Source organism: Elaeis guineensis, chromosome 5 (assembly GCF_000442705.2).
Source record: "Elaeis guineensis isolate ETL-2024a chromosome 5, EG11, whole genome shotgun sequence".
NCBI lineage: Eukaryota > Viridiplantae > Streptophyta > Magnoliopsida > Arecales > Arecaceae > Elaeis > Elaeis guineensis.
In genome coordinates this window covers 25,195,382-25,256,329 of record NC_025997.2, presented here as the reverse complement: position 1 = coordinate 25,256,329, position 60,948 = coordinate 25,195,382, and the positions used below count along the sequence as shown (strand labels likewise).

Genomic DNA, 60,948 nt, shown 5'->3' with positions numbered 1-60,948 from the left:
TTCCTATTTAAACCATGCACCTTATGAGGCATTAGATGGGCTGATGGTGCTCAATTTTTGGATGCCAAAACTAGAGGAAGCGTGCGTGAGAATTTTGGAGAAAAAGAGAGGCACGGCACCAAGAGGAGGCATGAGGTTTGGTTGCATACATCCCTTCTTTCTTACCAACAACCAAAGGTTGGTTGTTGGGACCTCTTCTCTCTCTCTTTTGTCTTAGTTTAGACATGAGTTTTTCTCTCTTCTTTGTCCAAAAATTGGATAAAATTCTTACATCTCTAGCATAGAGATTTGGTGCATGGGTTTTAGGAAGAAAAGATTCTTCTCATGATCTCTAGCATAGAGATCACATCCTCCTATTATCTTCTTCTCTCTAAAAGTGTCTTGAGAGAAGATTTTTCAACCATCAAGATGTAATCTTTGCAAGGAAGCTAGCACCCTGGTGAGATCAAAAAACTTTTGATCAGATCGAAGTCTCGTATGGATATCTATAGAGGTCGGATGCTTGTGCGGCTTTGAGAGATCTTTGGAAGACATCTATGATCATCAGTTCGCGGTGTGGATCGACTAGTGCTAAGATATGAAGATTAGACCTTTTCTATTTATTTTTTTTATTTGATTTTTGTATCTGAATCATATCTCACATATGTCAATCTTGTTTATTGTTTTAAGATTTGATCTTATGCATGCTTAGATTAAATTAAATTTAATCTGAAATTTTAAAATTTTTGTTGCATACTTATTTCAAAATTTTTGCATGCATGAAATCATAAAATTTCAACAATGGTATCAGAGCCACATCATATGCATGAGATTAGGATTTAGATCTGAAATTTATAAAAAAAAAATTTCAGATCTAAAAGTTTTTAATATCTTTTTGACATAAGATTGTCCTGGTATAACTTGTTATGCTATACGGTTATCTTAGAACGATATTAAAATTTTTGAGAAAATAAAATTTTAGATCTAATTTTTTAGCATATATGTGATATATGTTTTATTGTTTAGATCCAAAAAGAGTTTCGAGATCTATTTTGATTCATATATATGATATATGAAAGTATGTTTAGGGTTAAAATTAGTTTCTATGATCTGAACTTTATTCATATATATGATATATGTTTGTATATATGATCTGAAATTATTTTGAGATCAAAACATACTTTTTATGTAAAAAATTTAGATCTAAAAATTTAGATTTAAGATCTAAAATTAGTGTTTGTGCATGAAGGATTGATCATGGGTAGATCAAATTAGGTCATGTAATTAGATTACATCTAGGATTTCTGATATGATTATATTGGGTCTAAATCGATTTAGCATTTGATCAAACCAAGTCAAGTACTGATTAGGATGAGGTCAATAGAGCTTAAAATCATACAATTATTATTGATCGAATTGATTGACACCCATATGTAGAATTGATTAATCTAGGAACCTAATTCGGCTCTATGGCTCGAATCTGATTTACGTAAGCTAACCTATTTGGACCAATTAATCAATTAGTGTTTAAGGCAAGTAATTAAAAAGTAGTTATTTAATTGGTTTTGTTCGCTACCTGATCAATTTATTGATGTCTAAAGAAAGTAATGGGGGGACCCCACTAATCTCTACTTACTTGGCCAATTTGGAAGATTGAATCTTAAATATGGTTGCTTGGCGGTTTGATTTAGCTTATGCCAAATAGATCAATCATATGATGACTGATTAGATGAGATCTAAATCTAAATTTTTTTCATAAATATTAAGTCCAATAGTCTTCCACTATTGTAGATGTGCGAGCGTACTATCGGTGTTGATTGTTCTCAGCTGGTCACAGTGGTTCGGTTGCATCGAAAACATGCAACCACTCTATTAGCAAAAAATTGTTCCAGGATAAAGATGGGGTTGGGTCTAATAACTGTTAGCTGAGGGACTCAATGACGGCTTTATACCTATTTGTGAATAGTGGATCTGACTTAACTAAGGAGTGTGGGCAATAACTGTTAGGTGAGCCCATATGACTTAGAGATCAAGTCACTACAACATATTTAAAAAAATATCTGAATAAAGAGTTGTCTATGCATCGGTGTACGTGTTATCAATAATTATTAGGTGAGGTGCACGGTATCGGTGGGATCGCAGCACCCAGTATAAATTCAATTATCGTGTTAGGGTTTTTATTTCTCCATTCGAAGAGTGTGGGAGATCTGATAAAATAGTGGGAGTCTTTTTGTATCTAATAATTTTTAAAGTAAATTATCAAATAAGTACAATCATCTAATTAGAATCTTTGCTCTCTGATGTTTATTATATCAGCTTCCAATCCTCTAGCTTGAATCCTAGACATCAACCATTTAATCGAAATCAATTACATAGACTGGCTCACAAACCTAAGAATTATTTTTGATTTTAAAAAATTAAGCAATATTCGCTATCAAGTTATTCTGATGTTAACAACCTATCCAATCCAAAGTCAACGAGCTATACTTGATAAGAAGATGGATAATGACAATAAAGATAGGTGCTATATGTTGAAGTCATATTAGATGAACTCTAACGTATGCATGAGTACATGTTCACTGCCAATAACACATTGATTCATCTACAAGTATTGTAAAGTGATCAGAGTCACACAGTGCATGAGATGCGTGATGGGCAATCAGTCTATGATCGTTATTTGATAATGATCAAGGATATTAAGGAGCTTAAAAGGCTCGACATGACCATACACAAAAAATTGCTTATAGATTTGATTCTGCGATCTCTGTTTAGTTAATATAGGTAGTTTCTGGTAAACTACCATATTAATGACCTTATTGGCATCTTATCTGAATTGGTCAAATTATTGCTAACAAAAAAATCTTGAAAGAGTTCAGAGGTACATACCTGGAGAGCCTAAAGAAACAAAGACATGCCTTGAGTAGGCATATCGAAATTGCTTAATACTATCTTTACGATTTTCTCTTCTTCCAGTTGAGTTATAGACTCTAGTGATTTTTATAGAGTCTATAGGAAGGTAGAGGGTTGAGGAAGTAACCCTTAAAATTGACAATAGGACAAGAGTTGCTGCTGTGGCCATAGGTGTCTGTCCTTTGTGATTATCGTTTGAATTTAATTCTTAGAGATAGTATCATTTGCATGATGATGTATCTGTGAACTTAAGTGAGCAAGCAGTGAATGCCACTGGATTTAAGAGATCCAGAGTTGAGATAAACCTTAAGTATATGTGGAATCTTAGACTAAGTCATATAGGAGAAGAAATGATTAACAAACTGAAAAAATATAGATTTTTGGGCTCATTGATTGCTGAGCCATATCTAGTTTGTGTATCATCTCTTTGAGAAAATATGACCAAACTACTTTTGTGGGACAAGAGAAAAAGGATCACTGAGATACTTATCCTAATACACATTTGATGTGTGTAGCCCATTTGATGTGCTAACAAAGGGAGTTGTCTCTACTTTGTTACCTTTACCGAGATCAGTCATGGCATGGGTAAGTATATGAAATACAAATCTAAAATTTTTAAAAGGTTCAAGAAATTCAGATGTAAAGTAGAGAAGTAAATTGATAAATTTTTAAAGATACTTCGATCGGATCGAGGATGCAATACCAATAAAAAAAAATTTCGATTATCTCATAAAATGGCATAGTTTCATATTGGACCCCTCTTAGTATATCTCAGCTCAATGAGATAATTAAGAAGAGTCATGAGACTATATAAGATATAGTCCGATCCATGATGAAATTCACTGATTTATTTTATTTCTTTAGGGACATGCTTTATTTCTATGAAATTGAGTTCTTTCTAAATCTGTTCCTACCACACCATATGAGATATGGCATGGTGAGAAATAAATCTTGATTATTTCAAGATTCAAAGATATCCATCCTATGTCAAGGACAGCAGGTGGATATGTTAAAGGATAGGTCTATGAAGATCATCCTAAAAGAGTTTGGGATACTACTTTTTTTCTGAAAGAATCATAATGTAATTGTGACCAGACATGCTATCTTCTTAAAAAATTATGTAAATAAGATAAAACAGTAGGAGAAAAGTTAAGCTCGAAAGAGAGTCTCTAAAAAGCAACGAGCCGTGGGACCTAAAAAATCTAGTCATGATAAGCCAGTATACATGTATTCCTCCTCCACCTCGTAATATAGTAGGATCTCCCATTCTCTCGAAAGGTACTTAGATATGCTTAATAGAGGATGTAGAGAAAAATTATTTCTCATGAGAGATAGAAAATATAGAGATGATCCCAAAATCTACAACGAGGTGATGTTAGACATCGACTCTAAGAATAGGATGTGAATTTGCTTTTCTGACTAGATATCTTTTGAAGATTTCTATATGGAGTAGCTTATGGATTTCACTTCTCATGATAGGAGTCACAAAATCTATAATAATCTTGGAGTTGGAACATTCATTTCAATGATATGATCAAATTGTTTGATCAGAAATGAAGAATTATATTTCTAAAAGGATCAGTGAGAGTATCCAATACTGATATCGATTAAAATATGGTTGTATATAGAATTCTCCATGAAAGATATAAAGCAAGTGTCATATGTTCTGCCAATATAAAGATGTATAGAGATAGATGCAATTGGATTCTTGTGTTTTCACAGATAAAGTATAGAGACTAGATGCTAAAAGAATTTCGCATAGAAATCTCGGAGAGGGGTCTGCTACCCTCTTGGGCATAGTTAATATAGTTAATATAGTGAATATCATGAGTAGATATCAATTGTATCCAGACTGAGAGTGCTGGATTGCTGTGAAAACATCTTAAAGTTCTTGAGAAGAACTAAAAATTTATTCTTATTTTGGAGAAAGATCAAAGCTAGGAGTGGGAGAATACACCAATTCAGATTTTATGTCTGTCGTTGATGGTAGAATATCTACATCATAAGTGTAATCATGTCGATATCTTGAAAGGATTCCAGCAATTGATTGATGAAAGCTGAGTACTCTGTAGATGTGTAGGATACATTCTGGTTCTAATATTAATTACAGAATTGGATGTCATGCCATCAGATGTCATAATACTATACTGTAAAGATAATGGCACCATAGCCTTGCTAAGGAGCCTAGGTCTCACCAGATATCCAAGCACATAGAGCAACAGAACACGCGACTACCTCAAGTAGAAATATATAGATGTGCAAAGAGCAAACTCCACATAAGATGTGGTTAACCCACTGGTAAGTCATTTAGCTAGCCAAAGACTAAAGTCTATCTTAAGAAGATGGAGCTTGGTATATGGTAGATTAACTTTAGTGTAAATAGGAGATTGTTGGATATATACCCTAGAAGCCAATCTTGGCTGACATCATATTTTTAGAACATATTTTTTATTTTATGGGTATTTATATTACCATTCATGTTTTATGTATCCATTAATCATCCAAGAGATTAACAAGATGATGACACATATTCTCAAAGAGTTGAGAATTTGAGACATGTGTCATTGATGGTTAATTCCTAAATTACTCCTAGTCATAGGATCATCATGGGGATGGTGATTGATCCAGATAGATCAGTGCACGGATCGCTTCCTTCGGGCAGATGAGTTTTGAATCTATGATATAGTTACACTAAAGTGAGAGTGTAAGTGGTTGTTAGAAAATAACTGGCACTAACCGTGACCAACACGAGAAGTCACATAGATATCTGCTCACTCGTTAGTGACTTTCTCGATGCTGCAGTTGTGTGACTGGTTCTTTGATTTACGGTACTACAGCTACTCGCAATGAGGCTGCTGGAGTTTGATTACATATAAATATTGACTCAATGAGTCCTTGTAGTAGATATTGACGACAGTTGGTCTACTGTAGGAGTAGGGTATGCACCTAGATGGAATCTATCGATCCTAGCAGAAGGAAATAGTCCTATGAGATTTAAGAAGCTGAGTCTTTAAGTCTATGGCCATAGCAGTATGATTGATGGAAAAGAGTTTTCATGAGAATCATACATGGACTCGAGCAAATTGAATCTATCATATGATCGATGATGAGGTTTGACGATTCATCCATGACCTGCCATCTGGTCGGGACTCACGATAGAGGGACTGTATCATACGTTAACTGCACTTAGAAGTCATCACCTTTTAATCTGCTGGATTGTCACTATATACTGCTAGGTATCACTGGTGGATTATGAGATCCATGAGCATCATCTCGATGATCGATGATCCTTGATAGGCAGAGTTGGAATGGTTCCAACCCATTAAAAAAAGTTTTAATAATATTGTGATAAAGATCACAATATATCTCACTACCAAATAGAATAGAACCTATGGGATCACACACAAAGAGATTTTTGACTGATCAGATGGTTGAATTACGATTATGAATCATGATAGGATTTAATTATCAATTTGATTGATGATTAATCCAATGCAAAAGTTACAATTAAGTAACTCGCTAAAGAGTTAATGAGTTATAGGAGGATTAATTAGCAATTGGATTGCTAATTGGCTCAATTTGATTGAGCAATAGGGCTTGCATCAAGTCTAATTGAATTAGATTTAATTTGACTTGATATGGGTTTGATTTGATCAAGCCTTATTGGGTTATGAGATAACCAAATTGTATGAAAAAATAATTTCTTGTTGAATTAGGATTTGAGTTTGACCTAATTCTTAATTAGACTAGAATCTAAACAAGAATGTTTGAGTTTTTATTTGGACTAGAATTCTTATCTTCATGGGTATACTAAATTCTAATTGGATTAGGATTAAATTGAGTTTGATTCAAGCACCAAGAGAGAGTCCCAAAGGACTAGGACTTCTCCTCTGATTAGGTGACATCTAATCTAAATAGTTTGAACTCCTAATCAGATTTAGATTTTAATCTATTTTGATCTAATCAATTTCTAATATGATTAGAATTGGTTAGAGTTTAAATTGATTTAAATCAACCACCTAAAGAAGAGTCCCATGATGATTAAACTCTTCCTTTCCATATGCCATAAAAGGTCCCACGCCCAATCAGATTTGGGCACCAAACACCCCACGCCCTTCTCTCCTTTTTAGCATGTAATAAGTTCACGCCATCCCCTATTCTCCGTGAGTTTTGGGGGTGTAAAAATCAGAAGGTGGTGGACGGCACAAAATTTAGAGTCCAAGATTGTTTGGTCTCTTATCTATTACCTAAACTCTATCTCCTCTTCCTATTTAAACCATGCACCTTATGAGGTGTTAGATGGGCTGATGGTGATTAGTTTTTGGATGCCAAAACTAGAGGAAGCGTGCGTGAGAATTTTGGAGAAAAAGAGAGGCACGGCACCAAGAGGAGGCGTGAGGTTTGGTTGGATACATCCCTTCTTTCTTACTAACAACCAAAAGTTGGTTGTTGGGGCCTCTTATCTCTCTCTTTTGTCTTGGTTTGGACATGAGTTTTTTTCTCTTCTTTGTCCAAGAGTTGGATAAAAATTCTTACATCTCTAGCATAGGCATTTGGTGCATGGATTTTAGGAAGAAAAGAGAAGAAAAAGTTCTTCTCATAATCTCTAGCATAGAGATCATCATCCTCCTATTATCTTCTTCTTCTCTAAGAGTATCTTGAGAGAAAAGAAGATTTTTCAATCATCAAGATGCGATCTCTGCAAGATAGCTAGCACTCCGATGAGATCAAGAAGCTTCTGATCAGATCGAAATTTTGTGTAGATACCTATAGAGATCGGACGCTTGTGCGGCTTTAAAGGACCTTCGGAAGACATCCATGATCATCAGTTCATAGTGTAGATCGACTCGTGCCAAGATATGAAGATTAGATCTTCTTTATTTATTTTTTTCTATTTAATTTCTGTATCTGAATCCTATCTCACACATATCGATCTTGTTTATGGTTTTAAGATTTAATCTTATGCATGCTTAGATTAAATTAAATTTAATCTGAAATTTTAAAATTTTCATTGTGTACTTGTTTCAAAATTTTTGTATGCATGAAACCATCAAATCCCAACAGATGGTGGCCAAGAAGCCGCTAGGTAGGGTGTATAGTCGTCTCTGAGAGATAGGTTGGGAAAGGAGATAGGGATAAGATAAAGATTTGGATATTCTAATCTTTTAACTCTTTTGAATCCACGTTACAGTCTATCCTATTTTAAAATGATCCAATTTTCATCAAAAAAAAAAAAAACCCAATATGTAATTCTAAATAATTTGTCATATAGGCACTAACTACAATCTCTACCCCAAATTGAGGGATTAGCAAGGGATGTTACAAACAAATTGAAAATTGTAGGATTGATACTATAACAATTGGAGATGCAGGAGATATTTATAAATTAAGATAAAATATTGAATATTATTTAATTTTTATCCTATAAATTACAGTGATTATAAAGTTCTCTATTGCTCTACTTCTATAATATAAATAAATATTATACATTGATGATAATAATTTTTTATCAAAAAATAAATTAATAAAAATATCATACAAATATTATCCATCATTTCTTTCATTCTTCTTATTTATACCAAGCAAAAAAATAAATAATTTTTATTCATCCTTTTATGTTTCACCGAAGATCCATCCATCCATTTTTTTATATATTTTTATTTTTTTAAATTTATCCTTTCTACCAAATAAAGGATTGTAATTGAAATTCCATCTGAAACAAACCACCTTGCCGCATGTTCTATTCTAAGGCCACTTCCACGGGAGCCCACACGAGAGCAAACAACTACAAAGTTCCTCGAGGGCGGGCGGGTAGTTTCTCAAGTCAGTGCTCGCGCAGTACCCACGAAATCTCACCGCCCGCTGTGCCTAGGCCCATTCTTTCAGCCATATAATTAACTAAAGTGAAATTCTTTGTGCGCCGCCCGAGGCGTAGAAAATCCAATACAGAATATACTATCTTATTCGATTAATTTATATAATTATTATTTTTTAATATATATTTAATATTTATAAATAATTTTTTTATTTAAAAATTTTATATGATAAAAATATTTATATTTTTTAAAAAAATTATGATATCTATGTCCATATTATGACATTCTGCATCCATAATATGCATAGAATGTCATAATTTTTTCTAAAGAACAGAAATATTTTCGTCATTCAAAATTTTTAAACAAAACAATCGATCTACAGACATTAAATACATATTAAAAAATAATTGGATAGAAATATATTTTAAACCATATTATGACATTCTGGACTATATTACACCAAAGGATGTCATAATTTTTTTCAAAAGATGGATATTTTTGACATACAAAATTTTTAATAAAAAAATCGATCTATAGATATTAAATATATATTAAAAAATAATAATTATATAAATTAATCGAATGAGACGATACACTCCACATCAAAATTTTTACATCGTTCATGATGCACAAAAAATCTCTCTTAATTTAAATAAACAGGCCCTGCAAGCCCCAAGTACTTCAATAGATGATGTAATAAGCTTGAAAAAGAGGATGATAAGAAAAAGAAAGCTGGCATACCGATTCTCATTATTATTTTTATTTTTTGAGTAATTTTTTATGCATCGTATGCAGAGCAAAAAAAATATACTATCTCATTTTATTAAACTACGTAACCATCACTTTCCAATGCATATTTAATGTCTATAATTTCACTTTAAAAATTTTAAACGATGAAATTCTTCCTTTAAAAAAATTATGACATTCTATAACTATATTATGACATCTTATAATCAAATTATGACTTCCTACATGATAAAAAATTATAATTTTATTTTAAAAATCATAAAAAAATATTTTTATAATTAAAAATTTATAAAATTTTTAAATAACAAAAATATTCTATTTTTTTTCATGACATCCTATGACCAAATTATGACTTACTATTATATAAAAAATAGATATCTTAATATTATCACAAAATATCATAATTTTTTTTAAAAAAATAATATTTTTATCATTCAAAATTTTTAATCAAAAAATAATACTATAAATATTAAATAAATATTAAAAAATAATAATTATATGAACCAATAAAATGAGATGGTACATTTTTATTACACCACATGATGCACAAAAACTCTCTTTAAAAAAAAAACTAGAAGCCTTCTAATATTTCAAACTTTGAACTTAAAAGATGGCAATCGAATCGAATCATAAACAGATCGGATCAATACAGATCAGATCAAAAAATCATCAACCCAAATCCAACTTATTTATTAAATGAATTAAACATTCAAATCTAAACACGACATAAACAGATAATCCAACCTACTCAATTCATTTATTAAATAAATCAAATTAAATAAATAAATTAAATTAAATGAATCAAAAATCGATTAAATAAATCTTAAATGAATTAAATAAATTAAATAGGTCAGATTAAATAGATCAAAAATAAATTAAATAAATTATCTGATCCATCTAATTTTAATATTAAACAAATTAAACAGATTAAATATTTAAAACTTAAACCTAATTTAATTATTAAATAAATTAAATAAATTAATCAATTTATAATCTAAATCTGTTTAATCTAAATTTAAATTTATTTATGATAGATCGAACATGAATTGAATTGACAGATCGAATCATATTTTGTCAGTCCTATTTACGCCCACGTCCCTGCGCGCTTGTAAAGCAATATTTGAATAAAAGATTTCATCAAAAAAAAATATTTGATTGAAAAATAAACTATAGCATGTTCGTACTAAGGAAACAAAAACACAATCCAGCCATACTTTCACCAATCAATGCCACAGAAATGACAAAAACAGCTCCACTTCGGCGTCAGATGCAGACGTCTAAATATCTGTATTAATTAAGCAACCACTAGAACACTACCAACTATTGTCATCTGGTAAAGGATCAAATAAACAGCAATTCGGGCATTCGGTTTTGTTTTCCTAACGCAAGTTCAGCATAGTTCCATATCTTAACAGCACAACCAACAGTCTTGGTGCCCTAGATGGTGCCCAAGCAAAGAGTTTTCTCCGGTAATCCGTAACGTTCCAAATCCACAAAATGTGGCTTCCTATTTGACCATCTTTGGAAGCAGTTCAGCTTTAATCAGACTTGGCCTGTCCAGGGGAATAAAGAAAGCAAAAAAAAAAAAAAAAGCATCAAACAAGGGAAGTAAATATTTACCCAAAAAAACCTGAGATTAAGTCAAGGAATAGTTGTTTATACAGCAGGGGATCGAGAACGCGATGAACTCCTGCTCCTACTGGGACTTCGCTTCCTAGGACTTCTAGTCGCAGGTTTGCCACGACGTGGCTGCACAAGCACAGTTTCAGTCAAACAAATATGGCAAAATAATAAGATTTCATTTCAGGTTGTCACTTACAGAAGTCAAAGGTGATCTGGATCTCGATCGTGATCTGCAAAAAGTTCCAGAAACAACTCAATTCAATATCCACATCGCTGCTTTAACAGCTTGATCCAAAAGCCTCAACGCCTCTTCCACGTCAGAATTACCATATTGAAAGAAAAAAAAAAAGGCTACTTAAAAAACTTTGGAAGCATGCAATTCTCAAAGGAAATTTAACACGTGTATAGTAATCCAATAATGTGACGTAAAAGAAATATAATAAATAGGTCAGTGATAATTAAGCCATAGTCAAAAGCCAACTAACTATGATTAGAACTACCGATGACCAGATTAATTTAAAAACCTAGGCAGCAACAAATAATCTGTAATGAATAATAAAGGTGAGATGTATCATTTTCATTATACCACCAAACTCCAAATCCAGAATCCAACCGCAAATAATGTTGAAGACCGAAGGTGAAACTTGTTTCTACCACTGTTTGGTGAGTCCCAATTCCACAGTGCATGGAAATCCAGCTCTATGGTCGCAACCCATCCTTTCTGCCCCACTGAACTCCAATGGGTATCAGCTAAAGGCCAAAAGGCATAGAAGTTAATATGCTTTCTGGATTTCCGAAGCTGCTCGCTTATGAAACAGCATACCTCACACAACCAAAAGAATTGCAGGCACTTGCACCAAATCCCATCAAGATCCTAATATGCAATCCCCACCGCATGGGTCCAAATCTAGAAAACAGACAAGGCAACTTTCAAAAACACAGGATGATAACTGGACAGTATGGAACGTTCTTACACCGTCAACCATGCTTAAAGAAAATTTTCAATTGGAGGAAAGCTCACAAAACGAGGGGGGAAAAACAAGCACAATGGCAGGGACACTAGAATCAACTAATTTTTCATGAACAAACACAAATCATAAAGCACTCTATCAAAAAACCTAGAAAAAAATTGTGAATACAAAAGCCACTGCTAAACAAGCAAATCTTCATTTCATAAATAATAATGTCCAAAATAAAGTACATGATTTGTAGCATGACAATATACAATAAGTTACAGACATGCTAACAATCTTCCAAACTGCAAGAAAATAACAGCTGTGAATTGAACCAGCCAACCCCATTATAATGGAAACGATTTTAAAGGTTAAAATACCACCACAGGGTACAGAAGATCAGTTGCCACTGGGTGGTTAGGCATGCATGAGTTTGAATTACAGCATCATCCAGAAAGAATTTTGCAGACAGAGGCAACATAAGGTTTATTCATGCAGCTGTGAGAATTAAGTCAAGACTGGTTGACAAGCTTTCTGTTACAGTTGTCTACTTCATTAAGGACTTCACACCAATAGAATGCAACTGGTAAAAAAAACCAATATCTAGATCTAATAAGACCAAAATACATTCACAATTTATACCCTATTTTAACTTGCCTGCTGCATCACTGCCCCTCTGTAGCCTCCTCCCTCTTGGCCCCTGATATTACTCTGCTTAAATTGCTGCAACTACTCTCTGTTGCTATCCTCTTCAACATTCCAACCTCCAACTGGCTGGTCTTTTCTACAGCACTGCATGTTACATGAATACACATTCTGGAGCAATAATACTTGTACATTTGGACATAACATAGCCCAGTGACACCCCTTGGCAAACCTAAAATGTAGTGCCTCCATGCTAAGCTAGAAATGTCTGCACTTTGCAGAAGCTCTTGGGAATGTCATGTCATTACACACTTTATGAAACACCCTGAAAAGGAGACTGCCTCCCTATATTCGCTCTGCTTCTCCCCATCTTCCTTTATTACTTTTTTTCTATCCTTTTCAATGCTGGATCAATTAAGGAAGGAGGCTGGGATCTCACATGCCTCCATTCTTTGTTTGGGCCAGTAGTGGGGAGGCTAGACCTTGCCTCCCTGTTTTTGGCAGCATCCAGTTAACGAAGGAGGTAGGCAGTCGCCTCCTCCCTTAGCCTCAGCCAATAAGGAAGGATTGCCTTACTCGTCGGAGCCAGCAAGAGAAGGATCAGCTACCCATCTTCGCCAGAGACATGCAAGAAGCACTGCACCTCTTTCCTTTTTCCACTACCAAGAGGTGGGGACATGTTAGACCCCCACCCCCCGCCCCACACTTTTCTTATTCTTCTCCTTTCTCCCCTGGTTTGTCATCACGACCTCCTCCATCCTCTCTCTCTCGTGTTCTCTTTTTCTCCAACACCCATGTTCCAAGGAGGCCTTTTGGAAATCATCAGCACAAATGCCACTACTTCGCCGGTCAGCACATCCCTCTCCACTAGGTTCTCTCAATCAATAAATCAAGTGCCTTCCCCTTCCCCAATCCATCTCTCGCTCTTTGTTTGTTTCCTCTCTCAAAGAGTGTCGATTTAGGGGCCAAGCCATACATCAGAGGCAAACACTGATAACCTTTACTCATATTTATATTAAATTAAATCTCTTAGTTTAGACTTTGGATCAAGGGATAAATGGATTCTAGCCTAGGTGTGCCGAGATATCGGCTCTACCATCCAAGGAAGAAGCCACAGATGTGCAGACCTGGGACTACACCCTTGATCCAGGAGGATCGTAGAATGTGGAACCCTAAGAGACTATTGCAACCCAGTGGGATCTTCAATTGTAGAGGTTGTATTTAGGGTTGTAAACCTAACATTTTCAATGTGTTTATTTTAGGTCGTACATAACATTATCAAGAAGGATTTCCAGATCTTATCAACTTAGATGTACAAGTACCTCTACCCATAGCATTTTTACTATGCATGTCATATGATCTGATTTAAAACTTATATTGCTTAGTTTTTAAACATGCATTTGAAAAATTCCATCATATTAGAATTGAGATAATGAAAATTATTTATGTATATTATGTTTAAATTAGGCATTATGTATGCCCTACATGAAAAATGATTTAAAATATGGATCAAGCATGAACATGGTTGCTGACCTTTTGTGCATCCAAAGAGTTGGTTTGATTTTGTATGGAGTTACATAAATCAAGTTGTTGAAAATTGCAGAAAGTTTATGGACCTTGAAAATTTTTTATTGATCACTATGTAATTGATATAAAGGTTTACAATAAATGGACTCTTTAGCCAAACTATTAGTCGGGCCTAGCTAGCGAGGCTAATCATTGGCAATCTATACTCAGAAACTAGTTGCTTTCAAGCCTAGCCAGTGGGAATAATTGCTAGCAAACATGTGCTCATAATTAGTTCCTTTCAAGTCTAGCCAGTGAAGCTGATCACTAATAATCATGTATTCAGGGACTACTCTCTATCAAGCATTGTCATGGGGCTAATCATGGCCCAAGTCATAAAACCTAAGATAGGAAAAGAGTTGCAATTGAAATTTTTTTGCGAGTTTATGAAAAAATTTCTCAATAAGATGCATCAAACCTAGTTTCTATTCAAGCATTCTAAAGAGTGAATCATTATGTTTGACATATACATACACCTATATGCCATTTGTGAAGTTCCTTTTGAATTTGCAAAATTCACTACCTTTACAAGCAATAATGGTACATGTACTTATCTGAACTTTTGCATATCATATGCTTGATCCAACTAGAGGTGTCAAGGTAACTTATTGGGTTATTAGGTCACCTTTCTTTTTCTGTCCTTTCTCCATATATGAAGTAGCACGGACTGGGCTGTGTAGTGTGCTGGAGAGCTTAGGTTCTAGTCGTAGTCCCTACTTTAATAACTTTCTGATCAAGTTTATGTAGTGCCTTCAAGACTATGTTGATGGAAAATTCTTGTTTTAATCAATTTTCAAATTATCAAAGTTTGAAAGGTAGCATATAGAAATGCTCCTAGTATCATTGCCTATCCACTATTGTATGCAGATATCTATTGTATGCAGATATCTATTTTTGAAATTATGAAATCATTTGGCAAACCTTACATGTCTTGTGAGGCCAAACCCTATGGGACATGCAGCCATTTGCCACGTGCCAGGCTTGTGTCAACAAGTCCAGGCATGAGAAATAAGGTGATATCATAGCATAGGTTTTAGATTCTTAAGGCTTGGACTAGCTAGTTGTGAGGAATTTACAGTGTCAAGGGATAATTGGAAAGTTTCCCTTATTTTAAGAGTTTAAAAGTTACCTTATACAAAGGACCATTTAGTATAATCAAGCATAGTAAAATCTATTTTGGCGGATACAAGTTGTGATGGCCCCGATCTTGGACCAGGAAATTGGCTGATCTTGCATAAGGTTCCTGTGGCTAACACCCATCATACTGTTGGCACTTCCCAAGCTTGTGGCACTCACTTCTCGTACCACGAATGCCTCTCAGATGGTTGACAGCCAATCCACAAGGAGGATTGCTAACCTGGAGATTAGTTCTGCTAACCGGCAAAATGACAACCTCAAGACCATCAGCGATAATCAAGGAGCCCATGGCATTCCCAAGAATCAGGGGCCATGTGGCTGATTTGGTGTAGGCTTTGATCGGATTCTTGCAGCAGATGCAGCAGACAGGACAAGCAAGGACCGAGGGTGACCAACCTTCAAAGCCAGAGGCCTACGAGTTATAAAGAAGCTGTCCAAAGACAGCTTGAGAATGATCCAAAGTCCTTTTCTGAAAGGAGTTTATGAAAAGAGTGACTATTCCGACAACCTCAACTACCAAAAGGGGAATTTATCAAGCTAACCCAAGAGAGTATGATGGTGGCCCAGTATGAGGACAAGTTCACCAAGCTATCCTGATTAGCTCCAAATATGGTAGGTACCCAAATCAGCAAGGCTTGGGGGCTCAAGAGGGGGTTGTGGCAGAAAATTCGAGCTGGTATCTGACCATTGGAGCTGACCACTTCCAAAGACGTAAGCAACAAGAGAATTTGTTAAAGGTCTGACTCTGACCTTTTCTGAGTTTCAGAAAGAGCAGACCAGAATTGTGCCGTAATGCAGCGCCTCTGACCCACTTGGCTCACAAAGGAGCCAAATTTGAGTGGATCCAGGTGCTGAAAAAGCAACTAGCATCGATCTCAATTCTCACTCTGCCTTCTGGAAGAGGAAGCTTTACTATTTACGGTGATGCTTAGAAAAAGGCCTGGGATGTGTGCTAACGAGAATGAGAAGGCTGAAACATATGCCACCAAACAGTTAAAGTCACATAAGCAAAACAACCTAATCAATGACTTGGAGTTGGCAGTGGTGACTTTTGCACTAAAAATTTGGGGAAATTACCTATATATGGAGAACCATGTGAGATCTTAATGAATCACAAACACCTAAAGCATATTTTCACTAAGGAGTTCAATTGAGGCAAATGAGATGGTTGGAGCTGCTGAAGGACTCCGACTGACCATCAGTTATCCCCCAAGGATAGCAACTCTGGTCACTTTGTAAAAGTATATTCTAGAAGATCTAGAGAGATCAAGGATCAAGGTGAGGCTACATAATTCTAGATGTCAGCTTATTAATATCAGGGTGCAGCCTACTTTGATCAAGAGAATCAAGGCATCTATGGGAGAAGGTCCAAAATTTCAAAGGACCAGAGAAGCGATAGAACCTAGTGGCCAGTCTAAACTCAAGAGTTCATGAGCATAGATCCCTAAGATTTGGCAACGGGTTATGTGTTCCTAAGAACCCAGAATTGTGAAAAGAGATTCTAGAGACAGCCCACAACTTTGCTTACTTCACGCACCTTCGAAGCACCACAATGTACAAGGATTTAAGAGAGAATTTTTGGTGGAGTGGCATGAAGAGGGAAACTGCATGATATGTGGCACAATGTTTAACCAAGCCTCGAGCTTCATGGCCATTATTTTCCCTTTTTTTTTTAATATTAAAAAATATAAATGCTTTAAAATATTTTAAAAATGTTAAATATGAATAATTAATTATTGCCAACAACCAACAATATGTCTATTATCCATTAAGTTCACATATCAACAATAACTGTTAACTAAAATTACAAATATATCAAACAGACAACAAAAAGGGGAAAAATGAAACAAATCGAGCGAGCCAATTCGGACCGAACTTTAATCTCAAGCCCAAGTGCAGCCTGCTTATTAAACAGGCCTATTTTCCAGTCCGCTTACGAAACTAATGGAAGCAGCTAAATCCAATCACAGATGCTAAAAGGAAAGTGGACATCAAGAAAATCTAATGACAGTCAAAGGAAAAAAAAGGCTGACCAACAACAAAAGAAGCCTCGAAGACATGCACCATCTTAGTCAGAGTCACTAAATATGCCCCAAGTCAATTTAGCACCCAATCAGCAACCTGCATTTAGCATGGAGCTAGAAGGGAACCAGAATGCATATTATGGCTCCCACTCTTATCCAGGCACTTGTCACAAATGCAAGATAATAAAGTCCTGGCTGTCCAACACCTCTGCCGCCAATAAAACCCAATGTAGAAAGACTTTCATACAATGCATAAATTCATCTATACAAACATTGTATTAAACAAAAACAAGTAATGGAACTTCAGAAAATGCCCAGACACTTAAGGTTAATTATTTGGCACTTCAAATGTTAAAAACACAAGCACCATTACCTGCACAAGTATGCCCTTCAACAGGAAACTCCAAAAAGCATCAGAACTTTAAGACAACTTAAGCAGGATATTCCAATTCCAGAGAGCCAAGTAGTATATATTGTTGTGCCTCATTATACCCAGGTGTCTATAAGTGCAACCACCTCAGAATTCCCAAAAAAATGGAATTGTTAAGAAACTAATACTATAAAAAATCATCAGAGGACATAAATTATAAACCATCCCCATTGAGAACTACATCAATTAGAAAATCACCAACTAATGAACCAAGAATGCAAGAGAAAACCATGAGGTTAATGCACTAATAGCACCAATCAATCCACTGACGATAACATCAAAGTTAATTCCCATAAGCCAAAACCATCCAAATACCGTCTGAACCCTAATAAAAGTGGATTATAAATAGATTTCATAAGATCTAAAAATGTCCAATAGTTCTATTATATGTGGTCCATGGGAGAAGGCAGGACAGCATAACAAACACAGCCCGCAGCTGCTTAAATAACAGTAGCAGCAGTGGCAACTCTGCCTAAGTAATCAATTCGTCAATAAAACATCAACAAGCTAAAATAAAGGAAAATTTAGGCTGACTAGTAAATGCTATTTCAATATAGCAGGAAATAGCATTTTTGAATGCTTACAGGTAAAGCTCTAGCAAGTGCATATCATCCCTTGTACAAATCAAGTAAGCACTGCACCTCATCCCCAACTTATCTTCAATATAGAAAGACACCATTGCAGTTTCTATAATTTCTCAGACATGTAACATGCAGCTTGTAAGTAAGATTGCTGCACCTTACAGGACCATGTAAAGTATGACATCCCCAGTCCCTTTCAAAGGGCCCATTTGGTGCCTTTACAAGAAGCATTATGGCACAATTATGAACCATAAAACAAGTGCATGCAAATTTATTCTAGGTAAACAAACTCAGAATTATCTGAAAAGACAAAGGCATACCTTGACAAAGAGTGCCCCCTTGATCCTGAATGAGATCGAGAAGATACAGATCTGGATCTAGATCTTGACAAAGAACGGCGTGATGATTTAGCCTTCGGAGACTTGCTGCAAATAATCAATCTGCGTTAAAAGAAATCACATTTTATCACAATAATGGCAAATAATCTACATCAAACCTTTGGCTCCGGCTGTGACTTCTACTGCGACTAGGACTCCGACTTTTTGAGTAGGAATGGCTACGGCTTCGGCTCCTAGATAAGCTTCTCCTAGAATCATACTCCTTCACCTATAAAAAAATAATAAGAAGAAATTGGATGAGAAAGTTCCGCATACTCGACATGTTGCAGAAACAAAGAAAAAAAAAGGCTGCCAATGATGTGCAAAAGATCATACTCTTATATATGCCCGAGAAAATGCATTGCGAAACTCAGAGTCATCGAGCTTTCTGATCTGCCAATGGAGAAAAATACCATCAGAAGAATTTCTTTAAAAAAGTCAAGACAAAATTAAATATTAAGACATCTAAAAAAAGGAAAGAATGAAAGAAAGATTTCTTAACAGAAGGAACTATGGTAAAACATCATCATTCTTTACCCATAAGCCTTTTCCTATTATGAAATTGGCTAAATGGAGTAACGAAGCATAGCTCTAACTAGAGGAGGCTCCATGAAAAGTTAAATTTCTTTTAAAGGCTTTTTCCCACATTGAAGGGAGCATTACATTACATTACTTAAATGGCCAGCATTTCCATCCCATTACATGTCACTTTGCAAGTGCAAGCAGATCACAGGCAGAAGACATAATCAACCTACCGCATATTTCATATCCTCATAGTTTGTATAATCCACAACTCCTGTAGTACCTGCACAAACAAAAAAGAATGAATAATAAATCAATTATTTAACTCAGAATCCTTGGTTTAAGTCCACAACCCCTTCATCTTACAAAACAGGCCAAATTATGAAATCATGTATCAATGTGTGAGTTATGCATGCGAGAAGATAGAGAGGGAGGAAGAGAGAGAGCAGTTGCACAGAAATGGTGAAGAAAAAGACATAATTGGTGGAAAAAATAAAAACCGTTCCTAATAGAGGCCTCATCCGAGCAGAAGAAACAAGAGAAAACAATGTTACAATGCCACTGCCACCATAGATATCATTGCCACTGCCACAACCAAGCTTTGTTTCATGGAGATGCAGATGACCAAGGTCCATCTGGTTGAGATTGTGCAAGAGTTTCAATAGTCACAGCAGTACGATGTCAACAACTTCACAGGAAAATACAACTCTACTACCAGCATTTTATTCAAGAAAGTTGCCATGTTGAATTACAGTTCAAGCATTCAAAGTACAAATTGCTAGTTTTGACGCAAGTCATGTAGCTAATAAGCTCATTTCCAATTGTCAAACTCGCCTTATGGAAAACGATTGGGAGGCAAGCAACACCCAGGCCATAATCATTGCACAGAGGATGCAAGAATTTTAATGCTCGGCAATTAGACCAATCAAGTTAAACAAAAAAAGGATACTTAAGATTAGGTTAGAATGAGACTTGTGGATAGGGCTGGAAACGGGCCGAGCTGGGCCGGGCCATACCCCTACCTGAGCCCAGCCTGAAATAGTTTTTTTTAGGCTTAGGCCCAAAATATCTTAAAATTTAAGGCCCAAGCCCAGCCCGAGCCCGAGTCCAAACCCCCTCCCTCTCCCTCTGTTTCTCTCTCTCTCTCTCCCCTATCTCCATGGAGGAACCATATCCTACACCCAGAGTACCAACCCAACGGTAATACTGGATCAGTAAAATTGCTGCCATGTAGACATTCTAGCCACTTCAGTGATACTAGCTCCACCCTCCCTCTCGAGCCAAATGGAACCCTCTTCCTCTTCCCTTCCCTCCCATCCTCGCCGCCCTCCCCCTCCTATGACCCTTCTCTTTGCAGCATGAGCCAGAATGGCGGCTCCCGCCCCATCTATCGAGTGGACGAACACCATCAGCTCTCTCAAAATGCTCGATCGATCTCAGAAGTGTCACGTCTTATCATAGGCACTAGTGAAACCATGTGGGAGCCTGAGGTCCTCCATTGCGCGGACGATGACGAGAAAGTAGGCATCGATTCGACTGTGGGCGGCAATGACAGAGGGCAACGTCAATGATGGGGTGGAGGGCGGTGGGCTTCGTGGCGGCATACTCAATGGTGAGGTAGATCTAGGCCACAACAACCTTGGAAACAGTAGTGACGAAAGGGGGACGAGGGCTATACTCCTCAAGCTTCGCGGGCAGTTCCATTCATGGACAGTGAGGACCATGCATACTCTCATCATGCTTCATCATGCTCCTCCTCCCGATTGTAAGATGGCATTCAAGTCCGTCTACTCGAACTCATCCCCGATCAAAACCTCGAATGACTCTATTAGAAAGTTTGGATTCTCTGTTGCCACCCAATATAGATCTAACCACCACTTTCTCCCACCATCGGCTTCTGCCAGAATCTCGCAAAAACAAGAGGGGGAACGCTCAACTGAATCCGCTTGGAGGGATGAGGTGGTTCGCATCAGGGTGAAGGGCAGCATCATGGGGAGCGAAGACACCGATGGTTGGCTTCTTTTCTCTTCTAAGCTTGGCCATCTTGGGCTCGAGCCTAAATCATGGGCTAGGATCAGGCTTGCAGTCGGGCTCGAGCTTGAACCCAGACCGAGCTCAGGTCGGGCCAATGGTGAGCCCAAGCCCGGCCCGAGAATAAAATGGGCTTTATATATAAGCCCAAACCTTGCTTGTTTTTGTTCGGGCCTAGCCTAAAGCCCCGACCCACATTCGGGCTAGCCCGAGCCCATTTCCAGCCTTACTTGTGGAAGGACTAGAATAGTTCAACACATGAACACACACATGTAGATGTTAGTATCTGTATATGAGTCCGTATGTAAGTATATACACATCCATGCATGTATCGGTGCATATGAAAATTCAAGATCTACCGCACCAAATGAATATATCAAGACTCATTATCAGCTGATCAAGAAAAAAAGAAAGACTAATCAAAAAATCTTCTTCTTAGATGTTTAACAATGAAAAGAAAATTTAATGAAAACATTTTAGAACAAGTTTGAGTTACCTCTATAAAGCCTCAAATAACCCCTCCAAATCTAGATGACAATTTTGAGAAAAAACTACCAAAAGGAAAAAGCAAAAAGAGCAAGGAGACCATGCTATACCACTATGCCTTAAGCACATTCTCCCACAACTTCCTACAAATAATCATTGGTTAAAACAAAAAAGAGAAAACTCTTAATCTGCTTTTCTTCCATTTAATTAGTTCCTTCTTTTTCATTTAATCAAATGTTCTATGTAAACTAGAATTTCTAAAACTTGCTCCATATCACCAATATCACTAAGGAGAACTTTTTACATACATATAAACATACATGAACCCATATGCCAACTCACTCACACACACACTTGCAACTAGGTCATTCAAAGAATGGACACAGTTTTTCAAACCCACCACCTGAACATTTTAAGCAAAACACAAACTTTTTCTATCAAATAGAGATATAGAGCAGCTTACCTCCACCATCACGGAACACTTCAGAGAAACAAACATCACCAGCTCGGCGCATATGATCCTGAACTTGGAGAATTTCAAAACCACAGTATTCAGACAAAGTGAAAATTTTTAGAATGAAAATACTACCATTTTTCCAAACCTTAAGATCTTGCCAAGACGCAGACGAAGGTAAACCAGTGACAAGAACTGCATGAAATAACACATAACAAACCTCAAGCAAAATTCACATATCTGGAAATTCGGATTTAGGATTACAATCAAACAACTTTAGCCAAGAACGCACCACGATACTCCGAACGCCTGGAGACACCACCACCACGTCGTCCCCCACTATTATAACTGCTATGTCGGTCAAATGATGAAGACTGGCCTCGTCCACCATGTGCAAGTTCCACCTATATGCAAGAACAAAGAACTTAGTTGTAAAATAACAAAAAATCAGTAAAAATACCAACAACTTTGTCAATAAAAATGCCTACTCTTAATCTGTGACCATCAAAATTATATCCATCACGACCGCGAATAGCATCTTCGGCATCACGAGCATCTTCGAACTGCAAGAAACAGCAATTCTGTGAATGCTTACAACCACAGCATGCACTAACATTATTTTTTATTTTATTTTGTTTGGCAACAAATTAGTATAAATATTCTGGTTTGTTTACAGAGGGTAGAATTTCATATAACATTTGGTCATAAGGATAACACTACCTCAACAAAAGCATAACCTGGAGGCCTTGGAGGAATCTTCAGATCAATATCAACAATGGGCCCATACTGCAAAACACATTTAATCAGACCATTAAATGTCATCAGAAATATAAAGCAGAAAACTATCAATATTTGCAATCCCTTTTTGGCAGCATAATTTCCACAATACCTTAAACTGTTCACAATAATAGATGGTACAGTTTTAAAATGTGGTGCACAAGGCCACATATGCGGGTGCAACCCCTTGACCGCACTGCATTGCCTATATGCAGTTAGCATATGCGGTTACACTGCTTGTGGGCAGAAAAGTTAGTCCATTTAGCATTATGAAGCTGTATATGTAGTTCGACTAGCATTGCACAGATACATATGTGGCCACTTAACATTATGAAACCAAATATATGGTCCCTTCTCATGTGGACCTGTGCAGAGGGAGCATGTTCAAACAAATGGCTCAGTATGATGTGGTTTTCAATTATGCTATAACAACTGCTATTAGTACTACGTATTAAGTAATAAGCACTAACCTTAATTGACATTGTTACTAATAATTAGGATTATTTATCCAAAAAAAATTACTATTATTATTGTTGTTTTTATTGTGTAATAAACTTTAATTATCTTAATATAGTTTTTTGGAAAAAAAAAACTAACTGCATATAGGCCCACATATGCTGCCTGAATACAGCATGTGCTATACAGTCCCATGACACCTGCAAACCCAAGCCACTTTTTAAAACACTGATGGATGGTGTAGTTGTTAACGCTAATGCTCCACAGGTTATTGGTCTTCACTAGAGCCTCTATTAAAACCTACAAAATTTGATTAGAAAACCCAACCATACTGTTTCATGATACAATACAAACTAAATATGTTCAATGGAACATTAACACTGTCTTTTTATTAGAGAAGTTGTCAAACACCTTCAACTCAAAAATAAGCAACAACATTTTCCCCTGCTGAATTCAAATAGAGAAGATAAATATGCGCAAAGTATCTATACATCCATTTGTGAGATATCTATGGCCAGGCTTGCATCTTTAAAGTTGCCTACTTTCATATCTCCAATGTCGTCAAGATAACCGTGGGAATTGATTTTTCTCTTTGTGCAAATAATTCTCCTGATTTTAATTCAAAATAGCATATTTCGTGGCCCTGTCGGTTTCGTCAAACATGTTCCAAAATTGACACTTCTTTTGCCACCAACAACAAAAAAAAAAAAAAAACTTGTTTAATGAGTTTAACATCTCTAATATCACAATGAAAACATCAAATGATTATTTTAATAGCTTAATCAGTTGTAGTCTCCTGCATTCTTGATTCAGCAACTCCACCTTTTACGCCACAACTCTAAACTTGCAAATGGAGTACACTAGCTTTCTTGCTGCCAATGATTTAAAGGGCACATATTTCATATTACATGAGAAAGTACTTGGTTGAAAATGTATATTGCCTTCTTAAGTGGGTCGGTTATTTGAATTCACTATGAGCTAGAAGTCTTCAACTGCAATCTTTTCTCCATTGTGTTCTAGATTCCAAGAAAAGGTTAATAACTTCTAGAGCCTACTTGTATGTTGCTCAATTCGTAATGGTTAAATACTTATTCCTAATTCATTTTCCAATTTTCAGACTCAAAATTTGCCTGCTTTAAATGATTTGAAGTAATTTGAACTTTTTGCATAGGCATAAATATCCTAAACAGAACAAATCTCTATCAAAACATTTTTTGTACATAGGCACAATAACATTATGTGTGCACATATCTAGGTTAATCAAAGGAGTAAATTCTCATGTCCTAAAACTATTGGAAATGGTAACTGCATTTTTACCTTTCCTATGGTTAAAACATCCTCATAAGGGCTATTTGGATTCATGGGCCCAAAATCCCACAGGATTCATGGTTTAGGCCTATACAATAGGGAAAAATGAGGTTGGGTTAGGCCTGTATTCAGAAATACCCAGGAGCCTGTGGAGTGGACCGGCCCAATCCCATAGGATAAAAAATTTATCTTAGCAGGTGATCTTTTTATCCTATGGGATTCGGACCGGCCAACTCCACAGGCTACTGGGTATTTCTGAATACAGGCCTAACCCAAGCTCATTTTTCCCAATTGTATAAGCCTAAACCATTAATCCTGTGGGATTTTGGGCCCATGAATCCAAATAGGCCCTAAGTCATCAAATTCAATTTTTTAGTAATCCCAATCATGACATTCTTTCATATAAATCATCGATTTCAACAATCCCATGACAAAGGGTTCTTTTCGAATCATTGATTTCCACAATACATTAGCAATAAAGTAGTTATCTATTATCTATGCACAACCATCAAGAAGACATCATATTTTTATCCATAGTCTGCTATACTATCCCGTACCAGACCAATATGCTATCTCATATTGTACCAACACTTGGTAGTTACAGGGTCCAGTATCGAGATGGCAAACCTTACTTGTATCATCTTTATCCAACAATAGTGACTAAAATCATATAAAGAATAAAAGCTTTTTGACATAATAGTACAACATCCCGTCCCAATATTTAAAAAAAATCTCCACACACATTACAGAACAATAAATATCCATGTTCAATTGACTATCTTGACTACTTGAACTTTCAGCATCATTCTGGAATTGTAGAGTTAAGACCCACATGTCGCATGCAAGATTGGATGAATAGAAACATGTAGGTATGTAACTTATAACATAAAGAAGCTCCCAAGAATTCGATCCATCCTTTAAAAGGTTTAGTTTATTGAAATCTACCTTTAGAGATCTGATCTTACAACACAAACAACACCTTTTCTTAATTCATAAAGGAGTCTTCCTTTTCTTAATTCATAAAGGAGTCTACCTTTTCTTACATCAGTTATCACAAAATTTGTCTATCATAAGGCTTCTGAGAATCGTGATTCTTTTTTCAGCTTCAACCCCAACAAAATAAGTCAGCTGAACTTGATTGATTCTTGCTTCCACCTTCTAAAAGCCATTTACTCAATAACTATTCCAATTTCCGAGGTTTATTGAATTAGTGTATGGTATGCTTGACCAAAAAGTTCATAAAAAGTGCTGGGTTAGTACACACCATGCATGATGAATATACCCACAACACATTTAACCCATATTCTTAGGTTCATTTTCCACTAAAAAGCCATTAAGGCTGCAGTGCCTCATTAACCCCTTGTTACAACTTAGTACCATAGAACTTCGAAGGAAAAAACTTCAAAATTATACATGTCAATAAGCCTCTTATGGACGCCTTGAAAAAACACCTTGGTAGAAATTCTGTTTCAAAAACTAGAGTAAATAGTCCCCATTGATAGTCCTAATCACAAGCTCTGTCACCTTATAGGCTCCATGCAATTTGTCAAAAAGAAGCAATTTCACATGGTTTGGAACCTATTGGGCTAATAATGCTTCATGACCATATCAAAATTATATGACACCAACCATGTATTGAGTTTGCTCCTCCATGATGAGCAATTAAATCTGTTCAAAATCTCAACTTTATGTAGTTATCTACCTGAATCCCTTCTGCATTTAGCATCTTCAATATTTTGACCATGATACGTCATCTCGGTATTGAGCCCCATATCAGTGCCACCCTGTCACTATGTCAGTACATCTAGTACAAGGACTGGTTTAGCGTATTATCAGTATGCCCTACTGTACTGTGTGTCGGTACACCCCACTATACCATGCACAAGTACCAAACTAGTACAGTACATTATGGCCCATACCATTCGGTTCAGTACAATATGGCATACCTTGACTATAACATCCTTGAAATCCCCAAATTCAGGGCGTTCTTGCTTTTCATTTGCTAAAATAAGCATGTCACAACACATGCACTTTCCATCATGTCCTTTTCATAAACCAATTGAACTTCTGGAAATCATATATTACTTTCATCTCTTAAATTTAACCTGAACCTATGAGATGAGATTTTCTTGTAAACAAAGATACAAAAACTGAAAACATATTATTTAAAGTAAACATTGAATACACACACACACACAATCAATCAATCAAAAGACACCTTACACCCCAAAAATAATAGCAATAGCCCCATTACAAAGCACGTAAAGTAAATTTGTCTGGGAACTAAATAGGATATACAAAAATAAATCTTATATAATCATGGCTAGTATATTATATCACCTAAATCATCACATATCAACAACACAACTCATAATACATGCTGCTAATACACCAAAAATTCTTGAAACTTTGATGTGGGCATGAATCATCCCCCCCCACCCCCATCCCAACAAAAAAGAAAAGAAAAAAAAGAGGAGTTATTAACTTTGCGATTTGTAATGATAAAACTTCAAAGTAAGTCCAATTTCGACAGCCTTCAACGATGTTTCACAAAACAAGTATTGCACCAAATTACTCTGAGAAACAAGCTAAAAGTTCAGAGATATTTAAGTCTGGCAGTCACAAACAACCCAACCACATAAGAATCAAAATAATTCTCCATAAAAAGAAACAGAGGAGTTCAATTATAAAATAAAATTTTAAAAAAAAAAAACTAATCCTAAAATTGGATGAGGCACACAACGTGGACTCATTATTTTTCCAAATAACATAAACCATGCATAACCTGTCACGTTGGCATGTCACCTTATCTGAAAAATATATATATATATGAGGATGACTTTCTGCCTCTTATGCAGATTCCCTGACAATTTTTTATGTAAACATCAGAAAATTTTATATTCCTACATAAAAGATCCAAAGAGTAACTACTTCTTGCTCTCATGCGAATCAGGCGACAACAATAAGCTTCCATCAAAGCTCACAAACCTTGTAAAACAGATCTTCAACCTCCCGCTCGCGGATGTCTCCAGGGAGATTGCCAACATAGAGGGTTCGACTGGAACGCTTGCTCATATTTCCTGCAGTCCCACACACACACACACAAAATCTCTCAAGACGAGCAAATGAGAATAAAATCCGATAAGAAAAGCAAAAAAAAACAAACCTTGGTTCAAGAAATCAACCATTATGAAAAACGAATCCACAAAAAAGGGATAAGTCCATTATCATCTCAATTTTCAAAAAAAAGAATCACGGCTTAAACATAGAAATGTCTTCACAATAAACGATTCGATCAAGAAAACATAAAGCTTCAAGAAATCAAAATCTTAACAGTAAAACCCTAGATCGAAACAGAAAAATTCCACCGGTGAAACGGCTAGCTGAAAAGACCAAAAAGAGAGAAAACATTAGGGGCCTTGCCCTATGATTTGTTGGATTCGTACCGCGGCGGTGTCGGAGATGAGCCCTCCCCTGGGCGTCGTAGAAGAGACGGAGGACGGCTTCCTTGTTCGAGACTATCCAAGAACTGGGGCTAATGCTGTAGGAAACGCCCGAGACCGCGGCGACGGAATAAATAGAGCGGACGATGCTTCAAGATTCGGATGTTACTTTCTGACCGTTGATGCGGGTAAATTTATACCGCAGCTAGCGTTGAGCGCGTGCGTTGCGCGTGCGAACGGTGGTAATTGCGCGTTAGGTTAAGATTTTTGGACTGTGCAATTTTACTCACCATGTTGGCTGAACATTTTATGCCACATCCCGGTTTTGAGGACGGGTTATATCTTCGGCACGCAAGACAAACATTCACTTTCTTTGCACAAATCCACAATGATTGCTTTGAGATCTATCCAAATATATTGATAAACAAGATCAGAGTACTTTGAGAGCTATGCAAATCATGATCTAATGGTCAAAAATCAATCATTCTTTCTTGCAAAACCCAAAACCCAAACCATGTTTTTGATGGTGTCATCATGTAAAGATTAAACATAAAAACATAATTAAATAAAAAATTGGATATTAAGTTCTCATTCTCCAATGAGATCATTTTCACAATAAATTCATACATATATCTTATTATTTCATTATCATGCTTGTTTGCCCAAATAAGAAAGAGGAGAAGTGAGTTATCTCTATACCTATTAATATAAAGGATAGAAAAAATTCCCATCTCTCTAAAATTCAGAAAATTTAGAAAAAAAATTGTAGAAAATTCATTTAAAGTATCTAGAAAAATATAAAAAATCATAAGTTATCTAAATATGTATCCAAGTATGTTAGAGTTATTCAAATTTGGTATATCCATGAACCAAATACTTACCTATATGATAAAATATCAAATAAATCTAATTGTTACCGCAATGAGAAATATTGATATTTCAAAATTCAAATACCATGTAATTCTTATTATTTTTTTTTAGAGATTTAAAAAAGAACTTACTAAATCTTATTACTACCATAATGAGAAATGCTGATATTTTAAAATTCGAATAGCACATAATTCTTATTATTTTCTTTTTAGAGAAGTATGAATTTAAAATCCATAGAAAATTCTTAAAAATCATAGAAAATCTCATAATAAATATCAAATTAACCAAATTCTTTTTAGCATATTATTTTCTTATTAAAAATTATTTTCCAAAGTTTCAAGTTAATTGAACTCTTGTTTAAAAAAATTATAGAAATCAGATATACCATATCATAAATTTAAAAAAATAAAAAATTATATGAAATAATTTATTTTTCTTTTTAGAGCTTTTAGAGAAGTATTGAGATAATGAGTAAAGCATATGCTTTTAAAAAAGTACCAAGATACCTATTAAATCTCATTATTACTATAATGAGGAATATCGGTATTTTAGAAGTCAAATACTGCATAATCTTATAATTTCCTTTTTAGAAAAGTACAAATTTAAAATCCAAGAAAAAACCTGGTAAAGTCATAGAAAATTGCATAATAAAAATTCAAATTAATCGATTTTCTCTTAAAATTTTTTTATTTAAATTATTTTTCAAAATTTCAAATTAACTAGATTCCTTTTTAAAAATTTATAGAAAATCGAACATATGATATCATAGATTTCAAGTTAACTAGACTCTTCTTAACCTATGATTTTCCTAATAAAATTATTTTCCTTTTAGAAAAGCATTCTTAGTATATTATATTCCAACTAGCAAATTTCTCATCTTTATTTTTTCCAAAACATCCTTGTCTTTATTTCTTCCTACATTTGACATGCCAATTAGTGTCACGATGATTAAAGTGATTGGGAGGATTAGTATTGCCTCATTTTTCATGATTAATAAGGGTTTTATTAGTTCAATGGTCTAAGCTACATATTTTCCCTATTTTTCCATCAATTTGTTATTCGTTCTCATAATGGAAATGGTTGAAGCATTGTAGATATAAATCACGGTAATTGAAGCTAGTGGGAGGCTAGAAAAAAATTCCTGAGCTATATTTCTTCCTAGATTTAATATACCAATCGATGTCATACTGATCGAAGTAATTGAAATAATTAGTATTGCTTTATTTCTCCATGAGCAACAAGAATTTTATTAAATCAATATTTGAAGTTTTTTTGTTTATCCTTCAATTATTCATTTGTTTTCATAATGAAAATGATTAAAGTATTATAGGAATAAATTAGAAGCATCAGAATTTTGAAACTAAATTGCTACTACTAAAAGCAGGGGCTTAGTGTTTTTGTGAACCTAAGGCAAGTTATTATATTGCTACAAATACTATGTGATATAAAAAATGAAAACATATTATTTAGACTATTTATAATCATCTGTTTTGCATTTATATGGACATCCTTTTTAAAAAGAAAAACATAAATGATGAATTCTTCTATTTGATGCATTTTCTCCACAGCATTAACTACTTGATTTTATTACATTGGATCTGATTTGAACTCTTAAAATATCAAAATAAAAACATGTTATCTAGTCTACTTACAATTGACTATTTTGCAAGCTGCAAACACCCTAGTTTGCCACCAAAAAAAAAAAGAAAAAAGAAAAAGAAGAATTGTGTTATTTAATCCATACTTTCCATGTCCTTAATTATTTGATTTTATTTACATGGACTCCAACTTAAAGTCTTAAAAAATAAAAATAGAGGTTCCTGTTATTTGCATGTGAAAAATGTTACTTAAATAACATATAGTTGACTATTATGCATGATACAGACATCCTTTTTTAAAAGAAGAAAAAAAATAAATGAAGAATTCTTCTATTTAACTATGTTCTCTAATCATTTGTGTTTATATCATATCTCAATAATCTAACTAGCAGTCAAGAGCAAGCATTACATAGATTAAATTTGAAAAAATCAGAGTAGATGAAAATCACATAATTCTTACTAAGATGGAATAGAGTTCGGCTATGAGATTATATTAAGGATGGAAAGCAGATCGAAAGATCAAATCTTAAGCATGAAAGACAACCATTAAAAGACCGAGACAATCATATCGATCTCAGAAATTTCTAAGAAAAGAAGATCATATTGTAGGCTGGGTGAAGAATAATGGCCAAGATAAGCCAAAAGCTGATTGAATATAATTATCGGTCTGATAATTACAGAGCAATCATGCTTATTATATGCATAGTAGAAGGATAGTTGATTATTACTAGAATCGGGAGTGGAGTCTTGATGTGGGTAGCAACTATCGGAGTAAATGACTATCATATTTAAAGGCAATTATAATATAATAGTATAGACAGCAACTCTATACTACATAACTCAACAATCAATTCAACCATATTATTCTGTCTTCATCTTAATCTTTTATCTTAGAAGTAAATATAACTTAAATTTTTTATAGTAGTCCGACGCTATATCCTTACTGTAGCCCAGCACTACATTCCTACTGTAGTCTAGTGCTGCACCATCCTATTGTAGCGTAATACTACACCCTTATTTATTTGCATTCTTTTGAATGGTAGTGTGACGGTAGCAAAAATCTTGCAAAGTATGTTTCTTTAAAAGAATATTTTTATAATGTAATATAGTGAGAGCAGCTTTGAGGCCTTCCTACGCACCTCAAAGCTCAACCTAAGGCACAGAGTTAGCTTTAAAATATTTAGCACCGACAAGAAGTATCTTCCCATTTCAATTTTTGATGACAAATCCAGTGCCTCCCTATTAGACAATGAGCCACCAAAACTTACCTTCACCAGTTTGACTGGTATTGGATGAAGAACATACCTCATGGAACTCAATAGCCATCTTAATTAACCAATGAGCTACATTGTTCGGATTTGAGGCCTATGACTGAAAGGCCCAGTTATTCCTCTTACATCGAATCAACCATCTAGTATATGCAATTATAGAAAGAATGACAAGCTATGAGAAAAGGATGAAATCAAAGATTCTACTGTATCAAAGGTAACATCATGTCTAGTTTTGGAATAAATTCTCGTCTCTCAACCGACTAAGCAGACAACCGATTAAGAGGACCATGCTGACTTTTATACCGACCAACGATCCAATTCGAAATTCAACCAATGATGATCGACTAAGACTAAGTCGGATTTTAGCCGACTAAGTCCGACATGCAACAATCGATATCCGACTAACAACTTTCTCAATTTCTTGCCGACTATCTCAATCCCGAGAGAATACGGACCGCACGTTACTCAGCATAGATATTGCTTACCCACATTCATGAGATCATGAGGCATAACAACCATCCACTGATCATCTTTTACTCAATTTTAATGACGGTTAATAAGGTAACCGCCCACTAAAGGCAATAACTCCTATGTTCCAAATTTTAAGGGGTAGAACTTATATAGTAAGGGCATTCTCTACCTTATCTAAGTAGTAAACAGGGAGACTAGGATAAGATTTTTGACATAACTTGACTCTTTGCTCTCGTGCTTTTGTCCTTTCTACTATTTCCTAACTCTGACTGATTTCGATATCGGAGGATCCCCTGTTGGACAATTTTAGTAAGCAAACTTGATTTTGCAGATTTTCTACCATCCAACAACTGGGTGTAATACCTCGACTCACGATTGACTATCTTATCAGAGACTTACGGTAACAGTTTGGCATGCTAGAAAGGAGAAGAAATTCAATTTGCAGTAACCATGGCCAAAACGAGAGCATAAAATGCTTCAACTAGCTCTGCCCGACATTCATCCTGATGTGAGGTACTTTTGACGACTAATGTAGAGCCTAGTGCTTTACACCCGATGATTACAGTGGACCAGCAACAATTTCACGATCTTGATGCAGCAGGTGAAAATCCTTATAGAAGCTATGCACAGTCTGCAGCAGACTGCAGAGCAGTGGTAGTAACAGCAACGGTCGGAGGAACCGACACCGCAGGCAGTGCCGTCTAGGCACAATCGACGAGCCGTTTCTCCACCCCATCAGCAAACTCGACACTCTCATCATACTGATCCTCAACTTATTCGGCACTCACATCGAGCTAGTTTTCAGCATGATCGGCATGCCGATTGGAAGGATCATCGATCTCCTTCTCCTCGACAAACTTTGAAAAAGAGAAAGAGACCTTGATCACCTTTTAGCTCCTCTGGAGAGGGTTCTACCTCAGGATATTTTCAACATCCCAATGAATCTCAACGACGATTGGATGGCTATGACCATAAACTACAGTAGTTGAACCGTCGACTCTATCAACTTCAACTTAACAATCAGGATTCTTACTAGCATCTTTGGCTTCAACACTCATCCTCCATTCTTTTGATGAATTCTAGATGAGTCAATTCATACCCGATTCAAAATGCCACAAATAGAATCATGTGACGGCTCCACCGACCCACTTGACCATCTTAAGAGCTACAAGGCTCTCATGCTACTCCAAGGGGCTTCTGATATCCTCCATTGCGTTGCCTTTTTGATTACTCTCTAAAAACCTACTCGAATCTGATATTTGGGCTTCAATCGGAAAGCATCCGATCTTTCGAGCAGGTTGAATAACTTTTTATAGCTCACTTTAGCACCAACAGATGGATACCACGAACATCCAACAGTCTTTTCTCCGTCAAACAGTAGAATGGAGAATCTCACGTTGGAGGTCTGCGACCTTAATGAGTCCATGGCCATCTCGACCATGAATAGGGGGCTACGTAGTTTCAGGTTCACTTATTTTCTAGACAAGATGCTTCTCCAAATATATGCTGAATCTCTCGAGCATGTACAGAAGTACATTTATACCAAGGAAGGTGCTACAGACTAACGTTAATTCGAAAGCAAAGGTCAAAAAAAGATGAAAAAAAAAAGATGGAACCTCAAAAGGGCCTAGCAAAGCCCAAGTTGATGGAGAGGCTCCACCTCACTGGCAAAATCCGAAGTTGAAGAACTTCTACTACAAGTATGACTCCTATACCCCCCCTTACTACTCTCCATGCATAGATTCTCATAGAGATAGAAGGGGAAAGCTACCTCTAATGGTCCCAACAGATGAAGACACAATCAACATCTCATAATAGAAAAAGATATTGTCGGTTCTATCGAGACCACGATCACTACACCGAATAGTGCATCTAGCTGAATGATGAGATAAAAATTTTGATTCAATGGGGATACCTCGGAAAGTACCTATGAGACCATCCTATACAACTGCTTACTGATCTCCAGCCTCAACCATATCCCAAGGAAGAAACTTATGCTCAACCGATGGTGGTTATGATCAACATAATTTTTAAAGGACCAACACCTGGGGGGGCAGGAGACTCGAAAAAGTTCATTAAAACATCAGTAGGGAGATAACGCCATCATTTTCTCTACGAAAGACTTGTGAAAAGTTCAAACTTCTCATAATGATGCTGTTGTCATTTTCATGACAATAGCCAACTATGATGTAAAACGATGTTTAGTTGATAATGAAAGCTCCACTGACGTATTATTCTACAATATTTTTTTTCGAATGCAACTTTCTACTAACCATCTAAAACCAATCAACATGCCCTTAATCGAATTTACGGGTGATTCGGTTAAAGTGGAGAGAGAAATAGAACTCCTTGTTATGACTGATAGCAACCTTGACAATCTATTGTGTGACTTAACTTCCTTGTAGTCCGAATTCCTTCAGATTCGATTAAAGTGGAGGGAGAATTAGAACTCCTTGTTACAACTGATAGTAACCTTGACAATCTATTGTATGACTTAACTTCCTTGTAGTCCGAATTCCTTCAGCCTACAACATTATATTAAAATGACCTGGACTGAATGCACTTTGGGCTGTGGTTTCAATGTACCATCTCTTCATATGCTTTCTGATAAGAAATGGAACTGACAAAATGAGAGGAAATCAACAATCAGTTTGATAATGTTACTTAATCATGATCAAAGAAAAAAAGTCCACAGAAACCCTTCCCATTGATGGATTAGACCAAAGAGAAGAAGAAAACTAAGAAAAACCTGTCGAACAACTTATCTCAATCCCTCTGAAGGAAAAGGACCCATCCAAGACCATCCAAGTCAAATCCTTATTAAGTAACGATATTTGGGAAAAACTTGTGATTTTCCTACGAGACAATGCTGACGTTTTTTCCTGGTCGGCTTCCGACATGTCAGGTATTCCTTTTAATGTAATTGTTCACAGATTGAATGTTAATACGAAGTACAAACCGGTACGATAGAAGGAAAGAAGTTTCATCCTTGAACAATAAAAGACTATCGACGAAGAAGTCGATAAGTTGCTAGCTGCTGACTTCATCCGAGAAGCAACCTATCCGAATTGGCTTGCAAATATCGTGATGGTCAAAAAAGCTAAAGAAAAATGAAGAATATGTATCGACTATACTGATTTAAATAAAGCTTGTCAAAGAATAGCTTTTCACTACTGAGAATTAATCAGTTAATCGATGCTACTTTGGGCCATCAATTGTTGAGCTTTATGGATATCTTTTCTAGATACAATCAAATCCAGACGATATCCGAAGATGAGGAGAAAATGGCGTTTATTATCGAGAAGGATTTATATTGCTACAAAGTCATGCCCTTTGACCTTAAAAACATCAAAGTGACACATTAACGATTGGTCAACAAAGTCTTCAAAAACCAAATCGGCCACAATATAAAAGTATACATCGATGACATGATCATAAAAAGTAATGAAGCATATCTTCATATCGACGACTTAGCAAAAGCTTTTGACGTCTTGAGGAAGCATCAAATAAAGTTAAATTTGACTAAGTGTACATTTGGGATAACTTCTAAAAAATTTCTTGGATCATGGTGACAAGGCGATGCATTAAAGCTAATTTCGAAAAGATTAAGGCAATTCTTAACATGAAGCCTCCTACTTCTATGTGAGATATTCAAAAATTGATCGGACACATCACGTCTCTCAGTCAATTCATTTTCAAGTCAGCAGAGCGATGTTTTTTATTTTTCAAAATCTCAGACAGATGAAAGACTTTACTTAGATGGAAGAATGTCAAAAAAATTTTGAAGACTTAAAGCTGTATATAAGCTTTCATCCTCTCTTGACGAAGTCAAGTATTGGCGATGAGCTACTTATGTACTTGGCTACATCTTTTGAAGTCGTAGTTTGGTTTTGATCTGAGAAGATGGCAAGGTACAAAAATTTATTTATTACATAAGTCGGATTTTACACGGAGTAGAAATAAGATATTCTCAAATCGAAAAGATCATCTTATGATTATCATTACCGTACGATGGCTACATTCTTACTTTCAAGTCCATTCGGTGAAAATCTTAATCGATCTCCTTTGAGGATTTTACTATAACGATCAGATACTTCAAAAAGAATGGCAAAATAGGTGATCGAGCTCGATGAGTTCAATCTTTCTTATGTTCTTCAATCCTCGATAAAGGCTTAGATACTAGCCAATTTTATTGTTGAGTGCACGATGACTATCGATGATGAAATTGGAGAACAATTTGAAGATAAAATTTCAGAACCAGTATGGATTCTACATGAAGACGAGAACTCAAATGCACAAGACAACAGAGCGGATCTCATTTTAACCAACATCAATAGGATGGTCACTGAGTATGCTCTTCGATTCGCTTTTAAAGCTTCGAATAATAAGATCGAATATGAAGTCTAATAGCTGGATTGAAAATAGCTAAAGACCTCAATGTGAAATGACTAAAAGTTTTCACCGACTCACAATGGGTGGTCGGACAATTTTGAGGAGAATATGAAGCTCAAAATTTAGTCTGTTGTGCAGGATCCGGTACCACACGGTGCAGCAAGAAGAAAGAAAAAATAAAATAAAAATATAATATAAATACGTAGATCAGCCTCAAGCCTACCTCCATGAGGCGTACAAGCTTTACTATGAGAGAATAAAATAAAATCAATATAAGAGAAACTCACCACTCAATTTTTGTACAAGAGTCTCTCAACAAGAAGCCCCAAAACCCTCATAAAAGCTCTTTGAAATCTCTTTTGAAGCCTTTTTACACCTCCAAAATGTCACTAGCTCTTCAACGCAATAAATAGCTCATCAATCAAAACTATATAGGCTCTAGAATCTCAAAAAAACTGTTTCAATAAGAATATAGAGTCTCAATCAATCCTAGAACCATCCATGGCCATCCGATCGTGACTTGCTGCACTAGAGCCGTCCGATCGCACAAAATAGCCTCTGATCATGCTTGGATTGAATTTCAACTGTTCGATCATGAACGACTGTGATCTGGACCATTGAATCATGTAAAAACTCTCTTGGACTGCGTGTGGACCATGTGTTCGGTTCATGCGGCCCCATGGACTGCCCAACACCCCACGATCCATGATGGACCGTGCAGGGGTGTTGGGCCTGGGCGCTCGCACATGCTGGGTCGACCCACGCGCACGCCCATGCTGGGCCCACCCGTGAGCTAGGCCGTGCATGCCTGCATGTGCACGCATCTCCATCGGGCCCGATCGCTCCACGCCAGCCGCCATCGGCCCACCGCCACCTCATGCACCATGCCACCTTCTCCGATCTTCTTTCGCATGTATATTCATCGTCTAGACTCCGTTTGGACTATTCTTAGGCTTGTTGGACTCCGTTCATCATCTTGGATCTCGCTGTAGGCTTAATATGGATCAAATCTCGAGGCATCAAATCTCAACAATCTCCATCTCGACTCGATATTCGACCTCCATCTATCTCTGAGAGCCTATGATCTGTCTCACCTCCACATCCTGGGACATGCTTGTAGTCTCTTAGATGGACAAATGTGGGAGTCGAGCCAGGCCGCTCGATCCCACCTCCATCATGGGCTGTGTCCACTCTGACCAAATATCTGTTCGGAGAAGTCTCCTACGATAATAGGAACTTCACTCTGTGACGTCACCTTTCATCCTCCCAAATCTCCCATCTAGTGCCCGATCCACCTCTACTTGGAGCTCCACCTCACTTTGAGCTCTTTCTGGTTCCTGAAACTCTACCTCGTATTGGGTTCTCTGCTAGAAAGTAATATCCTCTTATCCTCTTTTTTTTCTCTAGAATAATTCTATCACCGTGCAACACCTTCAGGATTCCTCCATCAGCTACCGTCTTGTAGCCTCTCGAATCCAGTCTGCTCAGTGAGATAAGATTTCATCTGAAATCGGATATGTATCGGACCTTCCCCAATCTCTTCACTGCACCATCATGTGTCCTCTAGCTGACCATCCCGATGCCTCTGATTGCATAGCTCGATCTATTCGGCAGATAAATCATACCCTCACTGCTCTTCAGGGAGTCAAACTGCTCATCTCTGCAACATACATGATAGGTGCATACAGAATCTAAAATTCACTGCTAGAAAGAAGTAGATACCTCATCAGATATCTTTAGGGCATCACCCTCTGAGTCGCTAATGGCCATCGCTGTCCTCGTCCAACCCCTGAGTTGAGGACAATCTCTAGCTAGATGCCCCAACTCGTCACACCGGTAACATATGATTTTGCTCAAGCCTCTCATCCTAAACTTGGACCACCCTCGTCGTGATCTCTTGTCGCTCCATCTGCCACCTCCTACTCCTCCAGAAACCACCAAAGTTGAGCTACCACCATCTGAGCTCGAAGCTGGATTCTCCCTCCTGAGAATCTTGTTCTAGAGAATCACTGCAGTGACCTCGTCCATCTTGATGGTGCTCTTTTTCACTAGAAGAGCAATCACCAAAGACTCATACAAAGGAAGAAATGATGCTAGCAAGATCAGCACCCTAGTCTTCTCCTCAACTTTCTAGCCAATGCTGAGGAGGTCAGTGAGGATCTTTTGAAAGTGACTAAGATGCTCCTGCACACTCTGTCCTTCAGTCATCTGTAGCTGATAAAATTGCTTTCAGAGGAAGAGGGTGTTGGTAAGAGACTTTACCATGGATAACTCCTCGAGCTTCGACCACAGCATCATCGGAGAAATCTCGCCAAACACATGGATCACCACCTCATTCGTTAGGTACAAACAGATCATATGCACCACCTGCATCTGGAGCCATCTCCAAACCTGCACCTTCATGGTAGTCGACTTCTGCTCGTATAAGAGAGCATCAATCAATCCTTGCTAGATGAGCACGTATTTCATCCTTACCTGCCATAAGAAAAAATTACTCTTTCCATCAAATCTGTTGATCTCCACCTTGATTGTGCTTGTTTTCTCCATCTTCTATCTCGATCACCATCGTCGTAACCTATGCTCTAGTATCACCTTGCCCTGATAACAATTGTTGTACAGGATCTGGTACCACATGGTGCAGCAGGAAGAAAGAAAAAATAAAATAAAAAATATAATAAAATATATGGATCCACCTCAAGCCTACCTCCATGGGGTGTGCAAGCTGATGCATGTCATAGCACACCAAAAATAATCCTACTCACTACTATGTAGATAGAATGAGTCGGGATCGTATCTGCAGGGATCTTAGTCGATTGTTTCAAAAATACAAAAGAAAAGAATAATAGATTCAAGAAACTAAAAAAGAAACATAAAAATTATAATAAAATTATTTTTCATTAATCAAATAAAGAAGCATACATAAAGAAAAAGAAATAAAATTATGATACAAGATAACTATTCCAGGTTGATCTTCTTGCTGCGCCCGATGGTGGATGTGTCTTCTTGAATCCTTCATCTTTCTCCATGCAGACAGCTCGACTGGAAGGTTTGGTCTAGGAACTCCAAAGAAGAAAGGTAGATGAAAGCAGATATATAGAAGAGAAAGAATAGCGGCACTAGAATTAAGACCTCTCCTAGATTTGATGGAAGGCATGCTAGGGTCAGGACCTCTCCTAGACTTATGGAGAAGAAAAAAGAAGAGATGGAGATAGCAACTTGGAGAAAAACTTAGACGTTGGCTTCCTTGGAGAAGATGGAGGCTTTGGGGTTCTATTTATAAAGTGGGGAGGCTAGGGTTTCATGAAAAGAGAGGTGGGAGCATGAATAAGGACCCTTGGATCTTCATGAAGAGTGATCTTTTAATCTGAACCTTTGAGATTTAAGTCATGTTCACACTTGATTCCATTTACCTTCTAATTTGGGCTCTTGATTGGAGAGGCTGCTTCTTGACCCTTGATCTTTAAGTCACGTTCATACTGGAATGGGAGCTACTTATCTGGTTCACTCAAATCTGATCCGATTTAAATCCAATTTGAATCATATAAACCTAAACTCTCCATCACCTACAAAATAGACTAGAGAGCATCAAATTTTAATAAAATAATATCAATTATTATAATATTTAGTACCTCTAGTGGATTAAATTAAATATTCATCACACCTTTCAATTTAAACTTTTACTCGTCCTCGAGTAAAATAGATACATTAGCATTATGCACTAAATTATCTTTGAATTGAAAGTTATTCTAGACATTCCTAACTGTAGTAGATATCTGGCTAGACCATTAAAGATGTACTTCATTGGATTATCAATTCGATCCAATTAGTGGTTGAGTATTAGTCATAAAAATTTTTAAAGATCTTCTTTCATTGACTCCCCACTCTTCTCTTTAAATCCTCTAACTTAAAGTGAGTTTGGTGTAGTGTCTTTTTGCAGTTTATTCTTCTTATTCTTTTTTTTTCTATCTTTTTTTAAAAAAAAATATTTTTATATACAGTCGGTGCAATGTCCTAATCCTTTAAGCTTTCTAATTGACTCTTGTAGCGAACTTTAGACCAATGACTCTCAAACCAGTTAGCTTTAAGGTATTAGGTGTAAAATACCCCTCAAGCTTATTGACTCGAGTCAAAAAGGCTACGAGTTAAAACTGACTATACAAGAGATTTCTTCATATTCTCACCTTTTGACGCAAACAATAATATTTACTTAGACGAAGGGTCTCGGTTACTTAGTAAGAAATAATAAACCCCTCCTCTCTTTTTTTCATCAATGATTAAGGTGAATTTTTTGCATACTTTGATATTTTCACCCATACCCGCATGAAGCAGATTCTTCATTGAGGTAGGTGGAAAGAGGATTCTAGAATCACTCTAAAATTTAGTCTGATCTAAATTTATCATTAATTAGATGTCCTTAATAATTTCTTTCTTGATATCTCTAAAATTATCTAGACCGTTAATCACTCATTGATTAGGATATCTAGTTAACTTCAAATTGAGATAAAATCCAGATACACAAAACTAATTATTTTTGACCATACTCAAGGACTTAATTAAATTAATTATTCTCTCTTCCAACTTAATTTCTATTGTCCCTAATGGAGGAAAAGAAAAAAATATAAAATGAGGGATACCACATGATTTGCTGTTGTTTGCAGGTTCTTTCATATTTTTTAAAAGCCCTCGTCAGATGTTGATGATCTTCTCCCCTCAACTTAGCTAGTCATCCTTATTAGATTCCTATAAAATAAAAAAATCAAGATAACTGAAAAAAATAAAATATTGGATTGCCTCCCAACAAGCACTAAGTTTAAGGTTTTCAACTAGATGAAGCCAAAGTTCAATTATAGACTGGATCCTGTAATTCAATTGAGTCAACTTGTTCCCCATCTCTGATTTCATCCGCATAATGTTTCAATCGTTGCCATTTATTTTGAAGATGTTTTCTTGTTTAGGATCTTTGATTTTAATTGCTCCATGAAGGAACACCTGAGCTACGACATATGATCCATCCCAACATGAACGAAATTTTTCAGAGAATAGTCGCAACCTCAAATTATAAAGCCACACTTTTTGATTAGGTTCGAATATTTTTTGTGAAATATATTTATCATGATGAGCCTTAGTTCAAATCTTATAAATTCATGAATTCTCATATGCTTCATTGTGTAGCTCTTCTAATTCGTTCAATTGTAATCTTCTTTACTACCTACATTTTTCATGTCAAAATTGAATTGCTTTATGGTCCAAAATGCGTGGTGTTCTAGTTCTACCAGTAGATGACAGGCTTTTCCAAAAATGAGTCGGTAGAGAGATATTCCTATCGGGGTCTTGTATGCAGTACGGTAGGTTCATAATGCATCGTCTAATCATCCAAACCAATCTTTTCGATCAGGCCTAACCGTCTTCTCAAGAATTCATTTGATCTCCCTATTGGAGACTTTCACTTGGCCACGAGTTTGGAGGTAGTATGGTGTGGCAATTTTGTGAGTAATTATGTATTTCTTTATTAAACTTTCAAAGTGCCTATTCATGAAGTGTGCACCTCCATCACAAATAATGGCTCTTGGGCAACCAAATCGACTTAAGATGTTCTATTGGATGAATTTGATTACCACTTTATGATCATTCGTTCTAGTTGTCATAGTCTCAACCCATTTAGATACGTAATTTATCGTAACCAAAATATATTCATATCCATAGGATGGAGGAAAGATGTCCATAAAATCGATTCTTCAAACATCAAAAATATCCACGACCAAGATGGGGGATAGTGGCATCATATTTTTTTTAGAAATGTTCTCTGTCTGCTGACAGTACAAGCACTCAAGACAAAATTTATGTGCATCCTTAAACAATATCGGCCCGTAAAACCCACTTTGTAACACTTTTGCGGCTGTTCTCTTTCCACTGAAATGTCCCTCGCATGCATGAGAGTGACAAAAGGTAAGTATACTTTGATACTCACTCTCAGGGACATAGCGTCCAATCACTTGGTCAGGACAATATTTGAACAATTCAGGTTCCTCCCAATAATAATGTTTAACCTGTGAGAAGAATTGATCATTCTCCTATTTTGCCCAATGGAGAGGTACTTGCCCTATTGCCAAATAGTTAATGATGTGGGCAAACCATGAGATTTGGTCAGAGGAGGTTGCAAAAAGTTATTCGTCAAAAATTTCTCTTTGACCTCATCTGTACCCATCGTATGATCAATTAAGATTCTAGAAATGTTATCAGCAATCATATTTTTGAAATCCTTCTTGTTTCAAATTTTTAGGTCAAATTCTTGAAGCAGAAAGATCCATCTGATCAATCATGATTTAGTATCTTTCTTTAAGAGCAGATGTTTCAGAGCCGCGTGATCAGAATATACTAGAACCTTAGACACTAATAGATATGAACGAAATTTATCAAGGACGAATACCACCGCTAGTAGCTCTTTTTCTATTATGGTATAGTTTAATTGGGCATCAGATAGAGTTTTGCTAGCATAATAGATTACATGTGGCTCCTTGTTGATTTTTTGACCTAAGACGGCCCCTATTGTGAAATCAAAAGTGTCACACATGATTTCAAATAGGAAGGACCAATCAGGGGGTTTTATTATGAGTGCTGTTGTCAGAGCTGTTCATAATGTGTGGAAGGCTTGTAGACATTCTTCATTAAAAATAAATAGCATGTCTTGACTAGTAGATTACACAAGGGTCTCGATATCTTGCTAAAATCTTTGATGAAGTGTTTGTAAAATCCAACGTGACCTAGGAAGGATCGTATTTGTCCAACCGAAGTGGAGGGGTGGTAGTTTTGAAATGACCTCGATTTTAGCTTTGTCTACCTCAATCTTCCTTTCAGAAATAATATGTCCCAATATGATTCCTTTCCGAACCATGAAATGGCTCTTTTTCCAACTTAAAACCAAATTTATCTCCGTACAGCACTTAAGGACTTTGGAGAGGTTATGAAGACAATCCTCAAAAGTAGCTCCAAATATGAAAAAATCATCCATGAATACTTTAAGATATTTATCCACCATATCGAGAAAATGGCCAAGATACATCGTTGAAACGTAGTGGGTGCATTGCAGAGTCCGAATGACATACGTCGAAAAGTGAAAGTACCATAGGGGCAAATGAAGGTGATTTTCTCTTGGTCATCTGAGAATACAAGTATCTGATTGTACCTTGAATAACTATCTAAGAAATAAAAAAAAATGTTGATCCGCTAGCCGTTCTAGGATTTGATCACGAAGGGTAATGAAAAATGATCCTTCCAAGTAACAGTGTTTAGTTTCCTATAGTCAATGCATACTCGCCAGCTAGATGGTGTGTGAGTGGAAAATAATTCACCTTCTTCATTCTCCACCACAGTAATACTTGATTTCTTAGGTACTACTTAGATAGGGCTAATCCATTTACTGTCGGATATGGGGTAGATGATTTTAGCATCTAACCATTTTACCACCTCTTTCTTCACTACTTTCTGCATGTTCAGGTTCTGTCTCCTCTACATGTCTCGATGGGGTTTGGCATCTACCTCACAATGAATGTGGTGCATATAGATGGAGAGATCAATTCCTTTTAGATCGGCAATAGACCAGTCGATAGCCTCTTTTTTTTTTTCAGAACACCAACAAATTGTGCTTCCTGATCCGAGGTCAAGTCTGATGCAATGATCACCAGAAGGGTGTCATTAGGTCCTAAGAATGCATACTTGAGTGCGGCCGAAAGTGGCTTTAATTCTAGTGCAGATGGTGATTCTAATGACTGGACTATGGGTGTAGTGGCTAATATAGACAATAGCTCGTACTTGATTTCCAAGGGAGAGTAGTTTCTGTTGGGTGGATGTCTGGCCAGGACACCATCTCCCAAGATCTTTTCAGTACCACGCGATGCAGTAGGAAGAAAGAAGAAACAAAATAAAAGAAAAAATAATCAAAATACGTGGATCAGCCACAAAAGGGCTCGCCTTCACGGGGCATACAAACTTCACTATGAAAAAAAAATTTTACAAGAGGAGACCTCACCCTCAACCCTTGTACACCCAATTCTCTCTCACTAGAAGTTTTCCTCACAAAAGCTCTCTCTCTCTTGGAAGACCCCCTGAACCCCTAAAGTACCTGGCGACCGCTGTCCAGGAGCCTCCTGCTCCTTCTCTCTCAGCACTTCCGCCTCTCTCTTCTCTTCTTCTGGGTTCGCACGGTCTCAGGCAAAAAACCGAACCACTCTGCCTCTCTGTTTCACACACAGGCCCTTTTAAAGGGTTAAAACTTGATTAGAGATGGATTAGGAGTCCTAAACAAAGCCAGATAACCCCTAGACCGTCGGATCAAGATCGGGAGCCATCCATGCCCTCAGATCGCACTCTGATCCACGAAATAGTACCATGGACTGCGAGAAACGCGTGGAAAATGCCCACGCAATCCACAGGCCCAGCCGTGGACCGCCCGGTCCACGGTGGATCGGTGCAAATGGCCAGCAGGCCGCCTGGCCTGGGCCGGCTCGCTCTCGCATGCGGGCCCGCACGGCCTGGGCCGCCCGCCCGTGTGGGTCGCGCATCCTGCACGGGCCTGGGTCACGCATCCCCGCGCCGCCGCCTGCGGCCGCGCCGCCGGCTGCCGCCGCCTCGAATCTCATGCCGACTTCAAAAGCTCGTATCTCCTCCATCCGAGCTTCATTTTAGGTGATCTTGGTCTTGTTGGACTCCATTTTTCATCGCAAATCTTGTTGTGGGCTCAATATGGATTGAATCTCGAGACATCAAATCCTAACAATCTCTACCTCGACTCGATATTCGGCCTCTTCCAAACTTCGAGAGCTTCTGGATCTCCTCGCCCCCATGCCCTGGGGCAATCGCCTGCTGATCATGGATGGGCAAATATGAGAGTCGAGTCAGGCCGCTCGATCCCATCTCCATCGTATACTGTGCTCTTCCTGACCTGAGACCTGCTCGGGGCATCGTCCTGCGGCAAAAGGAATCTCACCTTGCGACGTCGCCTCTCATCCTCCCGAATCTCCTGTCTCGTGCCCAATCCGCCTCCTGGAGCTCCACCTCGCTCTGGACTCCACCTGACTCCCGAAGCTCCACCTCGCACTGGACTCCCTGCCAGGTAATAATGTCCTCTGCTCCCCTTCTTCCCCTCCAGCACAATCCTATTGCCGTGTAACACCCTCAGGATTCCTCCACCAGCTACCATCCTGTAGCCTCTTGAATCCAGTCTGCTAAGTGAGATAAGATTCCGCCTAAAATTAGATATGTATTGGACCTCCCCCAATCTCCTCACTGCACCATCATGTTCCTCCAGCTGACCATCCCAATGCCTCTGATCGCACGGCTCGATCCATCCGGTAGATATACAGTGTCCTCACTATTCTCTAGGGAGTCAAACTGCTCCTCTCTGCAACACACATGATAGGGGCATGCAGAATCTAATATCCACTGCTGGAAGAAGTAGATACCTCGTCAGATATTTTCAGGATATCTCCATTTGAATCGCTGCTGGTCGTCGCTACAACAGCCACCATCCGATTTTTTGAGTTGAGGGCAATCTCTGACTAGATGCCCTAACTCCTCACACCGGTAATACCTGATTTTGCTTAAGTCCCTCCTGGACTTGGACCGCCCTCGTTGTGATTTTCTATCGCTCCATCTACCACCTCTTGCTCCTCCAGAAGCCACCAAAGCTGAGCTACCGCCACCTGAGCTCGAAGCTGGGTTCTCCCTCCTAAGAACCTTGTTCTGGAGTATCGCCGCGGTGACCTCGTCCATCTTGATAGTGCTCTTCTCCACTAGAAGAGCAGTCACCAAAACTCGTACGAAGGGGGAAGCGATGCTAGCAAAACCAGTGCCCTGGTCTTCTCCTCAACATTCTTGCCAACGCTAAGGAGGTCGGTGAGGATCTTCTGAAAGTGGCTTAGATGCTCTTGCACGCTCTGTCCCTCAGTCATCCGCAGTTGGTAAAACTGCCTCCAGAGGAAAAGTATGTTGGTGAGAGACTTCGCCATGTACAACTCCTCGAGCTTCGACCACAGCACCATCGGGGAAGTCTCGCTCAGCACATGGATCACCACCTTATCCGCCAGGTACATGCAGATGGTACTCACCACCTGTATCTGTAACCGTTTCCAATCCCGCACCTCCATGATGGTCGGCTTCTCATCGCACAAGAGATCATCGATCAACCCCTGTTGGATGAGCACGTCTTTCACCCTTACCTGCCACAAGGAGAAATTGCTCTTACCATCAAACTTGTTGATCTCCATCTTGATTGTTCATGTTTTCTCCATCTTCAGTCTTGCTCACCACCACTGCAATCTGCGTCCTTATACCACCTTGCTCTGATACCACTTGTTGGGTGGATGTCTGGCCAGGACACCACCTCCCAAGATCTTTTCAGTACCACGCGATGCAGCAAGAAGAAAGAAGAAACAAAATAAAAAGAAAAATAATCAAAATATGTGGATCAGCCACAAAAGGGCTCGCCTCTATGGGGCATGCAAACTTCACTATGAAAAAGAAATTTTACAAGAGGAGACCTCACCCTTAACCCTTGTACACCCAATTTCTCTCACTAGAAGTTTCCCTCACAAAAGCTCTCTCTCTCTCTTGGAAGACCCCCTGAACCCCTGAAGTGCCTGGCGACCGCTGTCCAGGAGCCTCCTGCTCCTTCTCTCTTAGTACTTTCGCCTCTCTCTTCTCTTCTTCTCGGGTTTCGCACGGTCTCAGGCAAAAAACCGAACCACTCTGCCTCTTTGTTTCACACATAGGCCCTTTTAAAGGGTTAAAACTTGATTAGAGATGGATTAGGAGTCCTAAACAAAGCCAGATAACCCCTGAACCGTCGGATCAAGATCGAAAGCCACCCACGCCCTCAGATCGCGCTCCAGTCCATGGAATAGTGCCGTGGACCGTAAGAAATGCGTGGAAAATGCCCACGCGGTCCACAGGCCCAGCCATGGACCGCCTGGTCCACGATGGACCGGTGCAAATGGCCAACAGGCCGCCTGGGCCTGGGCCGGCCCGCTCCAGCACGCGGGCCCGCACGCGCCTGGGCCGCGTGCCAGTCTGGGCCGCACGCCCGCCTGGGCCGCCCGCCAGCGTGGGTTGTGCGTCCCGTGCGCCGCCACCTGCGGCCGCGCCGCTACCGCCCACCGCCGGCCACCGACGGTCCTCCGCCGTCTCGAATCTCATGCCGACTTCAAAAGCTCGTATCTCTTCCATCCGAGCTCCGTTTCAAATGATCTTGATCTCGTTGGACTCCATTTTTTACCGCGAACCTCGCTGTGGACTCAATATGGGCTGAATCTTGAGGCATCAAATCCTAACAGTTTCAACATTTGATGTATCAACTAGAATGTTTACTTCTTCGCTACCTCCCTCCATATCACAATCATCCACTCCAAAGTGCATCAAGTGGGTGTCTCGGAAATCATATGCAAAAATCATTGATGTTGTTTCCTCTATGATGTCCTCGAATATATTTATCTCGAAGCAACTATCAGTTGATGGTCCTTGGGATGCACTGAATACATTCAGTCTCAGTTTCTTATTCCCAAACGATACGTCCATGACTCCTGTCCTACAATTAATGCACGTATTTATCATAGCTAGGAAGGATCTGCCTAAGATAATGAGAATTTACTTTAGATTATCACTTAGTTTTATGTCAAGGACTAAAAAATTAATTGAAAAATAGAACTCATCTACTTTGATCAAAATATCTTCGATCATCCCACGTGGTGTCTTAATTGATATATCAGCTAATTATAAAGTGATCAATGTGGGTTTCAGTTTTTCGAACCCAAAAAGTTCACAAACCAAGCTAGATAAAAGGTTCACACTGGCCCCTAGGTCTAGGAGAGCTTGTTCGATGTGAAAGTCCCTTATAATACAAGAAATGGTAGGGGTACCTGGATCTTTAAGCTTTGGAGGGGCAGCGTGCTAGAATACAGAGTTAGCTTGTTCGGTGAGGCATACTTTCTTTGAGAGTTGTGATTGGGATTTACGTTTCTGGATGCACAATTCTGTCAAAAATTTTGTGTAAGCTAGGACCTGTTTGATTGCGTCTCGAAGGGGGATATTAATTTGGACTTGCTTAAATAATTCTAACATCTCGTCGAGTCTTTCTCCCTTCTTATCCGCAGGAGTAGGGGCTTTTGGGGCACTCAAAAATGGGGCTTTAGGTAAGTAAGGTGATTCCGGTGTAGTTGGTCCATTCTTTACTTTTAGGTCCTCTTTGTTCTTTCGTGATTCGAGCTTGGTCAGAGATCTAGGATTGGTCTCATTGGTTTTACTCGTGTGTTCAATAACCTTCTCATTTTTTAGAGTCATGATTGATTTGGTGTGTTCAGAAAAAGTTTCTGGAGCATTGGAGCTCTCAATCATAAATTGCCCTCTCGAATTGCTCTTAGGTTGGCTAGGTAATTTTCCTCCTTCCCTCCTACTAACTGCGGTTTCTAGTTGACCTATTTGGATCTCTAGCTTAGCAATGGATTACTTTATGGAAGTTAAGGGTCTGGGTGTTGACTTCTAATCATTCTAGCACTTTTAGAATCTTCTTCTTAAAAGCTGAGCTGTGATCAGTGGTAGACAGTTGAAGAGCATTTTTGGAATTGGTGGTATGGTCCATACCTATATGTCGGGTCTTGATAGTTGGGTCTAGGTACAGGAGGGCCAACCACTGGCTGTGGTCTCCAGAAAAAATTTGGATAGTTTCTCCAGCAGGGATTATAAATATTCGAATATGGATCATTTCTTGATATATGAGCTTATTGGGTTTGAGCTTGCCGGATCTACTCTTGCACAAACTCAAAAAATTGAGGTGCGGTTGGACATTCACTAACAAAATAGGTTGGGCTAGCACACAGTGCACAAACATCTTGGACTAGGTTAGGTAGAATCGGAGAGTATCCAGTGTTCAGAAGATAGTCTAATTTTTAAGATAACTCATCTACCTTACTGTGGATATCCATAATGTTTCCAATCTGATAGATTCTACCTCTTTTCTGTTGAGACAGGGTTGTTCTCTAGAGGTGGCGGACATATGATGAGGGAGTTTTCGCTAAGTGTTTCAAAGAGCTATTAAGCCTCATCTTCACTCTTTAGCATGAATGTCCCACCACACGATGCATCGATCATTTGTCGGTATTTCTCTGATAGATCATCATAGAAACACTGAACAAGTTGCCATTTGGGGACAGCATGGTGGGGACATTTACGAATAAGGTCCCTTAACCTTTTCCATATCTCATGAAAAAGTTCACCATCCAATTGAAAAAAACTAGTGATGGCTTTTCTAATTTGATTTATTTTTTCAATTGAAAAATATTTTTTAAAAAACTCTTTCTGAAGATGGTCTCAAGTTGAAATGGTTATGAAATCTAGAGAGTTTAACTAATACTTGGCTTTGTCCTTAAATGAAAAAGGGAATAGTTTAAACTTGAGGGCATCATCGGAGAAGTTTTGAATTTTTACTGTGAAGCATATCTCAAAAAATTTGTCCAAGTATTTGTACGGATCCTCATTCGTCATCCATAGAATAATGGTAGCATTTGAATAATGCTAGACTTGATTTTGTATTGTGCCGCCTCCACGGGAGGAGACTAGATACATGGCGAGTAGATATAAGATGAGGAAGTAAAATACTCCCTCAATTATCGTGGTGGGTCAGTCTCTTATTTTGGATCCATAGTTTTGATTTGGTTTGTCCGAATCGTTCTTTCTAGCTCTAGGTCTAATGGGTGTAAATCAGGTTATAATGATCGGCATCCTAGCATGCACCCAAAAGATCTCACTGAGTTTTAATTTCAGTAATTTTTTTTTTTGAAAAAGAAGATGAGAAAAGAAAGAAGGAGAGAGAAAAAGTTCTAAAGAAGAGAATCTAAGGAGTTCTAAGGCTAAAAAGAGAGAAAAAAATTAATTAGGTTTGATATTTTTAGTTAACAATCATGTGGTTCAATCAATCCTGACTATAGGTTATCCTAGATCTAGACAGCTCATAATTGCCAAGGTCACCTTTAAGCATTTCAAGTAGCATATTAGCTACTCAACTGGTCAGATAAGTGTAAGGTTGGTGGGAGTCCCCTCATTGCTTTCCTTAGACACCAACTGCATTGGCCAGGTAAGCGAATGAAATCAATTAATGAACCACTTTTCTTTGGGATGTAATCTCTAAATTACTTTTTTAGACACCAGTTAAACTGACTAACCTAAATTCGGTTCAACTTTTAGGGTTTTTTGTCCTACTGAGCTCGAGGATCCTTAGGGGTCAACATCTAATCGATTTTAAATTAGAAGTTTAGATCAATGCAATTGCAAGATGGTGGTTTATGGGCCAAGAAAGAGTGATAAAATCTTCACCTTATGTTGATTAGGCTTTTGCCCTTAAAATTTTTTTATAAAAATATGCAATACAAAAAGAAAAGGTGTCCAAACATGTTAAGTAGCTTTTAAGATTTAATTAATTTATTTATATTAGTCAAGTGTTATGTGGTATCTTTGTATTCTTTTTATATTATATTATTTTTTAAGCAAGATAGAACGAGAGTAAGTTTTAAATTAGGTTAATTAGGTAATGAGAACATCTAGTGAATCTAACTAAATGAAAAGTAAATAATGCTAAGATTAAAAGGCAAGTAAGTAACCTACAAATAAAGCAACAAATCAAATCTACTTTTAGGATAATAAATTATTCTAAACTATAGAAAGCAGAAAATCATTAGGCTATAGAAAGTAAGTTTTTTTTTTTACACATGTAAATAAAGAAATCTATATATAAAGTAGTAAATCTACCATATACGAAAAGCAATATGAGGCAAATTTTTTGAAAAAAAAGAGTAAATAAAAGGTAATTAAATAATTTAAGTAAATTAACTAACAATAAAAGGTAAATTACTAATCAGTAAAGTATGAAAAATAAGGTACAAAAAAAAAATAATCAATTAGAAATATAAAGCAGTAAAGTATATAAGGTAGTCAAATAATCTAAAGTAAGAAATAAAAATTAGAAAGTAGTAAAATATTTTTTTTATTATTTTATAGATTTTTTTTAATTTTTTTTAAAACAATTGCATCAAGATTCTAGCCATGGTGCCAAAATTTGATGCATGTCGTAGCACACCAAAAATAACCCTACTCACTACTATGTAGATAGGGTGAGTCGGGATCGTATCCGCAAAGATCTTAGTCGATTGTTTCGAAAACGTAAAAAAAAAGAATAATAGATTTAAGAAACTAAAAAAATATATAAAAATTATAATAAAATTATTTTTTATTAATCAAATAAAGAAGCATACATAAAGAAAAAGAAATAAAATTATGATACAAGATAACTAAATCAAGTTGATCTTCTCACTGCGTCCGATGGTGGATGTGTCTCATTGAATTCTTCATCTTCCTCCATGCAGACAGCGGCAGGATGGCAGAAAGGCTTGATCTAGAAACTCTAAGGAAGAAAGGTAGATGGAAGCGGGTATGTAGAAGAGAAAGGGTAGCGGCACTAGGATTAGGACCTCTCCTAGATTTGATAAATGGTGTGCTAGGGTTAAGATATCTCCTAGACTTATGGAGAAGAAAGAAAGAGAGATGGAGATAGCAACTTGGAGAGAAACTTAGGTGTTGGCTTCCTTAGAGAAGATGGAGGCCTTGGAGTTCTATTTATAGAATGGGAAGGCTAGGGTTTCATGAAAAGAGAGGTGGGAGTGTGAATAAAAATCCTTGGATCTTCATGAAGAGTGATCTTTGAATCTGAGCCTTTGAGATTTAAGTCATGTTCACACTCGATTCCATTTATCTTCTAATCTGAGCCTTTGATTGGAGAGGCTGCTTTTTGATCCTTGATCTTTAAGTCACGTTCACACTGAAATAGGAGTTGATTGTCTAGTTCACTCAAATCTGACCTGATTTAAATCCAATTTGAATCGTATGAACCCAAACTCTTCATCACCTATAAAATAGACTAGAGAGCATCAAATTTTCATAAACTAACATCAATTATTATAATATTTAGTATCTCTAGTAGCTTAAATTAAATATTCATCACACCTTCCAACTTGAACTTTTACTCGTCCTTAAGTAAAATAGAAATATTAGCATTGTGCACCAATTTATCTTGAATCGAAAGTTATTCTAGACATTCCTAACTATAGTAGATCTCTGACTAGATCATTAAAGAGGTATTTCATTGGATTATCAATTCGATCTAATTAGTAATTGAGTATTAGCCATAAAAATTTTTAGAGATCTTCCTTTCATCGACTCCCCACTCTTCTCTTTAAATCCTCTAACTTAATGTGGGTTTGGTATAGTGTTCTTTTGTAGTTTATTCTCCTTATTCTTTTTCTTCGATCTTTTTTTAAAAAAAAAATATTTATATGTACAGTCGATGCAATGTCCTAACCCTTTAAGCTTTCTAATTGACTCTTGTAGTGAGCTTTAGACCAATGACTCCTAAACCAGTTGACTTTAGGACATTAGGTGTAAAAACCCCTCAGACTTATTGACTCAAGTCAAAAAGGCTACGAGTTAAAACTGACTATACAAGAGGTTTCTTCACATTCTCATCTTTTGACGTGAACAACAATACTTACTTAGGTGAAGAGATCCGGTTACTTAGTGAGAAATACTAAAACCCTCTCCTTTTTTTTCATCAATGATTAAGGTGAACTTTTTGCATACTTTGATATTTTCACCCATATCTGTATGAAGCAGATTCTTCATTGAGGTAGGTGGAAAGAGGATTCTAAAATCATTTCAAAATTTAGTCTGATCTAAATTCTACCATTAATTGGATGTCCTTAATAATTTCTTCCTTGATATTTCTAAAATTATCTAGATCGTTAATCACTCATTGATTAGGGTGCCTAGTTAACTTCAAATTGAGATAAAATTCAGATACACAAAACTAATTATTTTTTACCATACTCGAGGACTTAATTAAATTAGTTATTCTCTCCTCCCCAACTTAATTTCCATTGTCCCTAATGGAGAAAAAGAAAAAAAAATATAAAAGGAGGGATACCACCTGATTTGCTGTTGTTTGCAGGTTCTTTCATATTTTTCAAGAGCCCTCGTCAGATGTTGATGATGTTCTCCCCTCAACTTAGCTAGTCATCCTTATTAGATTTTTATAAAATAAAAAAATTTAGATAATTAAAAAAATAAAATATTAGGTTACCTCCCAACAAGCGCTAAGTTTAAGGTCCTCAGCTAGACCAAGCCAAAGTTCAATTGTAGACTGGATCCTATAATTTAATTGAGTCAACTTGTTCGCCATCTCTGATTTTATCCATATAATGTTTCAATCGTTGGTCATTTACTTTGAAAGTATTTTTCTGTTTAGGATCTTTGATTTCAATTGCTCCATAAGAGAACACCTGAGTTACGACATATGGTCCATCCCAACGTGAACGGAGTTTTTCAAGGAATAGTCGCAACCTCAAATTATAAAGCCATACTTTTTGATTAGGTTTGAATATTTTTCGTGAAATGTATCTATCATGATAAGCCTTAGTTCGAACCTTATAAATTCGTGAATTCTCGTATGTTTCATTGCGTAGCTTTTTTAATTCGTTCAATTATAGTCTTCTACTACTACCTTCATTTTTAATGTCAAAATTGAATTGCTTTATGATCCAAAATATGCAGTGTTCTAGTTCTACCAGTAGATGACAGGCTTTTTAAAAAATAAGCCGATAGAGAGACATTCTTATAGGGATCCTGTGTAGTACGGTAGACCCATAATGTATTATCTAATCATCCAGACCAATCTTTTTGATTAGGCTTAACCATCTTCTCGAGAATTCATTTGATCTCTCTATTGGAGACTTTCACTTGGCCACTAGTTTGAGGATTGTATAGTGTGGCAACTTTGTGAGTGATTCCATATTTTTTCATTAAACTTTCAAAGTACTTATTCACGAAGTGTGCACCTCCATCACTAATAATGACTCTCAGGCAACCAAATCGACTTAAGATGTTTTGTTGGATGAATTTGATTACCACTTTGTGATCATTTGTTCTGATTATCATAGCTTCAATCCATTTAGATACGCAATCTATTGCAACCAAAATATATTCGTATCCATAGGATGGAGGAAAGGGGCTCATAAAATCAATTCTCCAAACATCAAAAACTTCTATGACCAAGATGGGCGATAGTGGCATCATATTTCTTTTAAAAATATTCTCCGTTTGCTGATAGCACAAGCACTCAAGACAAAATTTATGTACATCTTTAAACAATATCGGTTAGTAAAACCCATTTTGTAACACTTTTGCGGTCGTTCTCTTTTCATTGAAATGTCCCTTGTATGCATGAGAGTGACAAAAGGTAAGTATACTTTGATACTCACTTTCAAGGACACAGCATCGAATCACTTGATCAGGATAATGTTTGAACAATTTGGATTCCTTCCAATAATAATGTTTGTCCTGTGAGAAGAATCGATTATTCTCCTATTTTGTCCAATAGAGAGGAACTTGCCTTGTTGCCAAATAGTTAATGATGTGGGCAAACCATGGGATTTGATCAGAGGAGGTGGCAAAAAATTATTTGTCGAAGAATTTCTCTTTGACCTCATCTGTACCCATCGTATGATCAACTAAGATTCTAGAAATATGATCAGCGACCATATTTTTGGAATCCTTCTTATCTCGGATTTTTAGATAAAATTTTTGAAGCAGAAAGATCCATCTGATCAATCACGGTTTAGTATCTTTCTTTGAGAGCAGATGTTTCAGAGCCGCGTGATTAGAATACACTAGAATTTTAGACCCTAATAGATATGAACGAAATTTATCAAGGACGAATACCATAGCTAGTAGCTCTTTTTCTGTCGTGGTGTAGTTCAATTGGGCATCGGAAAGAGGTTTTTTAGCATAATAGATCACATATAGCTCCTTATTAATTCTTTGACCTAAGACGGTCTTTATTATGAAATCAGAAGCATCACACATGATTTCAAATAGGAAAGACCAATCAGGGGGTTTTATTATGGGTGCTATTGTCAGAGCTGTTCGTAATATGTAGAAAACTTGTAGATATTTTTCATTAAAGACAAATGGCATATCCTTGACTAGTAGATTGCACAAGGATCTCGATATCTTGCTAAAATCTTTGATAAAGCATCTGTAAAATCTAGCATGATCTAGGAAGGATCGTATTTGTCGAATCGAAGTGGAGGGTGGCAGTTTTGAAATGACCTCAATTTTGATTTTTTCTACCTCAATCCTCCTTTCAAAAATAATATGTCCCAATACGATTTCTTTACGAATCATAAAATGGCTCTTTTCTCAACTTAAAATCAAATTTATCTCCGTACAGTGCTTAAGGACTTTGGAGTGGTTGTGAAGACAATCCTCAAAAGTGGTTTCAAATATAAAGAAATCATCCATGAATACTTCGAGATATTTATCCTCTATATCCAAGAAAATAGTCAAGATGTACTGTTGAAATGTAGCGGGTCCCTATTATGAAATCAGAAGCATCACACATGATTTCAAATAGGAAAGACCAATCAGGAGATTTTATTATAGGTGCTATTGTCAGAGCTGTTCGTAACATGTAGAAAACTTGTAGATATTTTTCATTAAAGACAAATGGCATATCCTTGACTAGTAGATTGCACAAGGATCTCGATATCTTGCTAAAATCTTTGATGAAGCATCTGTAAAATCCAGCATGATCTAGGAAGGATCGTATTTGTCGAATCGAAGTGGAGGGTGGCAGTTTTGAAATGACCTCAATTTTGATTTTTTCTACCTCAATCCTCCTTTCAGAAATAATATGTCTCAATACGATTCCTTTACGAATCGTAAAATGGCTCTTTTCTCAACTTAAAATCAAATTTATCTCCGTACAGTGCTTAAGGACTTTGGAGTGGTTGTGAAGACAATCCTCAAAAGTGGTTTCAAATATAAAGAAATTATCCATGAATACTTCAAGATATTTATCCTCTATATCCGAGAAAATAGTCAAGATGTACTGTTGAAATGTAGCGGGTGCATTGCAGAGCCCGAATGGCATACGTCGAAAAGCGAAAGTGCTATAAGGACAAGTGAAGGTGGTTTTCTCTTGATCATCCGGGAATATAAGTATCTGATTGTACCCTGAATAACCATCTAGAAAATAAAAAAAATATTGACCCACTAGCCATTCTAGGATTTGGTCGATGAAGGGTAATAAAAAATGATCCTTACTAATAACAGCGTTTAGTTTCCTATAGTCAATGTATACTCGCCAACTAGATGGTGTGCGAGTGGGCTCGTTGGACTTCATTCATCGTCTTGGACCTCGCTGTAGGCTCAATATGAATCAAATTTTGAGGTGTCAAATCTCAACACAGTCTTAACAAGATACCTTCAAAAGCTTCAATCTTTGCAAGTAAATTTTGACTACTATGAGATTTTCTACATTGCTCGCTTGGAGAATGTCCAAGCTGATTTTTTATCCCGACTCATGACATTCAACTGCAATGAGTTGAAAAAAAATTTTATTGAGTACCTCGACAATCTGAGTATTGACACTAAAGAAGTTCATCGAGTCCAAGTCGGTCATAAACCGAGTTAGATCGACCTATTCATTGAATACTTAACCGACGGAAATTTGCCAATCGATCATGAAGAAGCATGATGGATAAAATGGTTGGCGACTATATATGTGCTAATCAATGACCAACTCTACAGAAGATCGGCATCTTTGCCTTCACTCAAATATCTTCGTTCTTCTGAAGCTGATTATGCCTTCAGAGAAGTTCACGAAATTATTTGCAACAATCACTTGGGAGGTAGATCACTATCTTAAAAAAATACTTCGACAAGGATATCACTGACCGACTATGCAAAAGGATGTCGCCGACTTTATACAAAAGTGTCACCAATACCAAAGATTCATCAACATTCAGAGACTTCCATCAAGTCAGCTCACATCAATTTCAGCATCTTGGCTGTTTGATCAGTGAGGAGTTGACATACTTGGCCCATTTCCTCCTACTAGTAGACAACAAAAATTTATTATGGTTGCCATCGACTACTTTACCAAATAGGTAGAAGCAAAGTCTTTGGTATTGATAACAGAGAGAAAGATGACAGATTTTTTATGAAAATCTGTTATTTGCCGATTTGGTCTATCCCAAGTCATCATCATAGATAATGGTCGATAATTCAATGATACAAAGTTTGAAGAATTCTGGACAAAGTATCAAATCATTCACAAACTTACATCGATTGGACATCCTCAATCTAATGGAGAAGCCTAGGTGATCAATAGAATAATACTACAAGATCTGAAGATAAGATTGGGTCATGCCAAAAGTTGATGGGCCGACGAACTCTACAGTATACTATAATTTTACTGAACAACTTCTCGAATTTTGAATGGAGAAACTCCTTTCAACTTAGCATTTGGAACCGAGGCCGTGATCCTATTAAAAATCAGTCTATCATCAACCTGAGTGGAATGTTACGATGAGTCAACTAATTCGGACAAATGATACATAGACTTAGACTTGCTCGATGAAACTCAGAGGCAAACTCAGCTGAGGATGACATCATATCAACAACGGATAGCCTGATATTATAATTCTTGGGTTAAGCCCAAAATTTTCCAAATCAGAGATCTTGTCCTCAGAAGAGTTGAAGTCTCCAAACTGACTGAGCAAGAAAAGTTATTCCCAAATTGAGAAGGTCCCTACAAAATTTTAGAAGTACTTCGATCAGGGGCATACAAAATCATAAACTTAGATGGCACAAAAATTTCTCAGACTTGAAATGCCGAGAATCTACTTATGTACTATTAGTAAGTCATTTGGATTGAGTACATTAAAGACTTCTTTTTTACAACACTGTGCCAACAAGTTCATCTATTCGGCAATCCACCAAATAAAATGATCGACTGGCACTCGATCATATAATTAAATCATTGGCTGACACCTCACGAAAAGTTATTCGATTAACACCCAAGTAACTAACTTATGGCAAAAAATTAAGTCGGCTGACTTCGACTAGCCAACATTGGATCTGAAACACCCGAAAATGATAGTTAATCGGCATATGCCCGAATAACTAAGGGTCAAATAGTTCAAAATAGATTTAAGTTGGGAAACTATTTGGGTGGTCGACTATGTTGCTCAACTTGATAGCCTACAACAACCGACTACTTGACTTAGAAAAATTTTCACTAAGTCAATTTTATTTGTCATTGTCTACATGTTTCTACTGACTATCATACTTAGGCATTTTGAAGAATTTTAATCTATAATTATCGACTATCCACCCAAAGCATCAAATCAAAAGAAAGAAAATTTCACACAAATGTTTTGAGAAAGAGTTCATTTCATTCCAAAAGAAGTTTATACACAATCAAAAGACAAAAACAAAAATACAAAGAGTTCAAGGATGTTCCTTCAGGTCACCTGCTTCCTCATTGTTTTCAAGGCCTTGTCTTCCTCATCCTCACCAAGAACCTCATTGGACTGCAACCCGCTCAGATTTAGTTTGGGCTGAAGGCAACTAAGGGCCCTCTTACAATCTTCAAAGCCAACTCGATAAGCGATGGTTGACCCCTCGATAATATCATCCTCGAACTCTCAAGATGCTTGAAACTTGGCCAGTGCCTGAGAAGCTACTTCCTAAGCTCGAGTTTCTACCGTCGACATCTTTTTCTCTACCTCCTATGTGGCTTTCTCGACATCTTTTCTTTTGCTCCTCTCTTCATTGAGGGCAGCTTTTGCAAACTCCGTCTCCTTCTTGAAGTCAATCTTCAGCTTCTTCAACTCCTCCTTTTTTAGCTAAGACTCCAGATCGACAGCTTTATTTTGAGAAAGAGCTAACTCAATCTCCAGCAGAGTAATTTTATCTTGATATTTCTTCTCCCACTCCTTAGTAGCACGGAGAAGTTCCTCAGCTACTTTGGTTTGAGCATTGACAGTTTAGGCCTTGTCCTCTATCTGGCGATTAAGCTGCCCGAAGGCAGTCAACCCCTCATACAAGATAGTTGCATCATATGCCAGCTACAAGAAGGAAAAATTTACTATGCCAGCTGCAAGAAGAAAAAATTCTCTAAGTCAACAATTCGAAAAAAGAATTCAGTTGAACACTGAGAAGATGGATGCCCAAACTTACTAACACCAATGATGCACAGGAGCTCGATATAATATCCTCGATCGGGCAGACCTTCCTTGCTTCCCAATCGGTGAGAAGCATCACCATCTTCATCAACTCCTTTGCAAGTCAATGATCTTGGAGTGCCATGTCAATTTCCTTGATGCACATTTTGAGCATGATGTATGCCTCTTCGAAAGATTTCGAAGGGCCGAACTCGACTATGAAAGTGGGGGGCATCGGAGCCTTCCCTCGACCGACATCTCTATGCACCATGATCCAGCCAATGTCTGAGTCATCTTGCATTGATAAGGCTTGAACCACACTAGTGGGCTTGGTCGGTGCCTCACCAACAATGACGACATCATCATCCTGATCGACGGACACCACTAGCACCGATGGTGGAGGTGACGTTCGTTCCACCAAAGGTAGTCAAGGCAGCAAGGTGGCTGAGTGCTCCTCTAAACACATGAGGATGATCCCTCTTGGGGTTTATTTGGTGGCCCCCAAGAAGGTCCGTCAGGACCAAAACCCGATCTCTTCTTAACGGCATGCTGAATGGCTTTCATCGAAATCTTCATGCCTATAAGTCAACAAGAGAAATAAGACTTCAGATAAAAGTAAATCTACAGAAAGACTCAAGAATTCAAAAGAAGAAGTCTACCTAAGGAGATAACTGGGCTTATCCCGACATCATACAATGACTGCTTATTAAGAAGTTTTCATTGAGTTGAAACTTTGACGCCGAGCAGTAACTCGTAAAGCTCTTGATCTTCCTAAAAAACTACTTCATTCTTGTTTGGGGAGAGATTGGGAGTAGTCTAGATCCAGCTAAAATCCTATGGATGGTTGGTGACGTTGTAGAAGAACTTATTCTTCCACTTATGGATGAAAGAAGAAAGCCTGATAATAAATTGACAATGGTATCAGGGACTAAAGAACCACCATCTTCTTTTCTGAGGATGTTTCTTCACCACAAAAAGA

The 60,948-nt window shown here is 37.2% G+C and overlaps 1 protein-coding gene and 1 non-coding gene across 15 annotated transcripts; one reads left to right on the top strand and one right to left on the bottom strand.

Annotated features, from left to right (window-relative positions):
- Positions 1-10,708: 10,708 nt before the first annotated feature.
- Positions 10,709-28,413, bottom strand: LOC105045197 (serine/arginine-rich splicing factor SR30). 14 transcript variants are annotated; one of them, XR_012141454.1, is made up of 16 exons: positions 28,269-28,413; positions 27,811-27,902; positions 23,002-23,067; positions 22,770-22,844; positions 22,574-22,685; positions 22,430-22,476; positions 22,291-22,348; positions 19,544-19,593; positions 19,125-19,181; positions 18,908-19,017; positions 18,732-18,836; positions 17,774-17,900; positions 11,899-11,982; positions 11,272-11,825; positions 11,115-11,201; positions 10,709-11,005 (listed from the first exon to the last, which is right to left on the bottom strand). XR_012141454.1 is itself a non-coding variant. In XM_010923376.3 (14 exons), exons 2-14 carry the CDS (start codon positions 27,895-27,897, stop codon positions 10,991-10,993), a joined length of 903 nt encoding a protein of 300 aa, XP_010921678.1. In that variant the 5' UTR covers positions 27,898-27,902; positions 28,269-28,413; the 3' UTR covers positions 10,709-10,990. The 14 variants fall into 14 exon arrangements, 1 of the variants encoding a protein (XP_010921678.1); XR_012141451.1 differs by lacking the exon at positions 17,774-17,900 and having other exon boundaries at positions 11,272-11,384; positions 11,662-11,825; XR_012141452.1 differs by lacking the exon at positions 17,774-17,900 and having other exon boundaries at positions 11,272-11,384; positions 11,730-11,825.
- A 21,649-nt stretch (positions 28,414-50,062) lies between these two features.
- LOC114914259 (small nucleolar RNA R71) lies at positions 50,063-50,168 on the top strand. Its single transcript, XR_003801046.1, has one exon. It is a non-coding gene; the product is annotated as a small nucleolar RNA R71 (small nucleolar RNA).
- The last annotated feature ends 10,780 nt before the right edge of the window (positions 50,169-60,948 follow it).

What these genes read in the sequence shown, in the direction of transcription:
- LOC105045197 (XM_010923376.3), bottom strand. Translation starts at nt 27,897, where the DNA reads ATGAGCAAGCGTTCCAGTCGAACCCTCTATGTTGGCAATCTCCCTGGA. An exon ending in CGTCTTGGCAAGATCTTAAG is followed by an intron (nt 22,349 to 22,429) that starts GTTTGGAAAAAT and finishes CTCCAAGTTCAG; the next exon opens with GATCATATGCGCCGAGCTGG. An exon ending in AGTCACAGCCGGAGCCAAAG is followed by an intron (nt 18,837 to 18,907) that starts GTTTGATGTAGA and finishes GATTATTTGCAG; the next exon opens with CAAGTCTCCGAAGGCTAAAT.